The sequence below is a fragment of the Emys orbicularis genome, chromosome 7, assembly GCF_028017835.1.
Source record: "Emys orbicularis isolate rEmyOrb1 chromosome 7, rEmyOrb1.hap1, whole genome shotgun sequence".
Classification (NCBI taxonomy): domain Eukaryota; kingdom Metazoa; phylum Chordata; order Testudines; family Emydidae; genus Emys; species Emys orbicularis.
The window spans coordinates 120,562,557-120,630,191 of record NC_088689.1 but is presented as its reverse complement, the minus strand read 5'-3'; the positions used below and the strand labels follow the sequence as shown (position 1 = coordinate 120,630,191).

At 41.1% G+C, this 67,635-nt stretch overlaps 1 protein-coding gene and 1 non-coding gene across 2 annotated transcripts; one reads left to right on the top strand and one right to left on the bottom strand.

Annotated features, from left to right (window-relative positions):
* Window positions 1–15,602: 15,602 nt before the first annotated feature.
* Window positions 15,603–56,319, top strand: PPP4R2 (protein phosphatase 4 regulatory subunit 2). Its single transcript, XM_065407684.1, has 9 exons — window positions 15,603–15,665; window positions 16,367–16,448; window positions 40,620–40,790; window positions 47,574–47,667; window positions 49,644–49,681; window positions 51,477–51,551; window positions 51,887–52,030; window positions 52,782–53,050; window positions 53,928–56,319. The coding sequence occupies exons 1-9, from the start codon at window positions 15,632–15,634 to the stop codon at window positions 54,239–54,241; spliced, it is 1,221 nt and encodes a 406-aa protein (XP_065263756.1). The 5' UTR covers window positions 15,603–15,631; the 3' UTR covers window positions 54,242–56,319.
* On the bottom strand, window positions 50,807–50,900 carry LOC135882023 (small nucleolar RNA U13). Its single transcript, XR_010561581.1, has one exon. It is a non-coding gene; the product is annotated as a small nucleolar RNA U13 (small nucleolar RNA).
* Window positions 56,320–67,635: the final 11,316 nt, after the last annotated feature.

Genomic DNA, 67,635 nt, shown 5'->3' with positions numbered 1-67,635 from the left:
GCCAATTATGTAATAAAGTGATTCTCTGTCTGTTGATTGCTAAGGGTCCTGGAGTGCTTTCCAGCTGTCCACAGGTATAAACCAAGCCATAGGGAATGGAGGTATTGGGAGAGAGGATGGGTCCATTAGAAGATTGTGAAGGAACAATGTGTTCCACAGAATGGAAAGACTGGAGAAAGGCTAGTGTGAGTTTGATTAGCAATCTCCAGCACTTTGCTTTGTCGTGGGAAGAGCTAGTCAGAACAAAACATTTTTTCACTGAAGTATGCGGTCTTATCAAAGCTGAAAGTTTTGCAGAGACCAGTGGTTCTCAAACTACGAGTCAGGACTCCAAAGTGGGTCACAATCCCATTTTAATGGGATTACCAGGGCTGGTGTTAGACTTGCTGGGGCCCAGAGTCAAAGCCTGAGCCCAAGGATGACGGGGCTCAGGTTACAGACTCCCCTCACCTGGGGCTGAAGGCTTTGGCTTTGCCACTCCCCCCTGGGGTGGTGTGACTTTGCCCCCTCCCCCTGAGGCATCGGGGCTGGCGTGGGCTCAGGCTTCGGTCCCTCCTCCTGGGGTCATGTAGTAATTTTTGTTGTCAGAAGGGGGTGGCGGTGCACTGAAGTTTGAGAACTGCTGGCAGAGATGCATCAGTTTTGATTACATTTTGAAGGGGAAGGTTTCGGAGGTCCAGGGTGGGCTCTCCAGAAAGAGTAAGACTAAATGAGAACCTGACCTGTCCGTTCCAAAAACAGATCCATTTTGATGCAATTCTGTTTCACGAAAACACTTAAGGTTTGTTTTCATTCCAGTATGGAACAAAACCAAACCTTGAAAATGCCGCAAAATGGAATTGTCGTTCTCCAGCCAGCTCTAGTCTTGGGCACTTGAACCAACAAAGCCAGATCTGTAGCATTATAAAAGAATGCTGTCTTTCATAATGCAGTTGGAACAGTTGATGCTGGGGTATCACTTGCCAAACAACTTTTTTCTTAATGGGATGCTTGAATTTTTTAGTAATTCTCCATGTTCTCCTTATTGTTGATGCTCAGACCTACTCCTTGGGTCAATGCACACCGGCGGTCTTCTCTCTCACTCCAGGACTCCCACCCCAACTAATTAGCATTTCCACATGCCAGCTTGCTTGGTTCCATTTCCAAAATAGCAACTTAATTCCATCTGAGCAATATCTAGCTGTGTGGCTCACCCTTGGAGCGTGCCTCTTGCTGGCTGTCTGCCTCTGACTCCAGATCTTCTGGGGCTCTGTCCTCTGGCCAAGTCACAAAGTTCAGACCCCTTCCAGAGTATCCTGGATGAGTCTAAATGTATCTGGATAATTCTTTTGTCCCCTTGGGCTACTGAAGTGGTCTCCTCCTTGTCCTTGTAAAAACCCATTTCGGAGCTTCCCTGGCAGGAGCCTGCACTGCCCTCATGATCGTTGTCTGTTACCCTGCCCTGGGCCAGAGAGACTAGTTTCTCCTCAACTGAGCTCCTTCAGTCGGCTTAGTTCTGCCCCCTCTGTCTGGGAGCCAATTAGCTACTCACCTCCACAAAGCATGCCTAATTGGGTGTATTTGCTAGCTGTGCAAGTAATGGGGGTTAAGGCCCATCTCAGTTCAATTGCACACAGGAGTACACTTACCAAAATGTGATTTAGGACTTTGCTAAATGCTATGGGAGATGATAAACTCTTCCTCCTCCGCACTTGAAACAATTTGCTAGATTTTTTTCCATTCATTTCTTCTGAGTATTTGGATAGTTATCAGTTGTCAAGATCAATTTTGTTTTTAAAATGTCTTCTTCGTAGGTACTAACAAATTTTAAAGGGCAGGGGATATAACAACATGGCACTTTCAGCCCAGCTTTGGATCCTAACTAAATACCTGTTCTAATCACCATTTAAATGTTTTACAAATGATGCTGCTAGGCCAGAGAAACCAACGTGATCCCGAACATGCAACTACAAACTCAGCCCTAAACTGTATTTCATTTACTAACACACTATTATTATTATTATTATTATCATCAGCTGTTATTTGCAGTCTGGAAAGCAGTTGTTCCTCGGATTGTGAGATATATGCAAATCCATACTGTACTATAAAGCGATTCAAGAATTTCAGAGATAGTCATGTTAGTCATTTAATGCAATGATAAATTGGCATTGAATGAGCAGAAAGGTTTTTTTCTGTAAACCTGAAGAACTTATGAAAAAATGCCTTGTGTTGCACAATAATAATTCATAATGTCTTTCAGCAGAGGATCTAGTGGGTACCAGAGGTGGTAGTATCCTAATTTTACACATTTAATGTTAAGTGACTTACCCAAGGTCATACTGAATTACACAGATGGGCTTGTTTACACACACAAATTATTATTATATGGAGCTATACCTATCTCATAGAGCTGGAAGGGACCTTGAAAGGTCATTGAGTCCAGTCCCCTGCCTTCACAGCAGGACCAAGTACTGTCCCTGACAGATTTTTGCCCCAGATCCCTAAATGGCCCTCTCAAGGATTGAACACACAACCCTGGGTTTAGGAGGCTAATGTTTAAACCACTGAGCTATCCCTCACCCCACTTTACCACTTTAACTATACCAGCACAGTTAAAGTGGTATGAGCCCCTTAGTGTAGACATAGCTGTAGAGGTAGAAATGGGCTTATTCCCATAAGAGAGAGGGGATAAGCTATCTGGTTTAAGCACCCTTGTACTAGTATACTTGCATCTACACTTGAGGTTGTACCAGTAACTATATAAGTAAAAAAATCATTACATCCCTAACTGAAATTGTTACACTGGTACAAAATGTGTGTGTAGATCAGGCCTTCGTGACAGAACTGACAACAGACTCAATGTCTCCTAGTCCACTGCTCTAAGCACTAGATGTGCTGCCTCTGTCTGTCCCACAGTGTGGTGACAGGGAACCAGACAACTCTCATGAATGTTAAGGTATGCCTTCTATATTTCATGGAATGAATGTCACAGTATCCTAAGCAAGGTCCCTTTTACTATGGATCATGCCGCCAGGCAAATGACTGCATCATTTTGCTTTTGTAAAGTTGTTCATAAATCCTCCTTTGTGCCATGCAAATGGCCAGCTGAAGGCTATGGAACATGACTTCCAAATGTAGGGGGGGGGGGGGGGCAGGGAAAGCAGGTAGCAACACAAAGTAGACTGACTGATCCCCTGCTAGAGTGGATCTTAGGATCTGTTGCAAAACAGGTGCCTTCTCCAGCTACCCATCTCCAAGCATACGGCTCATTTTTGTGCAACTTAATAAATCCTCTGAGTGGACCTGGGGCAGGCTAACCTGGACCCCTACTTCTACACACATTAAAGTCTTCAAGTGGGAATGATACAAGTCTAGATTTTCACTTGAATGGCGGCCTGGTTCATGATAGCTCCTTATAGGAGGTTTTCCATTTCCTAGGCTTGGGCGTAGAGAGGTGGAAGGCTTGTGGCAGCTGGCTGAGTGGAGAGAGACCGTTCCTCTGGCATGTGCTTTGCTATTGACTGCTAGTATAATGTGCATTAGAGAATGTGGAACCTCAATTCTAATGATGGGCTAATGTAAAAATGTCTCTGTATGGATGACCACCAGCAGCCTCAGCAGGTCTAGTAGTCTCTCTCTTCAGCTGAGAATGGCTATTGTCTTAAAACCTAATAGTCTTCAAGTCTTCTCCAGGTGAACGGCACCCCACAATGCATTGGGCCACTCTGACCTTATGAACCCAAGATGAGACTGTAGCAGATTTTATGGATTTTGAACCAGTCCTTCAAAGGTGGGGGCCAAAACTTATCTTGGAGTAGGTAGGAAGTGTTTACCCATAATTTCTGCCACTGACTTCTGCGTGTCCTTGGGCAAATTACTTGATTTCTTGGTGCTTCAGTTTCCTCATCTGTGAAATGGGAATTATACTTATCTTACAGGAATGTTATGAAGATTAATGTACACAAAGTGCTCTGAGATCCTCAGATAAAAAACTCTACATAGAGTGAAGTATAATTATTTCTCAAACGTCACTGAAAGATTTGGGTGGTATTTGAAGTTGGGATAGTGGTATGTAACCTATCATTTAATTCCATTTCTATACCAGATGACTGGAGGATAGCTAATGTGACACCAATTTTTAAAAAAGGCTCCAGAGGCGATCGTGGAAATTACAGGCCAGTAAGCCTAACTTCAGTACTGGGCAAATTGGTTGAAACTATAGTAAAGAACAGAATATCAGACACATAGATGAACACAATTTGTTGGGGAAGAGTCAACATGGTTTTTGTAATGGGAAATCATGCCTCATCAATCTACTAGAATTCTTTGAGGGGGTCAACAAGCATGTGGACAAGAGTGAGCCAGTGAATATAGTGTACTTAGATTTTCAGAAGCCTTTGACAAGGTTCCCCCCCCTCAAAGGTTCTTAAGCAAAGTAAGCTGTCATGGGATAAGAGGAAAGGTCCTCACATCTTGAATACTGAGTGCAGATCTGGTCACCGCATCTCAAAAAAGGTATATTGGAATTGGAAAAGATACAGAAAAGGGCAACAAAAATGATTAGGGGTATGGAATGGCTTCCATATGAGGAGAGATTAATAAGACTGGGACTTTTCAGCTTGGAAAAAAGACAACTAAGGGGGGAATATGATAAAGGTCTATAAAATCATGACTGGTGTGGAGAAAGTAAATAAGTGTTGTTTATTCCTCATAACACAAGGGGTCACCAAATGAAATTAATAGGCAGCAGGTTTAAAACACAAAAGGAAGGATTTATTCTTAGAATGCACAGTCAATATGTGGAACTCTTTGCCAGAGGATGTTGTGAAGGCCAAGACTATAACAGGATTAGAAAAAGAACTAGATAAGTTCATGGAGGATAGGTCCGTCAATGGCTATTAGCCAGGATGGCAGGGATGGAAAACCTTGCTCTGAAGTGTCCCTAACCTCTGTTTGCCAGAAGCAGGGAATGGATCACTTGATGATTACCTGTTCTGTTCACTCCCTCTGAAGCACCTGGCATTTGGCCACTTTTGGAAGACAGGTTACTGGGCTAGATGGACCATTGGTCTGACCCAGTATGGCCGTTCTTATTTTGCTATGAACTCGTTTGCCTATCCCTGTGCTATATACTTCTGGCTTAATTGATATTACATCAGATTCTTTCAGTGTACTAATCAATTTTAGTTCAGACTGAATTGAAGTGCCACACACAGTGCTGTCACACTCTAATGAATTAAATTATTCTAGGTCAGGTCAGGTCAAAGATCACTAGATACCTAATCTGAGCTTGATTACTAAAAGCAAAGGTAACTGCTGGGCACATGCCTTACATCATTTTAATCAGTTAGGCCTATTGATGATCAAGCTGTGCCTTGGGAGTTCTCCAGTGTATAATTCCTTAGAACCTTTAAAAAGTCTTTCACTGCTAGGACTCAAGAAGCAGACTTTCTACTGCTGCTGGGGGAGAACTACACACCTTCCACCCCAGGCAGGACAAACCTTAGTCCCTGACAGGATGATTTCAGAGAAGCTCATTGCACTGACTTTCTGTCTTTTTCCCTCCCATGTAGAGCATGATCTGGCCATAATGCTGTCACTCTTCTGTTAGCTCACTCTAAAGTGCCTTAGTATTAATGGGCACGTGCCATCTGGGAGTGCGTGAGCTTGTACAAATAAAAAAACTGCAATATCTCAGCAAAATAAGGCTCAACTATGTGGTCTTAATTGTGCATTGCCTCACTCGAGGAAGTTAGAGCCCAATTCTGCCCTCTGGCATATGGACATAATGAATTCCTATCAGGCCAAAGTCTGCTCTTGAGTTACAAAAGTGTAATCCCACTCCTTGTGTGCAGAGATGGATTAATATTATCACATATGGGTCCTGATCCTTCATTCGCTAGGCACTCAAAATTCTCACACGAGTGGGAGTTTTGGGTTTCCAAGGAAAGTAAAATCAGCTCCAGTCTTGGTTTTCCTTTTGGTATTAAAATTCTAATATTAAAAAAAATCACAAAAACAAAGTTACATTTAATGAGTAAGTGAAAACGAAATGGTTTTGTCAGGTTTTTTGATTTTCTTTATTTTAAAATGTATTGAATCAGCTTTACGCCTAAACTAGGATGACCAAACAGCAAATGTGAAAAATCGGGATGGGGGTGGGGGGGTAATAGGAGCCTATATAAGAAAAAGACCCCAAAATTGGGACTGTCCCTATAAAATCGGGACATCTGGTCACCCTAGCCTAAACTTAAGGGGTCCATAAACAACCATTAGAATCCTTGACCTTACACCCAGGTTCATGTATGTTGAAGAAATCAGCAACATGTGCCATATGAAAATAGAAGGGTAAGAATTCTTAATCATGTGGTAATTACCGTTGGACTAAGTTGCTTTGCTGAAAAAACAAAACCTGGGTTAGAAAACAATTTGACACGAAAGAAAGTCTCATCACTGTAATATTGTGTGACTAAAAAAAAATACCTGCCAAAATAGAAAAGAAGGTGCAGTGTGCTTACCACACAGTAAATACTCAAAAAGCAACACAAGAGGAGCTCACACAATGCATAGCCACATATGACATCTCTACTCCAAGGATCTAAAAGCACTTCACAAAGAAGGGGAAATATCATACCCATTTTACAGATAAGGAAGCTGATGTCCAAATGGGCTAACTCATTTGTCCAAGGTCACACAACAAATCAGTGGCAGGGCCTGTTATGTGCTTTATATATTCCAGTTGGGATTTTATTTAAATATGTCTCCATTTAATTTTTTTTTTTAATATCCCACTTTCTCACTTTTTTTTTTAGTTGTACTCCCTCTTCTCCCCCCACCTCCCATTTTTTTCTATTGGAAAAAAGGGACATAATTGGAAAAGGAAAAGAGAGTGGGGGGGGGGGAGGGGAAGCATTCTCTTTCAATTTTTATTTTCGCACTTTAATAAAGTCCAAGTGTGACTTTGTGTTACTTTCTCTTAGTTAAAGAAAAAGTAAAGACGTGTTATTTTTAAAAGTGAAAATGTTATTGTAGCTCTGAAAGTAACATTTTCAACATTACACATTTTCAGCAATAAGGGAAAGTTCTACCAGCTACACATGTATAGTTATACTAGTATAACCTGTCATGTGCACACTCTTATTCTGCTATAAAAGTGGCTTATTTTGCTTCCCAAGCTAAATCACAAAGAGTCACTTTTATACTGGAATAAGAATGTCCATTTGGGAGGGTTATAACTATATCTATTTAAATTCACACCTGAGGTTATATTGAAAAATCTTTCCCCTATAGATGAGGCCTTAGACCCTGATCTTGCAAACTCTTATGCACTGTACTGAACTTTATTACATGAACAGTCCCAGCATTGGGGCTTTAGGCCATGTCTAGACTAGTATTTAAAAGTGTGATGTTAGATCACGTTATCCAGCTTGATCTAACACCTTCAAACCTCGAGCCAAGACAAAGCAATTGTTCTCTAGCATGTGCTTAACTGGTTAAGGTCAAACTTAGGCTTTAACCTTTTTCATGATAAATTTCATTTTTGACTATCTGGCATTTTTCAACAAAAAGACATTGCACTGAATGCTGCTGCTTACAAAGAGGATGTTAACTTGACCATTTTGGTTGGGTAGAGTTTTACACTCACTTTGCCCAGGGTAAAGCATTGCACAAGGGGGAAAGCAGTAGAGAACTAGGCCCTGAATATTAGGTTCTTTATTAACCAATGTAAATTGGTCAGACTTAATGCCTCCATTAAGTTAATTAATTAGGGCTCAGTGCTTAATTAGATTCTGGGGATCACACACAGGACATAAAGATTTCTTTCCCCCAACCATGATTTATGAACATATTAAAGTGAAAATATACAGAAAGGGAAGGGTTAATCATTGATTCCTTTCCGCTCCTCTGTGTAGTCATCAGATATACAAACAGAATCATTCACTGTTTTCTTCAAACAGCAATATGGAGACTGGGGCAAACCTCTTCTGTACACAAATGCTATTAAGTTTCACAGCAGCTCATACAATGTTGTTCCACACTAATTTTACAATATGTGAAATCCAAACTGATAGTACAGCACGTCCATGAGGAAAATGACAAAATGAAAGAAAACATATCCTAAAAGAGGAAAACATCACCAGAATGCTGAGCTGCAGACACACTGTGGTGCGACATAAGTGTGCAAGGATATGGGGGCAGATTAAGCTGTACAAGACCAAAACCATGTAAGCTCCAGTAGGGAGCTATGTGAGCTCCAACAGATTTTCCACCACGTAATAAACGTGTTAGCCTACGATAATGTAACATCTTCAGGGCATAGGTTCCATTATCTTTCTTACAGCTCTGAAAGAAACAGTCCAAATCTAGTAATATTCCTCTTTTCAACTGTCAGTATGATTAATGCTTTCTTCTACTGATGCCAAGTCTCAGATACCAGTGTTTGTAATCAACATTTGGAGATTTGCCTGATTTCCAGAACTTTGGTTTCCACTGACCGTGTGGGTGACAATAAAGTTATGGGCCTGTGTCCCACTGCCTGGAATGGTTCCTGACTGTAAGTGCCATCTTCAGGGCAGACTGTCAAAAAGCAGGGCAGAGACCCCAACCTGGTTGTATGTTCTATAATCGGATATCACTAACCCAGTAACAAATGTGAACTCCTGAAGCACTATAACAGTCTTACCAAGCCTTACCTCACAGACAGTCCCCTTGGGCATTCCAGTTTACCTTGCCACCTAGGCAAGCTTGACTTAGTGATAGTTGGTTGCTAGACACCGAAGATCACAAAAGATACAGATTGCTTCCAGTCCCGAGAGACCAGTCACTTACCCCAGATCAATTTGTACCCCAGATTTCACACTTAAAGAGAACACTTATGGCCAATCCTATAGTATGCTAACTAATGATTTATTAACTATGAAAAAGAAATGATAGTTATTTACAGGTTAAAGCAGGCAACATATATACACAAATGAGTGTGTAATTTTAAAAGGTGACAGACTTGTAGAATCTGTCAGCACTGACATAGGCGGTGAGTTATATGGGCTCATGGTGCCCATGCTCCACCAATATTCAGGCTCCACCCATCTTTGGGCTTATATTTTCAGAGCCGTCCCGTCCATAGGACAGACCAGGGCAACCACCCCGAGCCCTGTGCTTTGGGGGGCCCGGCACTTCAGGGGGATGCAGGATCCAGGGCGGCCTGGGGAGTTAGCGGAGGGCCTGGCGCCGGCAGCAGCGAGCGATCCGGCCCCAGCCTACCCCGCCCCGCCTTTGCTCTGTCCCCACCCCACCCCCACTTCACCCCTTTCCCTAAGCCCCTGCCCCGCCTATTCCCGCCCCTGCTCTGCCCCGCCCCACCTCTTCCTGCCCCTGCTCCGCCCCCTCCACATCCCCATTCCATCCCTTCCCTCAAGCCCCCGTCCCCACCCCGCCTCTTTCCGGCTCCCTCCCCCGAGCGATGCCAGGAGCCGGTGGGGCAGAGCGGAGCGGGGAGGTCTGGGGCCGGGTTGTTGGCTGCTGCCGGCGCCAGGGCCCCCACTAACCCCCAGGCTGCCCTGGACCCCATATCTCCCTGAAGCGTGGGGCCCCCCAAAGCGAGGGGCCTGGGGCAGTTGCCCCGGTCTGTCCTATGGATGGGACGGCTCTCCTTGGACCCGTTCTGGGCACCACCAAAAATTATACAAACCTGGCGCCCATGAGCACTGAATGTCTTTTAGGGCTAACCCAGGTTGACTCTGGGGATCTCTGCTTCTGTTTCCAAGCTCTAGCCCTGTGAGAGTCCAAACAGCAAAAAGAGATTAAAAATTTTCATGTCAGCTATCTTTATTTCCTTCTTCCAGAATTCAAGCTGATGGGATGAGCTTTTTTTACACGAAGCACTTTCATGGGTGTGAGAGGACCATTAACCAAGTCTTTGTATCATGATATTCCACAATGGCCCATTTACTTTTGGTAGTCCTTCTTGATGAGCCGTGGACCATTCTTATTGGTTCACAGGTTCAGAGCAAGCATTTTTACAGTTATAAAGCAAAACTTACATATCACCTTATAGCATGGGATAGAGACATAACAAGTAAAATTAACGCATACAGCAATTTACAAGCATTCCATAGAGTCTAAACACATTCTTATAAGTCTAGTACCTATCTTGAATACTAACATATAGGTTTCAGAGTAGCAGCCGTGTTAGTCTGTATCTGCAAAAATAACAGGAGTACTTGTGGCATCTTAGAGACTAACAAATTTATTAGAGCATAAGCTTTCGTGGGTTACAACCCACTTCTTCGGATGCATGTATGGAGTGGAAATCCATCAACTTCATGAAAAAACTCGTACAGATATGCATCCGAAGAAGTGGGTTGTAACCCACGAAAGCTTATGCTCTAATAAATTTGTTAGTCTCTAAGGTGCCACAAGTACTCCTCTTATTTATACTAACATATAGGTGAACTAGTTTGGTTTCCAGCTATGAATTTGTCAGTGCCTAGCTAACACCTACACCCTTGGCAAGAGCTGGCACGCGGTCTGCCAGTGTCACAGCCTGACATTGTGTCCTGCAACTGTTAACTATGTGATTAGTCTTATTACCTTGAATGGGATTAGCCACATAAGTAAGGATGACAAGATCCAATGGGCCCAATTCTCCACTGCCATGCGCCTTGCATAGTCATATATCTGTGCAAGGTGTAAAATGGTACCATTCTGATATGGTAGCAGTTTACTCCCACTCTGCACAGATGTAAAGGACTACACAAGTTGCAAGACTGTGAAGAATCAGGTTTAGTGTGCTCCCTCGTTAAAACTCTGCTGCATTGTGAAGCAACAATCTTTCTTCTGTTGTACCAAGGACACATTACAATAATGTCTTATTTAATATGCCAAGATACACATGCAAGTGGTGAGTGCTACAAACTAGAAGAGCTCATTGAGGAACTGGTGCTGATGAGTTGTTTCTTTTCCCTCTGATAGATTTAGTTCAGAGGCCACTGGTTACGTCCAACTCATAAGATAGCAAGACCCATGTGTGGAGAAGCTGGAGGTAGCCTTTTTCCAACAGTCAGATTCTGTAGGGAGGAGTCTGGTGACTTATATCCTCCTTCGACAGATAAACTGTGGGAATGGTGGCCACTAATGACTTTTCCTACCCCCTAAGATAGCAATATCCTTCTTACACAGCAAAGCCAATGGATTGTATAATTTGCCAGTAATGTAAAACACAAGTCCAAAAGTGACCATGCTCCAAATGCAAGTACAATAAAAAACTAGCATTTGAATCTGATCCTTAAATGAGAAGGGTCACCTGGCTCAGCCAACTAACTTTGAGACAATTCTGCATTCATCCCCAGAACTTGTTTGCTAGGTTCTAAAAGACAAATCTGCATCTTCCACAATCCCAGTTTATAGCACTGAAGTATTTCTCTGGGCTCAGAAATGAAAAATGTAATAAAAACTGTATTGGGGTGGTATAATTCTATTACAAATTAGGCTGATGAGGATTTGTATTTGATAGCAGTACAGTACTGAATGAAATATTCAGAGTTTAGAGAAAACACAGTCCTCATTGTCTGTAACATGCTTTTCAGTGAACTACATTGAGCTATTTCAACACAAGTTTCCTGGGAACTTTCTGTTTGTTTGTTTGTTTGTTTGTTTGTTTGTTTTGTTTTGATCCAGGCTGGTACATAATTTTTCAAATGGACACTTAGAATATGGGCCATATTCTTATCTTGACAACACCAGTGAATGGAAGAGTATTGCACAGGAGGGCTGATTTGGCCTACTAATGCTTTTGCAGTGAGCACGCATATATCCCAGTATGTCTGTTATGACTCATAGGCCCTTTAAAAACAAGTGTTCTGGGAAATGTAGTTCCCCCGGAGGGACTGAGTCAAGGTCATGTGACCAGAGAATCAGGTGACCATCTCTGGGAACTATGTAAGAGCTAGGAGAGCTGAAGGGAAGTTAGTCCATGGCAGGAATTGTAATGGGGCATAAGGAGATAGTCAGGAGAAGCTACTTAGTGGGAAGAATGTATCTTCCTTCCTCCCTCCCTGCTTGGTGAAAGCTGGAGATGACTTACTTGGCTGTTGCTAGCGTTTTGTGCTACTTCGTGTTTTGGCATCTCCTTTAGGTTAATAAAGCAGGGCAGGCCCTCAGGAAAGGAACTTAGGCTGAACCGTGGTTTGACCTTTATTTTCCCTTCTCCTTGCTGGTGTGTCTGCTCACAAGCCACAACACTTACAGTTTCTACTGCATATCCATTCCTTGCCTTGAAATCCTTCTCCTGCCCTCAACTTACTCGATGGGCAAAATTCTCTCCTTCCTCCACCGTGGTAGAGCTATGATGCAGATCTCCTCCCGTTATGACAGATTTTGCACTAGTTCGACATGTGGCACTCCCAGTGATATTACTGGTTGAGAATATCAATGAACTAGAGAGCAGAATATTGCCCTAGGATAAAAGCAAATAAATATAGCTTTAATTTGTAAAGCTTTTCAATGTAATGATTTCCCCATAACCATGGCAATGAGCCACTTGAACTAACTGCAGCTTGATGGACAGTTTGCTATAGCGCAGACCCCTGCTCCACCTTCATGTTCCCCCATGCACAAAACTAGTGGCAGATGGCAACAAATGCTACAAGAGAAAAACCACCAGTAATGAAAATTTTTAACAATATGGGGTGGCCAACTTAGCAGGAACAAAACCAGTAATGATTTTCCCAGTGGGAGCATTCCTTCCTCCTTTCACTGCCACTCAACTTTCCACTATAGATCTCCTGAGGGAGTAGTATGGGCATAGTACAGGACTGGGAGCCAGGAACTCCAGAATTCTAATTCCAGTTCAGACACGGATTCCCTCAATGGCTTGAGCAAATCACAGCTTCTTTTTCTCAGTTTGCTTATGTGTATAATGGAGCTAATGATACTTAAAGGATGCTAGAATTACTTGTGTGGAAAATACATTGAAAATGAAAAATGCTGCCGTATGTAAATCCTAAGTACTATTATTCTCATTAATGCTGTTTTTCTCTTGAAATTGAGTTCAGGGAGCAATGCTGTTTTTCTTTTTAAAATTGAGGATTGACTGATGGCATGAAAAATAACATTATTTTGTAAAATGTTTACAGTTCAACTACTGCCTTTGGGTTATTACCAAGTATTCAGATTCAGCCAGGGAGAACTCCAAAGTGTTAAATCTGAGATACTTCTATGGGTTTAAAAATATTTTAGAGAGTTTACAAAACATTTAGAATTCTTTTTATACAGTGTGTTTAAACTAAGCATATTTTTTACATTGCATCACAAAGTAGCTGGTTTGTACAGCATGTTGTAAATATGAAGCGCTAAGTAGCATTATTCGTACTATTAATTAGTACTCTACGGTCCAAAAGATCTACAAGGTTCTCAGTTCTAGAACCCATGAAGTTCTAAAATAAGGGTTGTGGTTCTCTGCTTTGTAGAAAAAACATGCCTGAGGACATCGTTAGATTCTAGGAACTGGATCATCCCTGCCCCATGCCAAAACTCACACAGGGGAGCTCAGGGGACAGTAGTCCCCAGCCAGAGCACCCTGTATTGTTGTCAGGATTATTGGTTTTGCCCTTATCCAGAGAAAAGACTGTACACAAACCTGCATAATCTCCTATGCCACCCCCCCAGCTTCCTTGCAATGCAGCTCTATTGGAGTTGTTCTACTAAGGACTCTGGATTGGACTATACTGAAAAGATAATACAACCTGAGGTGTATTATCTTTTCCAGGAAATCTTGCTGGGGCTGGAGCGTGGACAGTGTATGTCATCACCAGCCATGCTCTGGCCCTCCCACTCTTCCTCGTGGGCTGTCAAATCTCCATCTCATGCTATGCATACTCTGGACTTGCAGGAAAAGTTGGTGGTGGGAGGAGGAAGGATGGTGCCACAGAGGCTGCTGATTCCCCCTTGCCCCTTTTTGTATGAGAAGAGGGAAAGCTATATGCACACGTCCCTGCATATGCTGATCTGGGGTAGAGCATGGGAGATGATCCAGGTCTATTCAGGATTTTACCTAATAGTAAATTACAGCAGATGTGCCAGCTCACATGCCTAGAATGACAGTTGACTGCAATATTTGGCTACTTTATTTACAACTTCATTTTTATGGGCATTTCCATTTCTTTCTAGGAATAATCACCATGGGTGCCTCAATTCTACAGAAGTGTTCACAGTAGACAAGTTTCTGTGTGTGCAGCTGGCTGGCTGGTTAAAATCTGCAGATCTGGGGGCTCAGATTCCCATGAATCCCAGGCCTCTCTGCTTCAATTTTAGGGCTTGTTCATAGGCCAGTTTACACCCCTGCTGATTCTGGGACCCAGTCCAGGGAAGCATGGGGAAGATTGTACAGATTTTACCACCACACTTGCAGAGTTGTGGTGTTTGTCCTCTGTGGGTTTTTGTGTAGGGAAATATATGGACCATTATAAGAATACATATTGAAAAGACATTTCTAAAACTGCTTTTAGAAGTCCATCACACTTCTTCAGTATCTGTATTCAGTGCATGGGTCTGTTTTCTCCCTTAGCAGAGGCTGTCATTTCACTTAAACTTCCCAACAAAAGTCCTATTTGATGATGTTCAATCTAATGTCCTGATTTTGCAAATTACTACGTGTGCTTAATTTTAGGCATGTGAGTAGTCCCATTAACTTTAATACATTGTTGTGGGGGGGGTTGGGAGGCCCCCAGTCAGAGTGTGGAAGGTGTGTGCGTGTGTGTGTGGGGGGGAGGGGGGGGGGTTGGGAAGCCCCCCAACCTGAGTGTGGCAGGTGAGGGAGGAGGTTTGGGAAGCCCCACCATCTGAGTGTGGCAGGTGAGGGAGGTGGGTTGGGAAGCCCCCCAATCTGAGTGTGGCAGGTGAGGGAGGCGGGATGGGAAGCCCCCGAATCTGAGTGTGGCAGGTGGGGTTGGGAAACCCCCCAATCTGAGTGTGGTGGGGGGGCGGGTTGGGAAGCCCCCCAATCTGAATGTGGAGGGTGTGTGCGTGTGGGGGAGGGTTGGGAAACCCCCCAATCTGAGTGTGGCAGGTGAGGGAGGCGGGTTGGGAAGCCCCCCAGTCAGAGTGTGGAAGATGTGTGTGGGGGGGTTGGGAAGCCCCCCAATCTGAATGTGGAAGGTGTGTGTGGGTTGGGTAGCCCCCAGTCAGAGTGTGGCAGGTGGCGGGGTGGGCTGGGTTGGGAAGCCCCCCAATCTGAGTGTAGCAGGTGGGGGGGCGGGTTGGGAAGCCCCCCAGTCAGAGTGTGGAAGGTGTATGTGTGGGGGGGTTGGGAAGCCCCCCAATCTGAGTGTGGCAGGTGGGGGGGCAGGGCCCCCTATCCCAGGCCTGGCCACAGCCGCCGACCCCGCCTAGCGCAACCCCCTCGCCCCCCCACTCCCGCCAGTCTGTCTCTCAGACAGGCAGGCGGTAGCAGCCTGGGCCCCGCCCCCCCGCGCGCTCCCGCCCCCGGTGGGAGGGGGCGAGCCGTCGGGGGCGCGCACGGTGACGGCCCGGGCGCCATGTTGGAGGCTTGCTAAGCCCGCCGCGGTGTGTGTTTGTGCCGCTGCCGGTGCCTGTTTCCTGTGCGGGGCGGGGGGCAGGAGGCGGGAGCAGCGCAGAGAGGGGGCAGCGGCGGACCATGGACGTCGAGAGGCTGCAGGAGGCGCTGAAAGGTGGTGGCCGGGCTGGGGGGGGAGGGGGTCCCCACGCGGGAAGGGAGCGAGCTCTCCTCACCGGGGGCGGCAGGACCCCCTGCGGGTGGGTCCCTGCGCTGAGGGAGGCCATGGCCCCCTTGGGGCAGGCGGTGGAGAGGAAAGCCCCCTCTCTCCCCGCCCACGGGAGGCAGAGCCCTCTGGGACATGGGGGAGGGGAGATGCCCTTTCCCCCTCCCAGGAGGTGTCCTGGGCTTCAGGGGGGCTGCTGGGGGGTAGGGCCCTCCTGCTTTTCCTCCCCCTCCTCCCGCTGATTCTCCCCTTGTCCTGCCGGAGCCGAGTGCCCCCGCTCCTCCCGTGTGCCCGCCCCCCCTCTCACCCCTGCCCTTTCTCTCCCCAGCCCCGTTCGTGCTAGCCTCGTCCTGCCTCCCTGGACGCAGCCGGAGTCCATCAGCCTCTCTCTCGTGGCTGTAGCCGCTCCAGAGAAGTTGCAAATCAACTTCGAGTGACTTACTGCCATTCAGATGTAGACGGTTCCCTCCTCAGAAGCAGTAAGAGGCTCGCAGGGCCCTAAGGCTGCGGCTCGAGTGGGGTGGAAGGGGGTGGCTCTGCTTTCCAGCACACTGGGACTTGGAAAAGCTGCTTGTGGGAGCTGCATTTACAGACCAAGTCCATTAATGTTGATTGGGATTTTCTCCTCCCCCACCCCTTCTTACCTGCAGATTTTGAGAAGAGGGGGAAGAAGGAAGTGTGTCCAGTACTAGATCAGTTTCTTTGTCATGTTGCCAAGACTGGAGAGACAATGTAAGTCTGATCCCTTCCCCACTCCCCCCTCCTCTTCCCCAGTTGAGGTTTTATACGAACTCTCTCAATTTTGGGCCCAGAGATAGATTGAATAATGCCCAAGGTTTGTTTGCATATAGGTTGATTTGGTGAGCTAAATATATTCTCCTTCGTTCTAGTTGCAGTTCTTGATGGCTGAAGACCTCTTGAGTTCAGTTTATTTCCTTTCACACTTAGAGTTGGTACACATTAGTCTGATGTTGATTGAGAAGTTTCTCCTTATGTTCAGGGTCAGCTGTCAGGTTTCATTGATCCTATTAAATACAATGAGCCTGTTGCTTTTTCTGCATTTTATATAATACTCATATCAGTTTTCATAGCCTGAAAGAGGAAAAGTTTAATGTGTATTGTGATCTCTCTTTTGAATGTGATATCTGATAGCATGGTTCACAGAAGTGAATGACATAATTTAGATTAATTTTTGCAGGCTGTGTGTAGCATACTCACAGGCTCTCTTACATTCAGTTGCTGCTTTTTATGTGGATGGGGGAAATAATTTAGGTGCTCTTTGCACAAGAGGCATATGGGAGCTAACTTGTTACTCTGCATTTCATTAGGTTCTCATTTCCCAGTCTGCACACAACTACTCCCATTTCACTTTCCCCAGACTTTCTTTCATAGATCATCATTAACTGGGGTGGGGGCCATTTGGATTTTTCTTGGAAGGGGTATTGTAGTTATAAAGGAGCTGGAATATCTCTCTCCTTGTCAGGGATAATCTCTGGTGCTGCAGTGGGTGACTTCCTTGTTGTCTCACTATTTGGCAGGAAGGAGAAAGGCTTCCCTGGGTGCATTGCTGGTGAGTTGCTCTCTTTCTGGCTCCCAGGCTGCCTCCTTGTTTTTGAGGCCTAGTACAGCCAGAGTACAGGCTTGAGAAAGGAATATATGTCTATAACAGTGTTTTATTAGGAATCACTGATTCACAGAGTCTTTGTTCTAATTTATAATGTGTCTAAGTTGCAAGAGATCTGTTTTTAATGTAGTGTGCTATTCCTGCTTGAATTTGTGGCCTTGAAGGGAAAACTGAAGTTCTGAAATGTACTTTGCTCTTTGAATCAAAGGCTTCAGTTTAGCAGAAAAAGGCACAGCTGTAATACAGATATTTTTGCTTAATGAGTCTTTATGCTGTCTTAATTTAGGAGAAATTCTATTTTTATAAAGTGTAAAATTACTCTTTAGATATGCTAATTGCTTACATTTGTCTGAACTTTTCTTAGAGGCTTTTGTTTTCTTGTCTATCTACTTTCTGTTTTGGAAACTATAAAATATTTTTAAAATTGATTGCAGGGGAAATATTTAAGAAATCACTGGTGATAGAGCCAGGTGATACAATGTAATTGTTTCTGTACTGTTAACTTTTGCTTGCTTTTTGTTTGGGAAATATGTGGATTAACTTTGTACTCAGTTACACAAACAAAGGCCTTGATCCTGCAATGGGCTCTATGTTGTTTTGAGATACAAATATTTTTCACACTTTATACAAATGATGGCCCGGTACATTCTCAGTAGTTTCTTTCTCTTTTGTTATCCCTCTGTATTTTTCTAAATACTCAGATATTCCAGTTGCTCTAGGCTGTTTGTTAATAGTTTCACATTTGTTAGTAACAGTTCAACAAGTCTCCAATGTTCTCCTTTGTACACAAACAAGGCAATATATGGAACTACATGTACGCAGGCTTCACCGTACATTTAATTCTGCTCCCATTAGACCTCAAGATCTGCATTATTTCTTTGTCTAATATTTTGCAAAATTTATTTACCCATTGCATATTGAAATATTCAGAGGCAATGTTTGTCAAAATGAAACTAGTTCTAAGGATTGCTAAACCTCAGTATCAGGAACACAATTATTTAAATAATTAGGGCCCTCTTTTTAGGGTGGGTCCTCTGTTGGAGATTCTGCATATTGGCAAAATTTCTTTTACCAGTGCTATGTGGAGTTGTGCATATTCCTGATGACACATAAGCTAGTGAACAAAAAGGATTTGTGTTAGTGGGGAAGGAGGTAAATGAGATAATATAACATGAGGCTATTTTGCTTTCTGTCTTGTCTCAGTTTATTGTTATGCCTCTGGTTTTCAGGTAGAAGCGTTGGGGCTTTCATAAGGTTTCTTTCCAAACTTTATATATAAACTTTATAAAATAAGGTTTAAAGAATAGGGTTTTTCCTTCTGTGGCAACTGTACTTTCTGGTAGGTAAACAGTTATTAAATTTAATTAGTATGGCTTTGAAAATTAAAATGAAATATGTCAAGAAAAAATGGTCTTGAGGTTCTCATAGGAGCATGGATGTGCTATAGATTGCACATTTAATAGCCTATGTCTTAATCCTGCAAACACTAACTTATATGAATTGTTCCATCTGACTCAGTGGGACTTATTCACCTGAGTAAAATTACTTGGTGTGTGTAGGATTGGGCTAGTATATAAAAATCTTATAGGTACATTGTGAAGCCTGGGTATAAATGTGCAAATGCTAAACTTGGTTTGCAGCATCTTGTAGTAAAAGCCTGATCCTGCACCAGCTCAAGCATGTGCATAACTTTACTTATTGGAGTCTATGAGGCTATTACTGTGAGCAAAGTTAAGTATATACTTAAGTGTTTGAAAGATTGTGGCCTGAATTTTTAACCAAGCATTATTGAGCTATACAAAATAATGTTGGTGTCTTATAATTTGAGATGTATACTGAACAAGAATTATGCCCAACCCCCACTGTCTGAGAACTGGTGGTTGCAAGTTGTTTCTTAGTACCATCTTATTTGTAATGTGCATGTGAAGCATCTTTCAGCTAACAGTTTTCAGCAGAAAGCAACTCTGCTGCCTAAAAACCCTACCTGGAGATCTGTGAAGTTGCACAATTATTTTCTGCCACTCTGTAGGCCTTAAACTACATCACTCAGTAGTTATAAAGAAAAACAATCCAGTTGTATCACTTGTGGAGCTGCACAAACCCTAATGTAATGTAGAAAAACACTATTTTTCAGGAAGTCTCTCTAGGTGACTGGAGAACTAGTATTTATGACATTTCCAATATCGCGGAAGTAAAATCTGATAAATTGAGCAATTTTTGTTGACAACTACTTAAAACTAGGTGTGTGTGGGGAGGGGGTTGTTTAGTATTGCCACTTAATTCAAATGCCTAACAGTTGAAAGAAAGAGTCTCTGAATTAAGGATTAAATTATCTGCCCCTTCAATTAATGGCAGAAGAGCTTCAAATCCATTTATTTGGGTCCTTTGAGGAAATGTGAAAACAGGGAAAGAAGATTGGACATTCCTGGTAATTCTAAGGTAGAAAAAACAAGGAGAGTTTTAAAAAAGTTTCGGGATGTCTTCATACACCCCAAAAAGCATAGATTATCTTTTCCCTCCCTTCTGTCTTAGGCCTCTCCTCTCCGCTCCCAATTCAGGTAACCTTTAATTTTGCAGTCTTAACTATAGCTTTTCCTATTATAAAAGATATAATGCAGATGTTTTATTAGTTACCTATTTGTTTCTAGCATCCTTAAGATCCTACCAAAACCTGGAGAAATCTGGGCTCAGGGCAGGAGTGATTAATTGTAAAATAGGTTTAGGCCTTTTCTCTGCTTGGGAACAGCTATGATTCATGACCTGTGACCAGGAATTGGTGGGGTTGCACTAGTGCTTACTGTAAGTGCCTCGGAGTACATTACTCTGTGTTTATCTAGTTTTGGTTTTTAACTTTTTTACTTTAGGCTGTGGACTGCATAGTTGGTTCTTTTCTGTAGTCAGGTTTTCCCTCCTAGATGTTCTTGTCTTCTAAGTTTTCCCAACTTCTATCTAACTGAATACATAGGAAGCTACCAAAAGTCAACCTTTCAGTTTCTCAGGTCGGCCTGCATTTGAAAAATACCTTGGAGTGAGTTTAGCATGTAGTGGTCTCTAAATGTCCAGCATATGTTCTGTGCATCTGTATTCTCCCTAAGGCAATACAGAAAGGGGCACATTTTTAACCTCATTAGTATTTTGGTCCATTTTAATATCTTTTTTTACTCTTGCTGGTGGAAAGTGTTTAGTTTTTAATTGAACTCTTTTAAAACTTCCTTTGTGAACTCTGATCAGTTCTGTGTGTGTTTTTTTTTTTTTTTTTTTTTTTTAGTTGAACCAGAGCTTAAAAAGGGGTTGCCAGTTAACTATGGACAGAAGTTCCTCTAATTTTCATTCTGGCATTTCAGCTATATATTTTGGCATTTTGTATGCTAAATTCCTTTCTTGTGTTTCAGTGTATGTAAATTTTTGTAGCAACATATACTCTAACTTCAAAGGTTCCCCCGCTATAATTTAAACCTTATTTTTATGAACAATGTTCTTGTTTTTATTTTACTTTAAATTTGCTTTGCTTTATACATGGGTACGCTAGTGTAGAGCTTTCAGTAGTAAGTATAGATAAGATCACATTTATCATCTGACTTTCACTTGTAACTTTTTGAAAAGCTCCAGGGGGGGAGGGATAGCTCAGTGGTTTGAGCATTGGCCCATTAAACCCAGGGTTGTGAGTTCAATCCTTGAGGGTGCCACTTAGGGATCTGGGGCAAAATCAGTACTTGGTCCTGCTAGTGAAGGCAGGGGGCTGGACTCGATGACCTTTCGGGGTCCCTTTCAGTTCTATGAGATAGGTATATCTCCATATTTTATACTAAAAGTTAGAAGTTTGGTCTCAGAATAAAGTTGGATTTCTTTTGGTAGAAAAAATAAGAGGCAAATTCATTCAACTGTTTGAGTTACCGGAGAGAGATTATTTTTTCTATTATCTTGATTTTTTTACTTCAGCTGACTAAAAAGGCAAACTTTTAAACTTCAGCCAGAGGACATTGGTAGTTCTCAGTGAAGAGTGCATGTTTTTGCCTAGTCAAGTTTCTAATTAACTACCACTTAAAAATTCTGTGCCAAGTGCAATATAACACTTTCAAATAAATACGGTGCATGTGACTGTTAATGTGCACACTCTAAAAATGAAGTTAAAGTGGTCAGTCTTTCTTGATTTTCTTCGGGGATCATCCATCCTTGATCCCATACCAAAATGGGCTTATTTCTGAATGTTTGACCATCCAATAAGAACATAAGAATGGTCCTACTGGGTGAGACCAAAGGTCCATCAAGCCCAGTATCCTGTCTTCCAACAGTGGCCAGTGCCTAGTGCCCTATAGGGAATGAACAGAACAGGTAATCATCAAGTGATCTATCCCCTGTCGCTCATTCCCAGCTTCTGGCAAACAGAGGCTAGGGACACTATTCCTGCCCATCCTGGCTAATAGGCACTGATGGACCTATCCTCCTAGACTTTATCTAGTTCTTCTTTGAACCCTGTTATGGTCTTGGCCTTCACAACATCCTCTGGCAAGGAGTTACACAGGTTGACTGCATTGTGTGAAGAAATACTTCCTTTTATTTGTTTTAAACCTGTTGCCTATTAATTTCATTTGGTGACCCCTAGTTCTTCTACTATGAGAAGTAGTAAACAATACTTCCTTATCTACTTTTTTTACACCAGTCATGATTTTATAGACCTCAATCATATCTCCCCTTAGCTGTCTCTTTTCCAAGCTGAAAAGTCCCAGTTTTATCAATCTCTCCTCATACGGAAGCCAAGCCGATCCATACCCCTAATAATTTTTGTTGCCCTTTTCTGAACCTTTTCTAATTCCAATATATATATTTTGAAATGGGGCGACCACATCTGCACACAGTATTCAAGATGTGGGCGTATCATGGATTTATATAGAGGCAACATGATATTTTCTGTCCTATTATCTATCCCTTTCTTAATTATTCCCAGCATTCTGTTCGCTTTTTTGACTGCTGCTGCACATTGAATGGATGTTTTCAGAGAACTATCTACAATGACCCCAAGATCTTTCTTGAGTGGTGTCAAGGCTGCTTCCCCACTTTGAACTTTAGGGTACAAATGTGGGGGCCTGCATGAAAACTTCTAAGCTTAGCTACCAGCTTAGATCTGGTCCGCTGCCACCACTCCCAAAGCTAATTCCCTTCCCTGGGTAGCCTTGAGAGACTCTTCACCAATTCCCTGGTGAATACAGATCCAAACGCCTTGGATCTTAAAACAAGGAGAAATTAACCATCCCCCCTCCTTCCTCCCACCAACTCCTGGTGGATCAAGATCCAACCCCCTTGGATCTAAAAACAAGGAAAATCAATCAGGTTCTTAAAAAGAAGGCTTTTAATTAAAGAAAAAGGTAAAAATCATCTCTGTAAAATCAGGATGGAAAATAACTTTACAGGGTAATCAAACTTAAAGAGCTCAGAGGACCCCCCTCTAGCCTTAGGTTCAAAGTTACAGCAAACAGAGATAAACACTCTAGCAAAAGGTACATTTACAAGTTGAGAAAACAAAGGTAAACTAACACGCCTTGCCTGGCTGTTTACTTACAAGTTTGAAATATGAGAGACTTGTTCAGAAAGATGTGGAGAGCCTGGATTGATGTCTGGTCCCTCTTAGTCCCAAGAGCGAACAACCCCCCAAAACAAAGAGCACAAACAAAAGCCTCCCCCTCCCCCCCAAGATTTGAAAGTATCTTGTCCCCTTATTGGTCCTTTGGGTCAGGTGTCAGCCAGGTTACCTGAGCTTCTGAACCCTTTACAGGTAAAAGGATTTTGGAGTCTCTGGCCAGGAGGGATTTTATAGTACTGTACACAGGAGAGCTGTTACCCTTCCCTTTATAGTTATGACAAGTGGTAACAGCTAATGTAGACCCCATCATTTGATATGTATAGTTGGGATTATGTTTTCCAATGTGCATTACTTTGCATTTATCAACATGAAATTTCATCTGCCATTTTGTTGCCCTGTCACCCAGTTTTGAGAGATCCTTCTGTAGCTCTTCGCAGTCTGTCTGGGTCTTAACTATCTTGAATAGTTTTGTATCATCTGCAAATTTTGCCACCTCGCTGTTTACCCCTTTTTCCCGGTCATTTATGAATATGTTGAATAGGACCGGTCCCAGAACAGACCCCTGGGGAACACCACTAGTTACCTCTCTCTATTCTGAAAACTGACCATTTATACCTACCCTTTGTTTCCTATCTTTTAACCAGCTACCAATCCATGAGAGCACCTTCCCTCTTATCCCGTGGCATCTTACTTTGTGTAAGAGCTTTTGGTGAGGGACCTTGTCAAAGACTATCTGAAAATCTAAGTACACACTATCCACTGGATCCCCTTGGTCCACATGCTTGTTGACCCCCTCAAAGAATTCTAGTAGATTGGTGAGGCATGATTTCCCTTTACTAAAACCATGTTGACGCTTCCTCAACAAATTATGTTCATCTATATGTCTGACAATATTGTTCTTTATTATAGTTTCAACCAGTTTTCCCGGTACTGAAGTCAGGCTTAAACGCCTGTAATTGCCGGGGTCACCTCTGGAGCCCTTTTTAAAAATTGGCGTTGTTAGTCATCCTCCACTCAATTCAGTTTGTGAAGTTCTGGGATTAGTACCCCAAAGTAGGCTCCGGCCTACAGAGCACAGGAGGGTTGACTGAAGGAACTCTCCCATTCGTCTCTTCCCAGCTGGTAAATTGGCTCCCTGGCTGCTATGGAGTTATTGATGCAATGCTTATGCTTCAAGGATTATCTGTGTAGTAATAGTGCAATTTCAGTGCTGTACCCTTTGGAGGCATCATTACGGTGTATACAAACTACTGGTGTCTCCCAGAAATGTGAACTAGTGTGGGTCTTTTTTGTTTTGTGATTTTTGGGAGTGAAGGGAAAGAGACATCCGGTAGCTCACATTGTGGAATTTGGGTGTTAAGCACTTCTGAATCTGTCCCACAGAAATTAAATGTCAAAGATACATTAATGCAGAATTAACATTTTGAGAAAAGAAATGGAGACTCCAAGTTCCTCATAATAATGCTAACATGCCACATTGAATGTATTGTGTATCAGCCTTGCTAAAGTGTCAAGAAAATTTTCCAGCCTAGGCAATAATGTACACAATAACAGTAACATCAATATGTGTGCAAGCATATGCTGTCACATACAACTCTCTCCAATGCCACTGTATGTACTTTCTGTTATGTGAATACCAGGTCTTATAAGCTCACTTCACACCATTGCTGTTCTTCTTACAAACATAAAGCTGTTCCTCTCTCAGGCTTTGTCTACACTAGCACTTTCGTTGGTAAAATGTTTGTCAATCAGGTGTGAAAAAAACAACCCCTTGACCAACGTAAGTTTCACCGACAAAAGTGCCAATGTGGACAGCGCTATGTCAACAGGAGATGCTGTCCCACCGACATAGTTACCATCGTTTGGGGATAGTTTGCTGGCATAGAGCAACTACGCGGGAGACCTTACACCTTCCTACAAGACCTATCGAGAGAGCTGCACTGTGGGATACCTGCCCTACAGCGCTGCTCTCATCTACGATGGAAGTGCTGCTAGTGTAAACACACTCTGACACCTTAGGCATTAAGTGAGTACACAAACCAGCGCTTTTCTTTCACTGGTTCCCTATCACCGGTGAAACTTACAGCGCCAAACCTCTGCAAGTGTAGACATACCCATAGCCTCACACAGACAACCCCCCCACCTTACCTTTGATTCACTCTATACACCAGCTAATTTAATCACACCCTGACCCAGGCCTATTCAGTTTCCCCTTCTATTCATTCATTAACCTTGCTTCATTAGTTCTGTTCCCTCTCTCCACTAATTCGGTTTCTTTTTCCCCTCAGTATCTTCATTGGTTCTTTTCTTATACTCTGGACTTATCTACACTTGAAATGTTACAGGGGCACAGCTGCTGTAAGCACTTCAGTGTAGACACTACCTATGCTGATGGGAGGGGTTCTGCCATTGGCATAGGTAGTCCACCTCCCTGAGAGGCAGTAGCTAAGTGGACAGTGCTAGGATGACAGAAGAACTATCTATACTAGGTGTTAGGTTAGCTTAACTAGGTTGCTCAAGGCTGTGGATTTTTCGTACTCCTGAGGCCTTGGCTACACTGGTGCTGTACAGCGCTGCAACTTGCTGCGCTCAGGGGTGTGAAAACGCCCTCCCCCTCCCCCCCGAGCGCAGCAAGTACAGCACTGTAAAGCGCCAGTGTAATCAGAGCCTGCAGTACTGCAAGCTATTCCCAGCGCTGCTGCGTATGTACTCCACCTCTCCGAGGGGAAGTCCCGAGTGTAGCCAAGGCCTGAGTGACGTAGCTGGGTTGACCTAACATTTTAGTATGGACCTGGCCTCTGTCTCTCAATATTGGCTCTTCAAAGATGCAGCAGCTGCTTTAGTACCTCCTTTGTCCTCCCCAGTTGGGACTTAAATTTAACTTCCCATAGGGGCTTCGCTTCTGGCTACTTCTCTTGGAGTGCTACTCTCCCAGATCCTTTGTTCAGGCTGGGAGTTCTGTCCCATCCTAAATCATGCTTACAGAGAGCACAACTGTTGTTTATCTTGCTCCTAGTTAAAGAGGGATAAGCCAGCTCTCTTCTCTCTTCCCCTCTGTAGACCTTGGGAAGGGATTGCTGAACAAGGCAAGCCTCGAGAGAAGACTGCAGGGTGGTAGTGCAGGACTGTTCTGGTCTAGACCTCAGATAGTAGATGTTAGGGAAGGGAACAGACCTTGCCCAGGTAATTGAGTCTCGAACAAAGAGGATTCAGCAGAGGGTATTGCAGCATCTCCTCAACTTGGTCTTATGCTCCCTCAGTTCAGCAGGAGTGGCATTCCCACCACAGACCTGCCATTGTAACAACAGCACTGGAAAAGTGATTAAAACAAAAAAGTATCTTACAGTCTGCATAAGTTGATTGGTGATGCTTGCTTGGAACAACTTACTGTTTGCATTTCGTGAACAGGTAAATGGGATTTTGCAAAGCCATTGTGTGTACATATCAGTGTATTCAATTTAGCAATTAATAACCAAAAATGTTAAATTTCTGTAATCAGTCAGCCTTCATTAGCATTTTAAAGGGAGAAGAATAAAGGATAGCTGAAGTAATGCATCCTACTTAGTAAAATTACCTAAAGATATACTCTTGTTTGAAAATGTCTGAACCCTAATTCAGATCTTGTTTACCTCCAGTGTGCACTACTGTTCTTCACTGAAGTAAGTGGAATTACACCAGTATAAACCTTGTGAGAGATCAGAATTTGGCTTTTGATATTCAAAGGCATTTTCTTAATACCATTATAAGTTGTCAGCTTCCTTAACACCTAGGCCTTGCCTTTCCTGGCAAATATGGAACCTGCAATTCACGACCAGTGGAGCAGCACTGATGATCACCAATTTTGCCAGTGTAGATGCAGCCAGAGTGTATTCCTAATTCCTTAGGCCTGGATCTAACGTGTCATACGCCCAAAAAGAAAGCAAGGACTTTATTTACACAAATAGTCAACAAACCAAAAGAAGGTCTTCTGAATTGTTGAGAAATTCCATGTTTTTCCCCTTTAGACTTTGTCTTCACTAGAGGGAAAAAAAGTGTTAATTTATTCGTTAACGTGAGGTAAAATCATAGTGCAGACTCAACTTGTGTTAATACTACACACCGCTAGCAGGTCCAGGTAAACCCTAGACAGCCCATAGTCCACATATTTCGTCCTTCTAAGTTGTGTTAAAACTACAAACTGCCTTGTCTTCACTAAGATTTTTACCTTGTGTGTGTCAGCTCGTGTTAGCTAACATAGTAAGAAATACTTTTTTATGACTCAAGTAGAACACCCCAATAAATACATAATCACGAGTGTTACATTCAGTGCTATAGATTTCTTTATGCTCCTACAGCTATCATTAGCTCACAACTTTTATTGTTAAGCCTGTAGAATTTAAGGGTTTGTTTGCATGCTGAAAACATTTAAGAATGTAATTTTCATTGATGCACAGGGGATCTTCATACATAAATCCTATTATCATTGTTGGGAATTTCCCATGTTAATCCTCAGTACATTGATGTTGCTATTTTCACTGTCTCCAAACCAGAAGCATTGAAATGCTTTGGTATATCAAAATAGCAAGTGTGCAGGAGAAATCCAGGGAGACTAAATAATTCTTAAAGTTGAGAAATTTCAAATATTTGAATCTAGGTTTAAAAACAATATAAGATCTATTATAGACTGATAGTGACACTCTCTTCTCACCCTAAATTGCTAACTAGTTATCTCTACCTAGTACAGCAATACACTAGCTTTCAGATAGTAATTTTCTCTCCTGGTTCCTTAGCTCATTCACTAGCTTTGATGCAGCATAGGGATGACATATAAGTATCAGGAGTGAAATTCTGGCTCCACTGAAATAATGGGAGTTTTGCCATTGCCTATAATGGCAACAGGATTTCATCCTAGATATTCAGAGGCGATCGGAAAAATGTCTTCCATTTCCGCCCCATCACCAAACACTTCTGATTGTGTGCACAGTGATCCTTATCTTTTACCCAAAAAAATAAATAAATAAATAAAATAAGAAAAACGTGGGTGTTAAGGCATTTCCAAAAATAGTAAATGGTAATTATCTGTTTGGATACTGTTTGCATCAAGGCCAGGGAAGAATACTGCAAAATATGGCTCCTAAAGCCGGTGTTTAAATTGGATGCAAGTTTGCAAGAGTGTCTTATTTCTTTGCTTGATCCTGAATTTTTAGATAATCCTAGTGATAAATCTATTTCAGCTGTGCTTTCCCAACATTTGCTAACACTAGGAGAGTGGAATTGATCATTTCATGCTGCTACTGCCAGTACCTCTGGGGAAGTACTGTGTTCAGAAGCATATCTTTCTCCACTATGGGTGCTATACAAAGGGGTAGGAGGATGACAAACAGTGAAAGGAAGAGCTAAAAACTTTACTAGATTATTTTGCTTTGTTATTGTATTTAAAGGCCATAGTGTGTACTGAGCAAACCCACACACAGAAATAAAAGAAAATGGAAGATAAAATGCTCAGCATTCAGTTTGCTTCAAAGTCAGCAATAATAGTAACTTTGGGGAAAGCTATTAACGTAATGAACGCGCGCTCTCCTCCCCGCACCCCCCCCCCCCCCCATCAAAAAGTATACTGAATGAAGCCTTCACCTCTCTGACTTAGTTTTCAGCTTGTCCTCTGGTTTTGAATTTTCATTTTTTATGAACCTCTCAGACAATACAGCTTCTTTTTCTTTAGGTTAGCTGGAAATGGAATGCTTGATTGTACTTTCTTAGTAAAGCTGTGTTTCAAATTTTAGTTTTTTTACTCTTCACTGGGCTAGTGTTGGGGGGGGGGGGGGGAATAAAAATCCTCCTTTCCTATATCTGAAACAAAATTTTGTTTTGTTCTATGGTCTCAAGTTCACAAAATACAGTAGTAGGTGTCCATTGTTTCCCTTTTCGTTTTGCTTTTTCTGGTATTATGACTTTTTTTCAGAAGAGATGGAGTCCTCTTAACATTTAAAGTAACTTGGTAATGAACTCCTTAAATTCAGCAAAATCTAAAGATTGCCATCCACCAGGACTCCCCAGACTCTAATGCTACAAGAGCATGGCTAGTTCTCCAGAAGTTCAGCATCTCCCCAGGATAATGTGATTTTTTTTTTTTTTAAATTAGACCTTTAATCTGTGACACAATTCCAGAAAGACTGAGATAATTGCAGTACCTTCACTTCAGATTATTTGCTCTGATCTAAATCTTAATTCCCCCCCCCCCATTCAGATTCCTTTAGACATCATTCTGACTTTCCATTCCACATATATTACTGAAGTTTACAGTTTTATTCTACATTAAATGTCCCATCTACTGTGTGAAAACTGTGTTGATCTGTTTATTATACAGTAGTCTCTTACATGGTTAAAACAAGGTGTTAATCTTATAGTGTGGACAGATCTGAAATCTGCTTTAACAGAACTGCAGCAAAGAATACAGTTAAGACAAGTGCTGTAACACAGTTAAAACATGCTGCTGCACCTCAAGACCAAACCTTATAGTAGTGTCAGATACTACAGTGTTGTTACCATGTTTTCCAGTGTGCTGCCCCCCCCCCTTTTTTTTTTTAAGAGTACATAGGACTGGAGGGTGTTCAAATATGTCTTGGATAGTTATCTTCAGGAACACGCCAACGGGCAGATGTGTTTTTTGTTGAGGACAGCTGCAGTTAGTGTACACTATTTTATTTATGTATGTATGTATGTATGTATGTGTATATTTTGGCACAACTATCTCTGGTCTGCTGTCTGCCAGAGATCCCAGCATTAGGGTACCCTTCTGAAATCCTTTGGATTCTAGGATTTTCTGCCTTTCTAGTTTTTATGCTGCCTTTTCATGCTTCATTTTGTGCCAAGTTCTTTGTTTAAATACAGTGTAGGAGGTTTTTTGACATTTTTTGTTTTTTATTAAATAGTTTTTTGTTTTTCCTGGTCAAAAATGTGAAGTCTGATCGTTCCAGGAAGGATAATCCAAAAGCTAGTGAGATAATTGTAAAACTTACCTGGTGCCTGCAAAATGCATTCACTGGTAGGAAATGTAGGAAATGGCCTGATACTGAATGAGAACAGATGAAAGAAGCTTCCCCCTTTCCCAGTAGTCAGGGAGCTGGGGGAAGGGAGAAGGGCTCCCATGACAGATAGGGGAGAAGGCTAGGAAGAGGGGGAGAGATGCTTTTCCCACTTCCACAAGTGTAAGGCCTCCAAGTACGTGGGTGGTGGAGCAAAAAGGGGAGTCTTCCACTTCATTGTTCCTCCTACCTCTTTGGGAGTTTGGAAGGGAGAACAGTATGATTGGGCTCTTCTGTATACAGTGAAACTTTGGATTTTCTGTTTAATTGGCTAGGATAAGCTTTTGTATCAGTATGATCTTGCACAACTTGGTAATGTACTAAAAAGTGAGTGTATTTCATAAAGAACTTAATGTGCTTATAGTCCTTGCATTAAATCAAAACATAGCACCAGATTGCTGAATGAACTACTGTTTTCTTTACGTTCTTTGAAAGGCTTGTTAATAATGCATTGCTGTAATGAAGCCATGGTAACAAGAGGAATGAAAACTTTAGCAGACAATGTCAAGCTATGGGGGAAGGCAAGCAGTGTTCCTTAGGTTGGGAAAGTATTCCTCAAATAGAACTGGTATAACTTAAAGGAACTTTGACAAGGAAACTGTTGGCTAATTTGTGCAACTTCAAAGAAGCACTTCACCTTAACCCAACTCATCTTCATGCAGTGTAATGGCAACTTAGCTACCTTTGACTTCTCCCTTTCTTTCTTTCCTTTTTTATCCAGGTTCTCAGCAAATCTTGGTGCTTTTATATCATTTCTAAAATTCACTGTTTCCTCTCTATTTCCAGTTCCATGCTATCGTGGTCTTTCCTATGAAGTATTATAATCTCTTCCTCTGTCCTCGCTAACTTTCTTCTCTCTCTCAAATACATTCAACTTTCAGCAATTAAAACACATCTTCCTGTTCTGCTTTGACCATGTTATTGTTCCCAGCTCCTTATGTCTTTCCCCATAAGGGTCAAACTCCTTGCCTTCGTTGTACACAGTTCTGCCCTCATCTCATCCTTTTGTTTCCCATCTCACGTCTTTATCTCTGTCCACTCTTCTTCTTGCTCCTTATTCCTCACCCTCCGTCCTTTGTCCCTTTTTATTCTGTTCCTGCTTATAATGAATTTCCTGTCTCTGTGTGCAAGCCACCTCCTCTCCTTCTCAAATCCCACCTTTTACTTTGATTCACATTAGTGACTTTCCACTCTAGTGCTGCCCACTTCCGTATTTATTTACTTCAGTCTCTAGTTAAAAATTTCAACCTATGATCTACACTGGGGTGGGCAAAGTTTTTGGCCTGAGGGCCGCCTCTGGTTTCAGAAATTGTATGGAGGGCCGGTTAGGGGAGGCTGTGCCTCCCCAAATAGCCAGGCGTGGCCCAGCCCCCCCCCCCTCCCGGGGGACTCCTGCCCCATCCCCCCCACTCCCTGTCCCCTGACCACCACCCCATCCAACCCCTCCTCTCATTCCTGACTGGTCCCCCCCGGACCCCTGCCCCCATTCAACCCCCCGGTTCCCTGCCCTCTGACCGCCCCGACCCCTATCCACACCCCCGACCCCTGACCACCATCCTGAACTCCCCTGCCCTCTATCCAACCCCCCCGTCCCCTTAACGCACTGCCTGTAGCACCAGTGGCTGGTGGCGCTACAGCCGCCCCGCCTGGCCGGAGCCAGCCACACCACCACGCAGCTCAGAGCACTGGGTCAGGCCGGGCTCTGCAGCTGTGCTGCCCCAGGATCTTGCCACCCAGAGCATTGCGCTGGCGGCGGGGCAAGCTGAGGCTGTGGGGGAGGGGGCTAGCCTCCTGGGCCAAGCGCTCAGGGGCCGGGAAGGAGGGTCCTGCGGGCCGGATGTGGCCCGTGGGCTGTAGTTTGCCCACCTCTGATCTACACTCTATCCACTATAACTTTTTGTTTGTTTGTTTTAAATGTTTTTCCTTCCCCTTCATGTCTGTTTTCTTTGTGATCTGTGTCTGGTTGTTAGAGTGTAAGGTCAGAGACTGTGGTTTTTTTTTTTTTTTTATTTATTACTGCATGACACTTCCCAGAATCATAGTGCAATATACGTTTGGTTACTGTTGCTATGTAGCAGTAGTGATTAACAGTTGTTAAAACTAGAACATTGTGTCTTGTTTGATTTGCTGAGTGCAACATGAAATGGAAAGTCTTGGTTTAAGAAACCAAAGTGCACTATAACATTAAAGCAGTGGTTCTCAAACTTTAACAACCTGTGAACCCCTTTCACTAAAATGTCAAGTCTCATGAACCCCCTCCTAAAACTGAATATTTCCAGGGATTTTCTCCTCTACCTGCACATAAATTATAAAAGCAGTGATCTTGGAAATATAAAATTTGTTTTTATGACATGCTTATTACGCACTATTTATTATTCATTATTATTTATAATTACAGTATTTTATTACATTATGAAAATGGCAACACTCTTCCAAGATCTCACTTTCGTAGCTTGTATCACTTTGAATAAGCCTGTTATAAGACAAGTCTCCTATGTTTCATCAAGGAGTATCAGATGTGAAACAGCATGAAGGTATTTAAGAAGCCAACTCAGAGTTCCTCCTACACAAACATTCAGGTCTTGAGCAGTTCAGGCAAACAACACATGTTACAACAAAGCTTAAACTTGTTCTTCATAATAATTTTAAAAATACTAGCTGCCTATTTAATTTTAAAAACAGCAAAAAAAATCCACCTCCCTTTCCATTTCTTATAAGGAGTCTTGAAGTTTAAATCTCCTCAGTGTGATAGATAGGCTTGCTTTGCTCTGCTTAGCTCTTGGAATTCCAGGGGCTCCTGGCTGCTGGCCCCATGCTGCCCCGGGGTTCCTAGGGACAGCTCTGTCCGCCATTAGGGAATTTTTTCCCAAGAACCCCCTGTAACATTTCACTGCATTAAAGAATAGTTGTTTCCATGTTTGTTTATATTGCTGTACCATTTTAATACTTTAGTGTTTCAATCCTTGGGTTGCATTAGCCATTATTATTGACAGAAATGCTGCTTGTTACATACTTGCATCATATCTGGGGATTAACTTTTGTTCTTGCTATGCTGTCATTGGCATTAGATATATTGATAGAGGATGACCAAGCTATTCGAGCATTTTAGAAATGCGTAGAATTTGGGTATTTTTTTAAAAGTAATAATTCAGCCTATCAAAACTAGAACACTCTGGACAGCAACAAATATTTAAGGCCAGTTGATTTATTTTTTTTCACCCCGAGTATTGATTCTGAAAGTATTTGTACAGTATTTGTGGAATACTCATAGGAATGTGATTTAAAACATTCTATAGTTACACATGTAAATAAACTGCCATCCAGGGTTCTTGATAAGTTGCTAGTATAAATTCTCAAAAAGAACAAGGAGTACTTGTGGCACCTTAGAGACTAACAAATTTATTTGGGCATAAGCTTTCGTGGGTTAAAACCCACTTCATCGGATGCATGCAGTGAAAAATACAGGAAGATTATCTCTCTCTCTCTCACACACTCACACACACAACATGAAAAAATGGGTGTTGCCTTACCACATCACGCAATCCATTGTCTACAGCCAAGCTCTAAGATACAACCGCATTTGCTGCAATCCCTCAGACAGAGACAAACACCTACAGGATCTCTATCAAGCATTCTTAAAACTACAATACCCACCTGCTGAAGTGAAGAAACAGATTGACAGAGCCAGAAGAATACCCAGGAGTCACCTACTCCAGGACAGGCCCAACAAAGAAAGTAACAGAACGCCACTAGCCATCACTTTCAGCCCCCAACTACAACCTCTCCAGTGCATCATCAAGGATCTACAACCTATCTTGAAGGACGATCCCTCGCTCTCACAGATTTTGGGAGGCAGGCCAGTCCTCGCTTACAGACAGCCCCCCAACCTGAAGCAAATACTCACCAGCAACCACACAACAAAAACACTAACCCAGGAACCTATCCTTGCAACAAAGCCCATTGCCAACTCTGTCCACATATCTATTCAAGGGACACCATCATAGGACCTAATCACATCAGTCACACCATCAGAGGCTCGTTCACCTGCACATCTACCAATGTGATATATGCCATCATGTGCCAGCAATGCCCCTCTGCCATGTACATTGGCCAAACCGGACAGTCTCTATGCAAATGTAAAAATGGACACAAATCAGATGTCAAGAATTATGACATTCAAAAACCTGTCGGAGAACACTTCAACCTCCCTGGTCACTCAATTACAGACCTAAAAGTCGCAATTCTCCAACAAAAAAAACTTTGAAACCAGACTTCAACGAGAAACTGCAGTATTGGAATTAATTTGCAAACTGGACACCATTAAATTAGGCTTGAATAAAGACTGGGAGCGGATGGGTCATTACACAAAGTAAAAACTATTTTCCCCATGCTAATTTTTCCCCTACTGTTACTCACACCTTCTTGTCAACTGTTTTGAAATGAGTCTGATTATCACTACAAAAGTTTTTTTTTCTCCTGCTGATAATATCCCACCTTAATTGATTAGTCTTGTTATAGTTGGTATGGCAACACCCATTTTTTCATGTTCTCTGTGTATATATATCTTCCTACTGTATTTTCCTACTGTATTTTCCACTGCATGCATCCTATGAAGTGGATTTTAGCCCAAAAAAGCTTATGCCCAAATAAATGTGTTAGTCTCTAAGGTGCCACAAGTACTCCTGTTCTTTTTGCGGATACAGACTAACACGGTTACCACTCCGAAACCTATAAATTCTCAGTGTCAGGAAAAAACTTGTGGTACCTTATTTACCTGAACTTGCATTTGGGGAGAACTACTTCCTTACAGTGTGTAGATCCTGATCATATGTCAGTGGCAAGTTCTTGTAAGCAAATTCAGTGGGTGCATTGTCCTGAGAGTACTGTCCTCTCCATGCAGATTCCTCAGTTGTGTTTATTCACAGAACTCGATGTGCAGGGTTTCTTTCTAAATTATTCTTTATGTAAGAACTTCATACATAAAAGCATTTTCTGTTTTTATTTCCATTCAGCTGCTGGTTGGTGGAAGCTTTCTGTTCAAACTCTGCTGTTCCTCAAGGAGAAAAATTCTGTTGGTTCACAAACTCTTCCCCCCTCCTCCCCATATTGTAGCAAATAGTTATATTTAGAGGTCTTGTATTTTAGTTTGAAGAGGGTATTCTCAAGGTATTTTTGACACACTACAATGTTGCTTTACTACTTGAAACTGAAATCAGCTCATCCCCATTTTTTTCCCTTTGATTACTTTGCTGACTTCTTACAGGAATGCTTCAGGTGCTGAACTATTGGCATGCATTGATCTTTTCTAAACATGACAAATGAATGTTTGAGCTCTTGAAAAGTAATAAACTTCACAGACATATCAAACAGCCTGCCTTCTTTGATAGTCTCTTGTAAATAGATGGATTTTAAGGGTCTAACTTTCAAACTTTAGGTATGCAAATTGTATGTCTAACTTGTGCATGTAAATTCCACAGTTGAATTAATTTGATCTACAAATCAAGTGTATGTATGCAATTGACTCAGCTGGTTGATTGCATGTGAAAATTCTTCTATATTCAGTGTTGGTATCTAAGAAAACCAAATTCACACCCTCAAACTTGTAAGTTAGACCATGAAAGTGAAGTTTGTGCTTTAGCTGCACCTGCTGGTAAAGCTATTAAACAAGTTAGGCTTGAGTGAGGTGATAAAATGTTTTTAAAAAAGATTCAGCGAAGTTGTGTGTTCAGCAGTTCTTCTAAACAAGGAACTTATTTTGTTTGTAGCATTGCTATCTAGATAAATGGCTTCTCTTTCAATGCCCACATGAGAAACCACTGTTCCCAACAGTCTGGGAATGACAGGCTTTCTGCCTCTAATCCTATCTGTTGGTGACTTCTCTTGTCTTTTTTGTTACAGCTAGTTGCTATCCCCCTCTGCTGTCAAGAATGGGTTACTGCATTCATCAACAGCCCTACTCTGCCTCTGTGCCAGAATTTTTGGTTGCTTTTCCTCCTTCTCCCTTCAGCCTAACAGTTTTGGTAGTGAGATACTCCTAGGAAGATTTGAGGGAATCTGGGGATGTCTTGTCTATGGCTTTTATAGCGATTGATCTTTCTTTACACAGGGCTCCACTTCAAAGGGGCTTTCAGTTCTGTAAGCCTGCAGCAGCTCAGTGGAAAAGAATTTGTAGCTGCTGGAGGCTGTTTTTCCTGGGCCAAGACTTGGCATTTCTTGGTACATAAAATCATCTTTCTTCTGCAGCTTAATCTGAATATGGCACCTATGGAGAAAGAGTAGTGAACAGGTTAATCAGAGGGGAAATCTCTGGAAAAGAATAGACTCTGAATGGTGCAATTTGGAAGGGAAGAAGTCCAGTTAAATCTGGAGAAGATAAAGTTCGCTTTGATCCAAAAGATCAACTTCTCTCTCCATCTCAGCCAAGATTGCTAAACAGAAAAATCTTGATCCCGGTAAATGAAGTGAGAATTCTTGATGATTTTATGGACATGAAAATTAGTAGTATCATAAAAGACTGAATTTTCCTCCATTACCAAGCAGCTGTGAGCTGTATAATTTCATATTGAACATGCTTTCCACTATCTGCTCCTGTTTCATCGAAAATTCTGCAAGATCCTATAGACATTTAAAATGAGAACAGGGATTCTAAGAGCATAGCGTGTGATGTTATCATGTGTCTCGTCTGCTCTGTGGACTTAACAGAGTTGCTGATGGTCCTTATCAGTCTATTGCAGGAGTACTCTCCAAGGGTACCACTACCTGGAAAAATGGCTCCATAAAGTTCAAAATGGCAGCTCTTCAACAGGATTATCTAAATTCCAGCATTGTCTAGTGTTTAAATCATAGTATTAGCGATCAGGAAATTTAGGTTCTATTTCTAGTTGTACCAATGACCTGCGTGCCTCTTGGACCAATTACTTAGCTTTGCTTGTTCTTCAGTCTGTAAAATGGGAACACTACTTTCTGCTTGACAGGTATTTTGTCAAATGTTTTGAGATCTTGGATGGAAGATGCTGTTAAAACTGAAATCAGCATTATAGCCTGGAGCGGTGCAGTGTATTAAAGTAACTTAAAAATAAACTAAACCCAAGTAGACTTCAGATTCAACTTGTAGGGATAATTTCTGCTTTGTGCTTTGAAAATGTGATTCCCATATGCCCAGGTGGCACCAATATTTTCTGTGGTTTCAGGCATTTTAAAATGACACAGGACACTGTTTTCAACCCTCATGGCAGTAGACTTCCACTATAAACCTTCATACTAGACAGTACATATTAGACCACATGGATCTGATATATGTCTACAAATAATTGAGAACCAATGATATTGTGTGAAAGGATAAGTAGTAGTATTTAGGAAGAAATAATAAATTGAATGAAAATAATAAATTGAATGAAAATGAGTAAGAGGAAACTAACCTAGGTTGGAAGTAAGGGGAAAAATCTTAATGTATCTGTGAAATCTTTAGTGCAATATTGGAATCTACTTTCATGGGCTAATGTTGTATAAAGTGTAATCCAGCACTGGCATGGAAGTGATTTAGTGGGTCTCTTCTGACTGAGTTCTGAGACTTGCTCACTTATTATAAACATTTACTATTTATTCTGAAATCTTCTGTCTCCTTGAGTCTGTCATGGTTACAGTTTTTTGCAGAATCTGATGATGCTAGCATTGAGGGTTAAACTTTATTTTAAAAAAAAAAAAAAAGCTAAAAATATAATACATTTGCTTTAGTATTATGTAGCTAATTAGAGTGGTAAACACAATTATTCTGTTCAGTTTATCTATGCCTTGTCATTTTGGGATGTTCTGTTTTTCCCTTATTTCTGCCCTCATGTTTTTGGTATGGGTCTTTCTCAATCCCACCTTTTTTCTTGTCTAGTTAAGTTTCCATCCTCCCTTTTTTTGGGGGGGGGTGTGTGAGGGAGTGAGGGGTAAAGTGTCTTTTCAAGGTATGTCATTCACTTTTAAACCCAGTTTAGCCCCCCTGTTATATTTTAAATAAAAGAACCACACATTATTTCAAACTTTGAATGTTATTGCACCTCCATTTTTTGCCCCTAAGCATATATTTTAAAAAGACCAATGCCTCATATCTGAATCTCTTTGGGAGGGGAGCTTGAATTATATTCTCCCTTCTTCAAGCCCCCGCCCTCTTTAGTACTATATTTACTTTGTCTTAATTTCCCTTTTGTCCTTGAAGATTATGTGGAATCCTTTTTCCAGCTGAAGAAGGCTAAATATGGCTTCATCAACTATCCAGAATCCTATAAACCACACCAGTAGGAGTAGATTGAAGTGTATTAAGATAACATTATATTAATCAGTTTCACAATTCTACCTGCACTGCTGAGGGTGTGCTGTGTTGTGAAAAGGCCCCAAACTTTTATTTGCAGTGCAGGTTCTATGTAGTGATCAATGTAGAGAAGCTTATTCAGAACCTGCCCATGATATCTGTAGTAATTTTCTGACCCATCCTTTTCTAGTTTTTTGGCAAGCTCCAATACATGGAAATTATTCTCATTGGCATCAAATTTAGATTGAAGTTGTATGGTAAATTGCACTTCAAAAGATTCTCTATAAAAGTTGTTTAAAAGAATCGTGTAAGTTTGAAAACGACTTTCATAAACATGTTTTACATCTGAATCTTTAAGCACCGACAACTGTGGGAGACAGATGAGTTAAGGCACCAAAAAAGTGTCTGATTTGTTGTAAAGTTCTCCTTTCACAAATTAATATGGAAGCATGTAACTTAAGCCTATTCTAAAGAGACACTTAAGACCAGTAACTATATAAGAGAATAGTTATAGTATGCACATCTTCTAGGTTAGCACAATTCTAGTCTTTTAGCCATAGTCCTATCTTACCGTCAATACCTTGTCAGATTTTGTAGACTGGAGGAGGGCTGAATAGTTAGTATCTTGTGTTAGGCAAAAAGGTGAAGGCAAAAATACTGTTCACACCAAGGTGGCCATTTGGAAGTAAAAGATTAATATATCCCAGCTCAACACAAATAGAAAAACATTTACTCCCTTATTATATAGGGCCTTGCTCCATTTTAAATTGAAGTCTATAAGACTCATATAAATTCTTAATTTGAATAAAGGAAATTGTGTGCCGTTTCTAGAAGCTAGGTTGTCTAGGTTGGTTTGAATGTATATTAATTCTTTAAACTCTAAATATTCCTCAGAAGTGGTTTCTTACACAGGTGCTAGAATGATTCTTCTGTTTTAATTTTCCACATGAATTACATTATAATTATTGTAGATGGCTATATGAATTAAATATGGACAAAAATAATCAGTGTTATGTTCCATATTATTTATTAGTGGTAAGAAGCACCTGGAAGAAAACAGAGCCCTTAATCTCCCCACTCCCTGCAAACCCTCCCACCTACCTCATTTCTTGAACGCTGTGGACAACACCACCATTCTGCCTTTCACTCTCGCTCTAGGGCCTCACATCCAGGCTATATCTAATATCTTGCCAATTCTTTCTGGACCACATCTATAAGATATGGCCTTTGTTACCTACTCGCACAGCTGAAACTCTCGTCTAGGCTCTCATCTCACACCTTGATTACTGCAATATCCTTCGCTCTGACAAATGAAACATTGCCCTGCTCATATCTATTCAGAATTCTACTGCAAAGATCATTTTCCTAGTCTCTTGCTTTGATGCTGTCACCCCCCTCTTTGAATCCCTCTACTGGCTGCAATCTTATTTAACATCAAACATAAGTTGATTGTATTCATGACCCTTCACCGTGAACTCCCGCCCTATCTATCATCTCGTTCACTGTCTGGCAGTTGATGCTCACCTCTGATCGAGCCATGATGCCAGCTTCCACTGCCCACTCGTTTAAAATTTCAAACAAGCATATGCATGCTTTCTCCTATGTTACCCAACACCCATGGGAGGTGCTTCCTGTAAACATCTGCAAAGCTATCTCATTATTAAGGTTACATTTTAGTCACGGGTATTTTTAGTAAAAGTCACGGACAGGTCATGGGCAATAAACAAAAATTCACGGCCCGTGACCTATCCAGGACTTTTACTATATACCCCTGGCTAAAACATGGTGAGCTCCTTGGGACAGGAACTTTTTTTTGTGTTCTGTTTGTACTGCATCTGGCACAATGGGGTCCTGGTCCATGCATAGGGCTCCTAGGCCTACTATAATGGGAATAATAATTGGGATTGCAGACCCTAAGTGTTCTCCAAATGTAGAATAAAATTATCCATGTAATGAAGAGCTGACAATCTAACTGTCAATAACTTAGTTGCACAACTGAAGAATAAGTTTGTTCAGCTCTTCTTCAGGACTGCAAAAGAGCTTTTGTAAAATTTTATATCTAAATTTATTTACAAAAGTGGTGTTGACAGCCTTCTTGTTGAAGATAAAATGTTTAATTTTGTCCTGTCTACTATCCTTGGAATAGTCTTCTAAAATGTCTCACCGTTGGCTACAGTAAACTATTTGTTGCTTAAAAATATTAAATCTTTGAACTACCTGGTTATAAAAATTCATGCTCTTCTAAGATTTTTGCTATGCTCTAAACAATTATAATATGGTTATTTTTCATGTGTCTTAAGTCACTTGTGTTTTTTTTTTTTTTTTTCCCCCTTGAATTTAGGATTCAGTGGTCTCAGTTTAAAGGCTATTTTATTTTCAAACTGGAGAAAGTGATGGATGACTTCAGAACCTCTGCACCTGAACCAAGAGGCCCCCCTAATCCCAATGTGGAATATATTCCCTTTGAGGAGATGAAGGAACGAATTCTGAAAATCGTCACCGGATTTAATGGGTATGTAATTTTTAACCAAATCTCATTTGTTTTTGAACAATTTTTTTTCTCAAGACTAGGCAATGTATCATCCTTCATAGATGACCTCTTGAGGTCACTTCCTGTCTTACTGTGATTTACTTCCACATGTTTATTCTGCTCAACACTTGCCATAGACAACTTCAGCTACAAATAAATCGGTACCTATCAATTTAAACATATTTTATTGTGCTCTTTTAAAAACCCAAAGTCCGAAATCTGTCTTTTAATGATTACTCTAATATCTTGTGACATTTGTTAGTGTCGTCAGTTGTTTTAAAATCTGTGATTAACTTTTTCTTTAATGGACATTGTTCATATAATTCCAAAAGTATACATAAAGAGGCATGTTGATAGAAATAGGTACTAAAAGTCAGATTTATTTTAACCCATTTTTAGGTGCTTAGGTTTTTATGAACTGTAACCATTCGGTGTTTGTCCCTTAACTTGCATGTGGCAGTTTGGCAGCTCATTGAGAACAATGAATTCTGTGACAAACAGTACAACAAAGAGACAGTGTATCTACTATGACTTGTTAACAACCAGTAAACACATGGTTGTGTTTTTCACCTACAAATCTGAATCTGTAGTTTAAAGTATACTTTTAGCATTTGAAAGATTACTCGTTTTTCTCTAGACTACAAAGTGTATTCTTTCTTGCTGCTTATTGCTTTTGTAAAAGGACTTTTCTGAAGTTCACTTTTGTTTCATTTAAATAAAGCTCTTGTTTTTCATGGGCGTCTACTCTCTTATTTGCTATTTCTTTGGAATGGCTTGATAGCACTTTCTTGAGCTTAAACTCAGTCACAAATTTATTATCCAGTTAATTAGTGTTCTGTTCATTTGCACCAACCACTTATCTGATGTATTTTCAGCTTATCAGCAAATGGACATGTTGGAGCCTTCCTCCATGTTACCCCTGAGAATGCTAACTTTAAAGGACTGTGATGACGCCTCTTGAGATTCATATGCTGGACTTAGATCAATGGTTCTTATCACAGTTCCCTAAGACTGACATTATTTAAAACATAAAACATGGATTGTGCTTCAGAATTGACTCTATCGAAATAAATGTTTTTGCATGTTGAAAGTTTCAGGTACTTTCACATTCAAATATCTGACTTAAGTGTGATGCCAAGAATTTCTCCATGAAACCTACAAATGGTAACATGATTTCTTACATTCTGCTGGCTAGTATTAATGGTAGCCTATTTTAAGGAAGTAAAAACTTGTCCTAATGTCTTGGCTTTTTGTTCTATTATTTCAAAGCTGTTTTTTGCTTATGTTGCATAGCTTACCTAAACTCGTAAACCACTCAGAGGAAATGAATAGCTAGGCAACCACCACATCATATAGTTCCAAGGCACACACGACAAAACTTCTAGGTGTCTGAGCCTTTTACACTATTAAAATACTGTGACGACAAAGCAAACTTTTAAAAAGTGTTACTATAACACTAAGGAAGAACTCCAAACACTTTCCTCATGTGTTCTTTAAAAGTGGAAACCAGCTAGTGTCACCAGTTGGAAAAACCAGTGGCCGTATAATAATTGCCTTTAAACAAATGCTAAAATTCAAAACTTTTCACAACCAGGAATGAAATAATCCATGTAGCAACTCATATATAACTTTGTTATAATGAGGCTATGATTCTGAAACTTCTTAAGTAATCACAGTCCTATGATGTGTATCTAAAGCAACATATAACACAGACAGGCTGCAGTTTGTACAATCTGATACCTGATTTGCTCATCACTATCAGTTAATTAAACTGATTCAGTTTAACAAATTCAAGACCAGTTCTACACTCAGGCCTGTATTACAACAGCAATACATACAGTTCAAAGGCTTAAAAATATGGTATATGTATCCTGCTCCATAAAGCCCATGAGTCTGATAAAGCCCATGACAATGAAGACCTTAGCAATGTACTATAAGTTTCTGTTGGCAAAGTAAAAATATAACACGTAAGTTACTAGAGTTGTTGCATAAAATACATGTGAATTTTTGGTAATGTGACGTTAGACACTAGAACATAAATAAAACTCAATTCTGTGTCCTCAGGTTCATCAGTCTCTATTGTTGAGCTATCCTTTCCTGCTCCTGACAACCAGGCAGCAGCAACCAATCAGATGAAGATTTCATATCACAGCACCACTACACCACCAGTATGTTCTTGCCTCTGTCAGGCTTTCCTGCAGACACCACTTCTCTTTTAAGAGCGTAGGGTTTTTTCCTCCCTCATTGAGATAATGGAGCCTCTATTTTATCTATACCATTGCTGTCACTTAATGAACTCCTTTGAAAATCTTGACTCCAGAGAGCACCAGTTGCCCCAGAGCAGTTATTTCCAGGCCTTTTACCATTTTAGTTCATGTAGCTTCTTATTCAGATCATTGCAGGGTAGCCTAACAGAAAATGTGGATGCTTACTGTGACCCTGACCTAACAGGTTTTCCTGGCCTTGCTTCTAGGATGCATAAGATAGGAAGAAAAAGGGCACATTTAATCTTTCCTCTTCATCTGTAAAGGAAGACATCATACAAAAGCAGTTACTAAGAGATGATTGCCTTCTCTGGGTAATCAGTGACTTTGGCTGAAATGACTTTGACAGATAGAATAAGTTATGCTTTTTCTTTCAGGTGGCTGCATAGTGACATGGCAGTGCTTGTTTAAACCCAAAATATCAGTTTGTATCCATCTGACATTGTATGGGGGTAGGGCCAGATTCTCCTGCCACATTTAAGAAACTTAAGAAGTTTCCCATGTCCCTTTCCCCTTTTCTAGTAAATTGTGAATACTTCCAAAACTAACCACTGGAGGTGTATGGCTCATGGAAAATTCTTTACAACAAGAAGTAAACTCTTCAGTAGTACAAATAGGGCTAATTTTCAGTTGTATTCCTTGCACTCTTGCTAGTCTGAGTTAGTTTCTGGCTTTTCAGCACCACTTCCAAAACGCTCTGGTGGAAGTATGCTGTGTGTGTGCGGTGTGTGGTTTTTTTTTTTTTTTTTTTTTTTTTTAAACAGAGGTAAGCTTCCTTAATCTTTGATATTTTTGGATGGGTACTGGTCCTCAGTTGTGATTATTGGGTTAGGAGGACTTTTTGCTTGGGTACCTTAGAGAAATATGTTAGAATATACAAACTTTGTCTTTGCTCACCTTTAGTCATGTGACCAACTAAAGGAGTTTCTCCGCATCTTGTCTTCAGTCCTTTTTGCTTAACACACTACAATATGGCTGTCATGATCAGGCTCTCTTTACAGCACTCTGACCAATGGCACTGGGAAGTGCAGTTCTGATCATTTTCACTTGATTATGGAATTCCTAATCCCTTTGCTCACTTGAAGCAATCTTTGGCCTTATCATGCAGTTTGTGCATGGATTTAACTAAGAGTTTAGAAACCTATTTAGTACTGTAGGTGCAACTTCCTCAGTACGCTCACTCTTAAATTCATTTGAATGTCCGTGCACAAAGTTGCACGTATTTTAATTAAATTGGTTTAAAGCCACACCTTTAATTTCTATAATATGTACTTGTATATGACTTTTACGTAGTTCACTGTAGCTGAGATGTCGTTGCCTCTGGAAGTCGGCTAATTAAAAAAAGTCAACCAAAAACAGTAACTCAGTGTTAGTTTATTGTAAAGCACATGCTTGGTGCCATCTACTATGCATTAAACAAAGTTCACTATTTTATAGACGCTTTAAAGGAAACAGTGTTGCTGTTGGCCAGAACACAGATTATAGTATAGGTTAAAATAAAAAATTAGAACCTACAATTTACTTTGAAGCTGCAAATCTTACATTTTATGGGGTTTGATATCACCTAAGTAAGCTGAATCCCACTGAGTTTTATAAACTACTTCATGTATGTTAGTCTTTCAAATTGTATTCCAAACATCCAATACCTATTAAAATAAATTAACAAGATTCGACACACTTTCACTTTTTTTATATACTACTACTTAAACTATAGGTCTGTGTAAATGGATGTTTAAGCAGACAAGTAATTTAAATTTACTGTTTAAAGATCAGCTGTTACAGCCTTTGGTAGTATACTACTGTCCTGTCCCTCCCGTCAGCCCCCCAAAAGAGCCCAACAAATAAACAGCAGTTATATCTTTATGCAGCTATCCACAGATTTAGATATGCAGCACATATATGGGTGAGTTCACAAATGAATTAAATCTTCCTGAACACTTACCAAGATTGGGGGAGAGAGTGAGTGAAACTACCAACAGGGGGAGCAAATTGAAGAATCTGTGCATAGCAGAGGTTTTCTGGTTTGGCATCTCTGAGTAAAGTCATTAAACACCTTGGCCAAAACTTGATGAAACACGAGGTATAACTTAATCCATAGCAAAGATGTTCTGAGCGGTATTAACAGGAAGTGAACCCTCACAGTCTCAAGGACATTCTCATTGAGTAAATTGAACTGAAAGGAATACACGAGCTCATTTTAGTCAAACTTTGTAGGGAACCAAGTTAGAAAAAACAGTCAAAATATCATTTTGGTCAGTGGTAGGCAGATGAGGGGTCAAACACCTGGTGGAGAAGTAAAATATGCCTGCCATAACATTCACTAAATTCCTACCTTTCAACTTACTTTTTTGATACAAAAGAAATTCACAGTGAAGATCTGTTTTGGGCATATTCTTGTCCTCTTGCTTTATTGCTCCTGTCGCAAGCCTCACATGCATTTAATTCTCTGCCACTTGAAGGAGCTATGTACTGACCCACAAAGATTAGCCTGTCAGACTGACTGTCTTTTTGTTCTTCAGGAGTGAAATAAAGATGAGATTCTGTCATGGTGTATGATAAACATTTAGGTGTATGATGATAAACATTGATTAATCCACAGTACAGTTGATATGCATCATCTCTGAGGTATTTGGAGGTAGAGATGTTGACAACATGCCAAACATAAGATTTCTCCTAGATTCTGTTTACAGCATACCTCTTAGTTGTTTCAGATTATGGTTTATATACCTTCCACTGTACCATAACACATGGTAGAATCTGCAAAACACATTAAAATGGGTGATATTTAGTCTGGTACAATTTCTGTTTGTTTATAGGAAAAACATTGGCACTTAAGGGCTTTCCAATAGAATTAATGCCAGTAACCACTCACTGGTTGAAAATGGTTCCTCCTGACTAGATGGCATATTCTTGGTGAAAAATCAGATCAGTGTATGTTTGAACAAGATCCGTTTTTTATTTAATGAAGTAGGCATAAAATATGCTCTTCTAGCTTGTTGAGTGACTTACCCATTGCAAACTCGATTCGTTTATATTTTTTTATAACAATTAGTAGTCTAATTTCTGAGTAACACAGTTGTAACAGTTCTCTGTAGGGATGTAATCATGTTGCGTATAAACTGTTTTGGTGTAATTTTTAAAAATTTCCTACATATCTAATATATATGTCTTATTCTTCACATTGTACTAAGCACTTTGTGTTCCAAGTGTAATGACTTCAAGCTCAGACAAATTCAGTTAGAATGCTTAAAAAGCAGTATTGCATTCCTGTACCATAAATCACAAAGTTTTGCTAGATGCTGATTATTTTGTTACAAAATAGATTTACTGTAAATGTATATTAATAAATATTGCTACGGGAAGTGCATGTAAGATCAGCTAAACTTAAATATTTGATCATGTTATGCGTTGCTAAAATGAAAATTTTCAGTTGATCTTGCTAGTGTTTGTGTGAAACCAATTACTAAATTGCTAGACAGAGGACAGATTGTATGAACAAAATATTATATGGGTATATAGCCCTGTCCTATTTCAATGCAGCAGAAAAACTAATCATACTTGTTTTGTTTTATTTGTATATATCAGCAGAGCTGAACATGTAGATACCATATTTTTCTGAAATATTATTAACTGGCTGTACTATTTACAAAATTTAATGCATTTCCTATAAACTGTAAAATCAAAATAGGTCTTGAGAATCACTTATTTTTGCCAGGTGTAGGAGTGTGAATCTTTAATTGTGTTAAAGCATTTTTTACTGTTGCTGTTTCACATATTTTGTTACCCTCATAATTTACCCAATAAAAGTAATCTTAAACTGTGACTGATTTTGATTTCTTGAATTGAAATCTACATGTAACTTAATTATTGAATACAGTGTGCTTAGTGAATTGTGATTTTTTTTTTTTTTTTTTTTTTTGGAATGATGGCTTTTGGGTTTTAGTTAGTTTTTGGTGGAGGATGTATTGCCCAAAAGTGTGTGCTGTATTTCCTAAGTGTTTATGCAAAATGAGAAATGTAAATCAGAGATTAAAGCTATGTCTGCAGTTGGAGCTAAGAGTGTGATTCCCAGCTTGCATAGACATAATTGTACAACTGATTGAGCTACTTGCTAAAAATGGTAGTGGAGATGCAGTAGCATAGGAAGCGGCAAGCAGTGACATGGGCTACCTACCCCAAGTACGTATCCACAGCGTGTGCATACTCGGGGCAGCTACCCCATGCCGCAGCTACCCCATGCTACTATGGCTGCACTACCATTTTTAGCATGCGAGCTCAATGAGAACTAATGAGATTATGTCGACATGATCTGGGATTTATACCCCTACCTCCAAGTGCAGAGGAAACCATCTATCCATTTACTACAAGCTCTTTCAGTCAAATTCTACTTCCTCTGTTTAAACCTTTTCAGCCTGCGGGGAGAGCAATAATGCAGTTGCTTCCTAGCAGCCCTTTACCCATTAAGTACCATTTACATTGTTCTATATGTATTTCATTGCAGTATCCCCTTTACTATTCAGCGACTTTGTGAGTTGCTGACAGATCCAAGGAGGAACTATACAGGAACAGACAAGTTTCTTAGAGGAGTGGAAAAGGTATGTCTTTCTTTCAGAGGCATTGGAACTAAATTGTAACTACCCACTATATCATATTTAAATGACTCCCAACGTTTTATTGGCTTCATTATGGCTATAATAGCAACTCCAATTTGGTTATTTTTTTAAAAAGATAACTGCAAAAAGCTATTCTAAAATGTTTTTGACCCAAAAGCAAATAAATTCCAGGATTAAGGCTGTCTCTGTTAATCAGTTTGTAGTGCTCCAATATTGCAATATATAGGATTTAATATCGCTCACTGTTCTGATCCCCCACCACTAAATAACTGAGCCATATGCAATGGGTACAGCCATGTAAGTTACCAGGTCTGGGCAGTTCTTCCTTCCTCGCTTTGTGGGTTTGAACCAAACTCAAAAATCTCTCCTTTAGCTTTTGTTTTTCAGATCTCTTTAATTTTTTTAGCACATTAAAACCCTCATTAAGTGCATACAGAACTTGTTTTGTAGTATTTATATAGAGTGTTTTCCAAAAGCATGCAGTACTACTTCCAGAATTGATGTCAAATTGTTGTTCTCCTGGGAGGGCCCAGTTACGTTTAGGGCCTGTGTAAGTCATTGGTTGCAAATTAGGGCCCCATAGTGCTGCTGATCTATAGTGGATCTGCCACTGATGCTTGTGGCTGGTTTCAGGGTAGATTATAGCCCTCATCTAGTAACCAAATTTTTATCTAGTAAAGCTGATGTAGTGTTCAGCAGTGAGAGGAAAAAATATGCATTTCTTTAGTTGCACCACTCTTTCTGCCCTTTGTGCATGCAATTACCAGAATTGTGTACAATTGCAGTAATACGATATTAGAAAATGTGGCTCTTGATCACTGATATCTAAAACTAAAACCCCATTGAAATGAATAGAGCACCCTTAAGAGTTGTTTCAGGCTAAGACAGTGCTACTGTGTTCATGTTCAGAAGGTACTTGAAATTGTAAGAGTTACAGACTTAGGCACTCAAGTTTGAAAATCTTGGCCTTGATATAGATATAGATATATATATTTTTTTTAAGTGTGTATTTTACAGTCTGATTTTTATCATGGGGGATCAAGAGCAGTCTGACACATACCTTGGATCCTCTGGTAGTTTGACACCTTTGTTAGCAGAAAGCACTGATTAGTTTTCTATCTGTGTTGATGTTGTGTCAAAAAAGGTTCATGTTGTTGGACCATGTTTTGTGCTGTAATTAGTAGCAACCAACCAACACGCATACTGGAGTATATAACATTGCATGTTATCTTTAATTGCTAATTCAGAAATCCCTGTTGTATGATTCTTATAATGCACACTAAAAACTACATTGGCATAGTCATCTTGTATATGCATTAGCTATCTTTCAAACAATAATCAGCCATTTTTCTGAAATAAAATAAAAGGTCTTATACCTTTTTCACACTAACGTTTTTTCTGAAATTCTCACTGTTGCTGTAGCACTAGTGAAGCCCTGCCTGGGCTAGGACTGATGGGAGTACTAGTATAAACCAACAGCTGGTGATTACATGACATAGGGTAAAAACTATTATAGCTTTGCTACACCTACCGCTGTTGAAGAGCACTGGCAGCAGTTTGGGATTTTCACAGTTCCATGTGAAGTATCAGTTTAATGTAATCAAAACATCTTAAGTTACAAACCTCACCAAAATGTGGCTTAAATTGCTTTGACCTCTACTGTAGCATATTGGAAATTGCAGTGTGGTGGAAGTCTTGTTTGGTTTGTAGTCTTCACAGTAGCAAAGCACCTTTACCACTGAGGATTTTAGGAGATAAAAATTACTTCCAAGGTTGTATTTGACTTCAGAATAAGCTAACTTAAAGTTCTGTAGAGAATATTACTTTTATCAGCTAGAATTTTTTAAATCCAGCTGTCATGTGTTAATCTTCAAGTTTACAAGTTCTGTCAGGATCAGAAATGTTTCATTTTTCTGCTTCTAAACTCTCACTACATTTTTTTTTTTTTTGTATTACAGAATGTCATGGTTGTCAGCTGTGTATACCCATCTTCAGAGTAAGCATAAATTTACTTTCAACTACTTAAAGATTTGGGATTATATTAGGAGGGGGGTTTTTTTGTTTGTGTTCTCCTTGTTGCTGGCAATAATGGTGTATCCTCTTGCCAACAATAAGACATGCACTACAAAAATTCAACTTCCATGTCAATGGGTTAAACAAATGCCCTTCAACATCTCACAAACGTTGTGTGGCAAAAGAGGTGATGTCCTGCAGACATATACTGCTTGCTGGTCTACCTGTGTGGTAACTTTGGGATGAAAAAGAAGATTCTGAGCCAAAATTTACAGCACGGTTGATTATTAATTCAAAACCATACATGAGTGCATTAAACAATGCCTGGATTAGAAGTGCATCCGCCCCACTCTTATACTAATGTTTTGTCAGTCTTTGTAATAAACTCTTTTCCTCTTCAGAAATTAATTCCTTCTGCAAAAATACGCTCTGAACAGCAACTTGGCATACAAAGTGATGCTTAGTGGGGGCACAAAGATGGGGTTAGTTTGGGTCTTTTAAAAAACAAACATTGATGCAAAAGTGAAAGGTTCAGAGATTAGAATCTCATTGGAACTGAACCCAAGGGAATATAGATTCCTGCCTTCCACAACTCGTTTCAAGAGAGGATTCCCACATCACCCATCCCACTACTAGCAGGGTTGTCCTACAGTAGGCAGTTTAGTGCTCCTATGACATCTTGTGCTGTTCCATCTATTTAGATAAAACTAGATTAAGTGTGAGTGCCTGAAAGATTGTAAAGTACAGGATCTGGAGACAATGACGGGGCAGTGAAAGGGAGTAATTAAAAAAAACAAAACAAAATCTACAGTTGTATGAAAGAGGAAAAACAGACTTCAGAAAAGTGGCTGTAGGGCCAGTTGAGTTGTCTAGAAGAGGAAGCGCCAAATTATCTTCTACCTCAGTCTGTCTTCCTGGGCCTGCAAAAGCTACTTTCCCAACTACGAGAAGCCCCCCCGTCACCATACTAATTTGAAGAATGTAGGTAAAGCACAGAAACAAGCTCTTGCAATGCTGTTACCTTAAGATGAGGCTGTAGAATCATAGAAATGTAGAACTAGGTCATGTAGTCCAGTCCCCTGCAGTGAGGCAGGACTAAGTATAAAAATGACAGTACTGTGCCCTGTCATAACAGTTAAGGATGGCACATGTCACACAGGCATGTGAAAACCCCACTCATCACATGTCAGAACCTGAAGGATGTTGAGTGGGATCAGAGAGCGTAGGATCTGAAGGCATTCTTGCTGGATCAGAATCTATTCTGTGTGGAGAGTATTGTCCTCCAAAGGGTGTGGTGTAATGGGGAAACTGACCTTTAATGAAGGCTTAATGTGGTGGTGGTGGTGGTTTTATCCTTTGCATCTATCCCATAGTCACGCATGACATTTTACATAGCCAGTAGACACGGTTCCTGCCCGCAGAGTTTAAAATCTAAAGCCCCAATCCAGCAAACACTTATGCATGCGCTTCACTTTAAATATGGGTATAATCACATTGAAGATAAATTATGCCTTTTATTTTATTATTTAAAGGAAATTAGAGGATGTCAGGGAAGATATTCGGGGTATAAGGAGCAAAGGCAAATGACAGTGCACTTAATCACTTAATGGATATTGAAGTCAATTTGGTTGTAAAAATAAACCCAGTGTATAGGAATATATTATTCAAATCTAGTAATCGCTAATTACTTTTAACCAAGAAGATTTTTTTTTTTAAATCTCCTTCTGTGAACTAAGGAACCTTAAATTGCTAAGTATAATATTTTTGATTTCTCGTAGGAAAAATAATTCCAATAGTTTAAACAGGATGAATGGTGTTATGTTTCCAGGAAACTCACCAGGTTATTCAGAGAGGTAAGTTGAGCAGTTTCAAGAGGCAACATGTGCTTGGGTGGGGGTGTGATAGGATGAAGAAATCTTATGGTTTTGGAAGCACCTGGCCCAGACACCCTGCCATAGTAGTGTATTACAGAATGTCACTAATGCTTTAAAATCATTTTTAATCCAGTTCATATACAGGTGAATTTTACTGATTTTGCATGATAGTATGTATGTTGGATTTTGGGCTAAATAACTCAGCTTTGAAAATTAAAATATTCTAGCATGTTCCTTTTCCAGGATTTCTGAATCTAGAGTATATTTTAATTGTTTAATCAAAAAGGATTAAAAAATGAATTGTATTTTTTTAGAGCTAATATAAATGGTCCTGGAACTCCCAGACCAGTAAATCGACCGAAGGTTTCCTTGTCAACTCCTATGACAACAAACGGTTTGCCTGACAGCGCGGACAATAAAGAATCAAACTTGCAGCAAAAGGAAGAAAAAAACCACAGGTTTGGGCGGAGTAATACATATTGAATATTTCATTATTCTCATGCTTCACATTTACAATATTGTAAATACTTTTAAAGTAAAATGTCCCTTTTGGTAAGGATTAGTTATTCAGTAAGACATTTCAAAAGTATTGTGGTAAATACTCAGCTGTATTAGATATGTACTTGCTACTTTTTATTTATTGACCTGATATATGCAAAGTGAAGATTTGTATTGGACTGTGACTCTCTTCAATAGAATTGTCTAGTTGAAGAAGTTCCTCAGCTTTATCTGCTGAGGTTTTTATACATTTATAGTAGTCCAGCTCTTTTCTGATTGTGTGGATATCTAGTAAAAAAGTGTGACTGAAAAATGAGTAATGTTGAGTTAAGAGGGGATCCCTAAGTTTCCACGTTTAACTACTGCCAGGATGGTACGCTAAAACCAGTACATTTAAAATCATAAATGCTTGTTACTTATAGATCTGCCTTTCCTCAAATTATAATAAACCATAATCCAGACCCACCATATATCAGCCCAATTATGCAGCTCCTTCCCAAATGCTGGAAAAAAGAGTGGTCTTTACCTCATGCCTGAAAATTTAATAAATCTGGGCATTAGCCAATAATGAGCAGATTGAGTTCTACAGTGTAGGATCTCTCCTGGAGAATACCTTGCAAATAATGTTGGTCTCAGATAAGCGGTATAAGAAATGAGGGAAGATGTGGAATGTTTTTTGGTACTCACACATGGTTTCTTTGGGTCTTACAGTGAATCACCAGCATCTGAATCAGAAGGTACTCAAGGCAGCCCTGTAAAAAATAAGCACCCTGAAGATGACCCTGTGGAAGCAGAGGGACATGAGGTAAAAAGACTTAAATTTGACAAAGAAGCGGAAGCAAGAGAGACATCTAACCAAACTGCCTCCAGTGAAGTCTCTTCAGTCATGGCAGAAGAGACTGAAACACCTTCTACACCTCAGGATAAAGAAAAAGATACTAGCTGTACCAGACAGCATTGTACAGAGGAAGAGGAAGAAGGTATTTCAGATTTATCGATATATGTGTAATGTTTTTCTAGGGACAGGGAATCCTCTAGGTTGTATCTAGATCTACTTTGGGACCTTCCTTCTCTTGAGGACGCCTGATTGGGGTGGGGACTACACTTGACAGTCAGTGTTATTCCTAAATTACAGCAAAGTGAACATAAGGTGATGCTTGTCCTTGAAGCTGAGCATCGCACAGCAATTTGTAACTCTCTCAAACAGTGCCAGGGTAGCAAGTCAAAAACCTAACAGCCTTGTGAGTTGTAATGCTGAGTACTATCCAGAGGGCCCTGAAGCTGGCACTAGTGCAGAGTAAACAAATACATATTATATCTAGAAGAGGCTGGCATGAATTTGTATCTGCAGATTCTTCCTCTCTTCCGTTCTGATTCCCTACATTCAAGGTTCACAATGTAGTTTGTAAAATATCCTGCTGGGTGGAATTTTGATGTCCACATTGTGTTCAAAACAATTTTGTTCTCGCAACTCATATCAAGAAGACTGGCTACTCTTGGGAAAAGATATGGGAATGTGGGGAAGTAAGAAAAGCCCAATCATCGCTTAAAAGCTTCTCTGTATAAAGTCACAAGGTTTAATGGTGTCAGACTACATTCATGTTTATATGGTAAATACTGTAGATAATATGGTGTTGTGGAAGTTAGTAACTTAAGTATTTTTAAGGTGGTTCAGAGTTTAAAATGTACATCAACTCACTTTTCTATAGAGGAAAAATAGATGAATGCATTTTTATATTCTAAATAAATCAGTTTCCTAGTGTAAATGTTTGGGTATTCAAACTAACTTAATACTATTGTTGACTTGTTTAAAAAGAATGTACTGTTAATACTAAGTCATGAATTAAATGCTTTCAGAGTCCTTCATGTCCCCAAGAGATGTTTCTCCAGAAAGAAAAGATCAAGAAAAAGACACTGAATCCTTAACTGTGAATGAAGAGATCTCTGAGGAGAATAATCAAATGGAGGAATCTGACCAGTCTCAAGCAGAGAAGGTTTTATGTTCTGAAGACAGTGAAAATAGTGGATCTGTCATTAGGGGAGCTGACTGCAGTGAAACTGAAGAATTAGGATCATATGCCAGTGAAACTCCTGAAACTTCATCAGAGACCCCTATGGAAAACAGTGATGAAGCCACAGAAGCTGCAGAAGAACCTATGGAGCAAGACTAATAATTTAAATACACTTAGATGCAGTATTTTCCATAAGGCTCTGGTTTTACACTGTATAAATAATTTTATGTAATAAAGTGGACCTTTAGTTTTACAAGAGAAGCAGGTTGTAAAATAAACTTCTCCATGGATCGAACCCTGAAAGAGTCGTACATGTTAAGAACTGTGAATACCAGCTCCTTCAGGTCCTGCTTACCGCTGACTTTTTGGTTTGGTCAAATCAGTGGTTTGTGTATAGTTTTTTTTATTTAGAATAAAAGTTTTTAAACTGGAAGGTAATAATTATAATTTTGACAACCTTTTTGGAGATTACCACATTTAGTTATATGTACGCAAGAAAGCTTTTTGTCTTGTCTTTCTCTGACAGCTATAGCAGTTATTACATATTTTGGTTACAGTTTCAACATTAACATGTGAATTATAGGGTTTCATGCTGGTTTCCAGACTTTTATTTGACTACATACTATGGAACCTTAAATTGTGTGTTTAAAATGTTACTTTACACACACACAAATATATACACACACACACACACTATTCTAAGGGGGGAAATGTTATATTTTTCTGTTTCTACAAAAGATGAATACAATGTACACTTTTTCTATTGGAAAAGACTGAGTTCACCTCTCAAGGCAGTTTTTTGCCTCTGAATAAACCAAATAAAATCTGGCCCATATGGAACACTGGAAATCTTAGCATTGTTGGAAACACCAGGTGAAACACATTCCAAGAAAACTGTTCAGACTACAACACTTTTATATACTTCTGAGGTGCCTGAGTGAAAGGATTTCATTTATTTATGAGAAAATGTGCTTTATGTGGAGGACGGAGTAATCAAAACTTGATCTTAAACTTTTGTAGGTGGAATGTTTGCAAATCTAATAATATCTCAGAAAAATTGGACAGCTACTTGCCTTTTGAATGCTTCTCAGAGCATTGTGAATATTACAGAGGAGTTTTTCAAAATTCTAATGTAGGCAAATGTTATTGGTATGATACACCACTGTATTGGAAGAATTAATATATTACCTTAGTTATGTACCTGAGCTAAATGACTAAACGTTTTAGGGGTGCATAGAAATCACCATAATTTGTATAACATTTTGGAAGTGAACTAAATATTTTTGAACATGCTACTTTGACAGCCAGTGTTACATTTTTTTTTTTTCAAGCCAGCTCAAAGCACAACTACTGCTTTAAACTCGCAATGTTTTCAAAATCCCATATTTAAAGACATGCAAACTGCAACCTCCCAATCACAATTACTGGCTGCCAAATTTATACCTGTTTCTTCAACTGTATCTTTTTGATATTTAGAGTTTTTAAATTTCTGTAAAGTAGATTTTTGTAGATTGTAATGAGTGCTCACTGCCATTGTGAAACGGTATATAATTGTATAATTTCTGTGTGTAAACTGAATGCTTGGGCTTTCAATACAGTATTCATATAAAGCAATAAATATTAATATTATAAAACATTCGAGTACATTTTTATCACAGTATAAAAGGATCCCATTTTTTAGTTGAAGTTCAGATTCCTGAAGTACAAAAATGACCTCCAAAAACGCATGCTAACAGTTTCTTGTTCTATGTGGTATGCTTTATATATACGTTTGGGGAAATACAGATTTTGAATAATACCAGAATAATTTGGCTCAGTTTGTATATTTGTAAGGTAATGTACTACTTACTGACTTTGCTTGCCCATCAAGTTTAAAGCAGACAGGATGTATTCAGGTGAGAGGCTTGTTTAAAAAAAAATAAAATAAAAAAAAATCCTTTTGATTAGTGTTCCCTAGACAGAACGGAAATCAAACATGAACAGCTTGTTTTCTTTCATTGTGCTGAAGGGTTGGATATGTATCATAAAAATAAAAGGACTGAACCAAAATGTTGGAATTAGGAAAGTTTTTCAAAAATGACGTAACATAGTGACATCTTACCTTTTTTGGGTTTTTTTGGAATTTTTTTTGGAAATATTTTACAATGAGAACAAAATTTTAAAATTAAGTTGAGAGATTTCTGAAATTTTCTTTAGAATGTTTATTTGTGAAAATGTCAATAAACCTATTCTTTAAGCACTTATGACCTTTTGATATGTTTATTTTAGCAAATGTTTAGTGTTGCAGAACTGTTAAAAACTTGCTTGAATAACTTTGAGATATGTATCCCCTTGTAAATCGGCAAATGTTGCTCTTTTGCAATGAGAATGATTACTAAAGTAAACTCATGTTTGAATATACATCATACATTAAGTGTTGATTGCTTTTAAATTTATCTGCATTTAAACACTAGTTAATTACAAAATAGCACAGGTAAGTGCACACCTTGCTAACATTCTGTACATGCTAGTAATTGGTATTCAGTGGTTCCAAAGCAGAAGCATAGGCAGATCTCTAATGTGTATGACTGCATAGACAACTGTTTCCTACCATTATAAATGCATGTAATTACATGTACTCATATCTCCACACTTACGGCTTGATTTAAAAAAAAAAAAAAAATGAATATCTACAAATACCACAACTGCATACATCATGTACAAGCTATTTTAGTATTTACATACATGAATTAAGCATGTAGCTTATGTGCCATCTCTTTTTAAAAAAATCAGAATCTTATTTATTGGCCACCCTCACTTATAAGGAGTAGCCAGTTAAAGAGTAGTCCTACTCTAGTTTTGAGTTAGCATTAGTCTTTCATACTTAAGGCCACAAACACTGAGTCAACGTTCAGAATATAAGGTGTGTAAGATGACACACTAACTATAATTGCTACATTGCTAATTAAATATTTTTTTTAATTAAAATGTCTGGATACTATGTAACACTATTAAAGCTTAGACCTGGCTGCTGCGACACTTATGCTATTGTTAGTTTTATGTTATAGCATATGTTCATGCTTCAAATATTGATACTATATTAGGGTAAAGCTTAAGATGGAATAAGGCCCTTTAGTTTCTCTGCACTGGAATTAGAATTTGGAGTGTAGGTCAGGTTCTTGGACAGAAGTCTAAATGAGTGATGGCTCTGATGGGAGTGCTTTGGCATGCTCACACCTTCAGTATTGTCCATTTATGATTCCAGAACCAGTGGGCCTACACGAATGAGTTCAGCTTTACAGAACGAAAAGGGATATATAGCTCCTTATTTCACAAATTGAATTCGTGGTAAGACCCAAACCCTTCAGTTATGCCCTTCTTTGGATTATCCAGTGTAAAAATTTTTTCTATTTTAGATTGTAAAATCTTCAGGGGGAGGGTCTGTCTTTTGCATATCATACAGAGCCAAGCACAGGTTGGATTTAAATAATCCCTTTGGATCTGCTGCTCGTCTAGATGGGCAAGGTAAAAATTGATATCCAAAATTTTTATATCAAATCTATGCCTAAGGTTCCTCAATACACAGCACAAACGCCATCTGGCTATTTAAACTTTCAGCAGGGAGTACTTAGTAATTTGGAAACGGACTTAGAACTGCATTCAGCTCTCACCTGGTGTAGATGATACATGAAACTAGCTGAAAAGTGTATTTCTTTGTCTTAATCACTGGGCACTTTTTGTTGTATGTAAACTTTCAAAGTTCAGGAAGTGCACTGGCTGCAGGGATCCAAGCAAGTGCAGCACTGTGACTCCAGTTATAGAAAGGCACAAAATATTGTACTTGCCTTTCATGGGTCCAGTACAAAAGAATGAGATGGCATCTCTGAAAGAAACTAAAAACAAGAACTTTCTCACTCGTGGAAGAACTTGTCCAGATCTGGAGCTTGGTCATATCCTTATTTCTAGGAGTCAGGCAACTTCAGCTTTATTCACTGAAAATGACTGGCCCATTATCATTATTAGCTGTCAATGGGAATCTATTTAATTCTTTAGACACAATGGATGCATCTCCTGTCTACAATTGAGATATATGATACAAACATTCCTTTTACAAGTCTGGCAGTTTCCTTGCATGTATTATTCTGTGGCCAAACTTAGAAACACTGGGCCACCTCAGTGCAGGTAAAGGAAATGAGATTTTCAGGACCATTGAACACTTGAGTTGAACAGCAGTTCAGCCTAATGTTGTTTGGTATATGAGTCTTCTGTAATTGATACATTAGGAAATTCAGAGTTTAATGGGCCTTAAGCTCTTACTGTCACCTGTGTGCTGTCTTGGTTTATTGTTAGTAGGTGGAGTTTAATATAAAATAAGCATAAATACTGACTGGTTTCAGACCTGTTAAAATGATTCCCCCCCCAAGCCTTTTTTAATAAGCTCTGCATAGAGGAAAAAGCTATTGTTACACTCATGCAGTTGTTTATTTGTATGCTGTAATACTGAGCATGCCTTTCATACTTGATCTTCCATCTTTTCAAGAAAAGTATTCCAGCTTTTTAAAAAAAGCAAAACCAAACCATACCTGTTCATAGCTCCAGTATCGTAAATGAGGACAATCAATCCTGTTCTTACTCAGACCTGGTCTATTTATGTTCTCAGTTCGAAAGGAGGCACTGCAGCCTGATTTTTGGGAGTGGAGTTCAGGAGGGAGTCCACCCTACAGCAAAGGAAATCAAGGAGAGTAGTGTTGCTTTGGGAATTATCTGCTGCTAGCGCATATTTACCATGGGTGTTGCTATACTTGTGACTACAGGGAGTGCAATCCTTGCTGGTCAAGAACTGTAATAAAGAAGTTGTTAGCTGTAAGGTGCAACACCCTCTCCAAATTGCTGTATGTCACCCTTCTTCACTGAATGTGCTTTGTTGGAGGTGTGTGGGTGGAATGACTGTGTTCGAAAGAAACCCTGGAGCTGATTTGGGGGGAGAGGAAATAGTGACACGGCTTGGTGGGTCAGATTTTGAGGAGTTACTGTTTATAGCAGGTGTGGGCAAACTTTTTGGGCCAAGGGCCACAGCTGGGTGGGGAAATTGTATGCAGGGGGTTGGGGTGTGTGTGTGTGGGGGGGTGCGTGTGTGTGGGTGCAGTGTGCAGGAAGGGGCTCAGGGCAAGGGATTGGGGCAGAGGAGGGGTGTGAGGTGATGGGGGCTCGATAGGGGGTTGGGGTGCAGGAGGGATGCGTCGGGGTTCAGGGCAGGGGGCTGGGGTGCAGGATGTATCAGGGGGCTCAGGGCAGGGGGTTGGGGTGCAGGAGGGGTGCAGGATTTATAAGGGGGCTCAGGGTAGGGGTGCAGGAGGGGTGTGGACCGCAGGGGGGGCTCAGGGCAGGGGGCTGGGGTGCAGGAGGGGTGTAGGGTGTATGAGGGGGCTCAGGTCAGGGGTGCCGGAGGGGTGCAGACTATGGGAGGGGGCTCAGGGCAGGGGGTTGGGGTGCAGGAGGGGTGCAAGGGGCAAGGAGTTGGGGGTGGGGTGCAGGAGGGGTCTGGGCTCCGGCCCGGCGCCGCTTACCTAAAGCAGTTCCGGGGTGGCAGCGGCGCGCACCGGGGCCAGGGCAGGCTGCCCTTGCTGCGCCTCCAGGTACCTCCCCAGAAGCTCCCATTGGCTGCGGTTCCTTGTTCCTGGTCAATGGGAGCTGCGGGGGGCGGTGCCTGGAGGCATGGTCAATGCATGGAGCCTCCTGCCCCGGGGCCGCAGGGAAGTGGTGCCGGCTGCTTCTGCAGAGTGGCGCAGGGCCCTCAGTGCCTCGGGGGGCAATCCCGCTGGCTGGATCCAAAGCCCTGAAGGGCCGGATCCGGCCCACGTGCCATAGTTTGCCCACCCCTGGTTTATAGGGATGGGAGTGCACCTCTGGTGGCCTCTGTTTTCCCCTCTGTTCCACCAGCTACCAGTCTCTGGGTCAGATGGTGGAGTCAGCCACCACTGACCCCATGTGCATTGTGCTAAGGCAGAGCCTGCTGGCTCCTATGTGTCTCCTTTATCTGGATGTTCTGATTGATGGTTTTAGAAAGAAAGGGATGAAATCAGTGGCAGATACAAAACTACACCGAGGGTGGCAGGAAACTTCCAGGTTATGTAAGGAAACCTTAGAACCAGGGCATTTCAGCCTAGAGCTTTCCCTCTAGAACTAACTGGTTTAATAAAAAGTGCAATTGAGAAGCAGCTGAGGACAGTTCTTGGTTTATAAATGTGTATGTCCTGGGGGAATTTTAGGTATTTGTGCCCTGATTCTTTTAGTGCTTGTCTACATGGTGAATGGAATCAAAATAACTATTAGTTGTATTCCCCACTCTTATCTATTTTGGTGTTGTTCTGTGTGTGAACAGTCTTATTGTGGTCCAAGCACTTATGTCAATTTAATGAAGCTGGCAAGGAATCGACTTAAGTTCTGTCAAAGTAGGGCACTGCCACAGGCAGACTGATCCTTTAAGGGGAGTTGGGCTCAGCCTTGCCCTGTGATGTAGCAGTTAACCTCTGGCTGATCCTGATCTGGTGCCTCAATTAAAATTAGCCATCTCAGCTGTGAAAGGGTCAGGGAGGCTACAGAGACAGGGGAGTTTGCAGTGGGAGGAGCAAGGGGAATTCCCTCTCTCTGGGACGGGCCTGGTGAAGGCAGGCTGGAGAGGACTACAGGGAGCAGGTTAGGCCTGGAGAGAAACCTGTGAGAAGCTGCCAGAGTCCCTAAGGAGGGGAGGCAGTGGGGAAACCTGCTAGGAAGAAGGGCCTCCAGGGAAAAAGCCCGGGGAGGCAGTGCTCAGTCAAAGGATAAAAGAAGGAAATCTGTAGTCCCCAGGAGAAGGGGTGAAGAGCAGGGAACTTTAGCATAGCCTGAGAGGGGCAAAGGATCTTCTGTTTGGAAGGGGACTGTCTTGAAAGGTGACCCAGCTGGAGGGTCAGAGACAGGCCATCTCTAGACCAAAGAAGTGGTCGGCAGGAGTGCTCGAGGTGAAGATCTCTGCAGTGTCATGCTGTGAAGATGGGATGCTACAGCAGAGAGTGGAACCACTTACGAGCACTCCTACTGAAATGCCCACACATAGACTGGCATTGAAATAGCCAAAGGTATGAATAGTAATTAATGGAGATATCCCATCTCCTAGAACTGGAAGGGACCCCGAAAGGTCATCGAGTCAGCCCCCTGCCTTCACTAGCAGGACCAAGTACTGATTTTGCCCCAGATCCCCAAGTGGCCCTCTCAAGGACTGAACTCACAACCCTGGATTTAGCAGGCCAATGCTCAAACCACTGAGCTATCCCTCCCCCTCATCAAATCATATATGTATAAATTCCTCCTCACTTAAAGTTGTCCCAGTTAATGTTGTTTCGTTGTTACATTGCTGCTCAATTAGAGAGCAGGCTTGTTTAAAGTTGTGCAATGCTCCCTTATAACGTCGTTTGGCAGCTGCCTGCTTTGTCCACTGCTTGCAGGAAGAGCAGCCCGGTGGAGCAAGCTGATGGGGGGGGGGCTCGGAACCAGGGTGGGCCAGCTCCCTCCCATCAGCTCCCCTAAGTTCCCTGTGCAGCAGCCGCCCAGCAGGCTATCAATTGCCGGCAGTTCAGCTGTCCCTCCCCCCACTGCTGTGTGCTGCTCCTGCCCCTGCCCTCTGCCTTGGAGCTGCTCCCGAGGCCTCCTGCATGCTGTGCCGGGGGTGGTGGAGAAGAGGGGTGTTGATGTCCGGGTGTCCACCTTCTCCTGCACCCTATCTCCACAGAGCAGTGGGGGACAAACATGACAGGGCTCAGGATGGAGGGAGTTTGCTGGCAGCAGCTGCTGTCTCAACTTGCTGATCTACTTAAAAAGGCAGTGTACTTAGTGGGGTCAGTGTACTTAAAGGGGCAATGTGTGTGTGTGAGAGAGTGTATCTCTGTCTCTCTCTCACACATGCACCCCCCGGCACTTTGGAAAGTGGAGGGAGTGGTGCGCTCCAGTGGGATAGTGTGGGCTCATCATCATGTTCAGTTTCCACAGGGAATGTTTGCAGCCCGTGCCATGCATCTATTGTGTCTCCTCCCTCCATTCGTGTTGCCTTGTAGATTGTGAGGCTACAATAACAACGTGTTAACCCTTGAGGGCTCAGCCGAGTGCTAATTCATCAGTTAGCAGCAAGGCATTCCCTGGGAAATATCCCACCCTCTGACTCCTCCACCTCAACCAAGCTTCACAATCATCATTGCTGTGTACAGTATTAAATGGTTTGTTTAAAACTTATACTCTCTTTGTGTTTGTATATGTGTGTATGTCTTTTGTCTGGTGAAAAAAATTTCCCTGGAACCTACCTCCCCCTATTTACATTAATTCTTATGGGGAAATTGGATTTGCTTAATATCATTTTGCTTAAAGTAGCATTTTTAAGGAACATAACTACAACGTTAAGCGAGGAGTTACTGTCTAGACAAGTCTGTAAAGTATCACAGAGTGTACTGTCCCTTAACTTGCTGCTCGAAGTTCTGGCCCTTTAAAGGTCAGCATTCTGGGAATTGTAGTCCCTAGAGGAATCACATGACTGTAGGCCAGGAGAAAGTCTTGCTGGGGAGAGGGAAGCAGGATAAAAGGCCAAAAGTCAGGGAAGAAGGCACCCATGAATATCAACTTGCAGATGGGGCTCTCCAGTGACTGGGGTTTGTGGAAGGACCAGCAACGGCTCCCTGCAGAGAGGGAGCCAGAAAGAGAGTTTGCCAGGAATTCAACCTGAAGTAGCCCTCTGAGGAGAGGTAGGAGGAGGCCCTAAGTCATTAAAAATTAATGTTCTTCTGACTTAATTTTCCCATTGTTGTGGGATATGGCACATGAGAACACTTCAAACTTGGGTTCCTGGAAGCTGTACGCTGTCACAGTGCTAGAAGATTGGGCCAAGACTTTCACATATAGGAGCCAAACTTTTAGGCAACCAAATTCATTTGTATGCACTGAACTGGGGGGTCTGATTTGCAATGGTGCTGTACACCACTGAATTCCCATTGGTTTTAGTGAGAGCTGCTAGATGCACTTGTGAAAATCCGGCTACTTGGGTTTCTAAACAGGAGCCAAGCCAGCTGTTCTGAACACCTTGACTTCTATACCAGATCTATTATAGAAATTAGGGATGATAAACACACTTTGCTCAGCTGCTCCTGCCTCTGTCACAAGCAAAGGGGTTTATCTTAGAAGACGGCTGCATCACTTGTTCCCTCTTATACAGCCCTAAACAAATAGCTCTCGTCTTTCTTTGGCGTTCACATCCATTCATGTGTCTTAGTCATGGCTTAGCCAAACTGCACATGTTTGGCTCGAACACTTCCTCCTAACTGTGTTGATCTTTGCTGAACTCACTTCTTTATGTCAATAGCTCTCTGGTAATGAGGTCCCCAGACTAAATGCGGTGATCCAGATGCAGTCTTAGTGGTCCCCCAGAGAGAGCCATGCCCTATCCTCTCCGTATTCTGAGACACCTGCTCCCTAGGTAACCTCCAGTGTACTCTCTGCTTGTGACTTTTTTATTATATTGTGACTTGAGCTTCTTGTCGTTTAGGGTTAGAAATTCTTCTGAAACAATGGTGACCGAGGAAACAAAGTTCAAAACAAAACACCCCTTCCCTCAAATTGTTACATTAAATACTAGAGATTAAGTAACTAACAACATTCCTGTGTTTCACTTGTAACATGCTACCTTGAACTCTATGTAATAGCCTAAGGAACTGATTCACCACAATGTAGTTGTGTTAAACTGCAGAAGTAAACCCTTGTTAATAGGAGGAAGCTGCTGCAGAAGACTCTTTCATTCTCTCTCCTCTCCCACTAGCCAAAGTCCCTGGGCAGATTCAGTTCTGTTAAAGCCAGGTTTGCCAGTTAGAGTACAAATGGTGTTTCATAGACAACCCAAAATTAGTGATGGGGGCCCAAACCAAATCCTCTCTGAAAGGTTGTAGATCAAGTCTGAATTTTGCAGATTGCAGGACAGCGCTGCATGGGTCTGCATATGTTTAAATTACTGTGCACCTAACATGCATTGCAGAGTATTGACCCCAAAAGGAGTGACCTATAAAAGTATAGAAATTGGCAACTTGGGCAAAAGTCTAGGATCTAAAACTTCTTGTAAAACAACAATAATAATAAAAAAGACTAGATTACAATCTGATGGTGTCTCCTTAAACAATGCAGCTTGCAGTTGCATGCTTTATGAAAATGATTGCCTTTAGTGATCAAATATAAGCCAGCAAGTTAAGCGGGGTTCATGGACCAGTCTTATTGCATGGGGAGTCTATACCTTTTTATGACCAAAAATTGTTCCTCAGCAAGCAATTTGCTAAAGCATCACATCAGACAAGCAATTTGCTCGTCTTAGTCCATTGATACAAAAGGTTCAGTAACGAGGTACAAGAATAACTGGAGGTCTGCAAAACCTGCCTTACAATGAGAGATTTGAGAAGCTCAATCCATTTAGTTTACCAAAGGAAAGGTCCGAGGTTACTGGATCAGCTAAACGTGCCTTCTGGAGAGAAGACTTCTGTGAGTGGAGGGCTCCTTTATTCTAGCAGACAAAAGCATAAGGAGATCAATGGCTTGAAAATGAAGCTAGATCAATTCAGAGTGAAAATAAAGTGCACTTTTTTGTGCTGAGGGTGACTAACAATTGGAACAACGAACTGAGGGATATGATGGATTCTCTGTCACTTGGGATGTCTTTCTAAAAGATGTTTTCACTCTAGTCTTAAAAAAATCTCTGAATCTGAACCATGAAGCAGGGCAGTTTGGAGTGCGAGGCAGACAGCTGCTTTGTGGTGTTGGGTCCTGGGGTGGAGCCTGGAGGAAAGGGAGTGCCTGATAGTCTCTACAGCACCACCTGGAGGCGCTACTGAGAACCCATGTGGTAAAGGGGAAGGACCTGAATCGGGAGGACTGAAGGACCTTGTTCTGTTGTTAGGACTTTTGCTTTCATTGGAGGACCAGTGCCAGGGCCGGCTTTAGCAAGTGCGTGGCCCGATTCGTACTCACCCGGCGGCACTCTGGGTCTTCAGCCGCACTTCGGCAGTGGGTCCTTCACTCGCTCTGGGTCTTCGGCGGCACTCAAGGACCTACCGCCGAAGACCCCTGGAGCACCGCCGGGTGAGTAAAAATTAAAAAGGCACCGGCATGGGGCCCTCTTAGGTGTGGGGCCCGATTCAGGGGAATCAGGCGAATCGGCCTAAAGCCAGCCCTGACCAGTGCCTTAAATCATCCTGCCAACCCTACCAGGGAATCCCTTGTGAGGAAACTGAGACAGCCCAGGCACATCCCCTTGCCAGACCTGGTAAGGCACTATCAGCATCTGCACGGAAAGGACTGTACTGTGCTTACAAGAAGCCTAAAAGGTTTTAGACTCAGAAACAAGATGTTTGTACTTAGGACAAAATGGTTAGTGGGCAGTTAGTGTAGTGATTTGGGCTGATAAGTGACCAGCTGGTTGGTAGTTAGGTTCTCAGTTTGTTTTGGAGGTGCCGTATCTTTCTGACATCTCTATTATTTAAACATCAATTGTAGATCAAATATAGTAGTTTGACAGAATGTTGAAAACTGGCTTAATCTCTGCTTCTTTCTTTATACTTCTCTTCAGGGAAGGAACTGTGAGTATATCTACGCTTCAGCACTGCAGCTGTAGCACCATAGTATAGATCAGGGGTCGGCAACCTTTCAGAAGTGGTGTGCCGAGTCTTCATTTATTCACTCTAATTTAAGGTTTCGCGTGCCAGTAATACATTTTAACATTTATAGAAGGTCTCTTTCTATAATATATAACTAAACTATTGTTGTATGTAAAGTAAATAAGGTTATTAAAATGTTTAAGAAGCTTCATTTAAAATTAAATTAAAATGCAGAGCCCCCCGGACCGGTGGCCAGGACCCGGGCAGTGAGAGTGCCACTGAAAATCAGCTCACGTGCCGCCTTCAGCACGCGTGCCATAGGTTGCCTACCCCTGGTATAGATGCTTCCTATATTGACAGAAGGAGTTTTCCCATCCATGTAGTTAATCCACCTCTCCCAGAGGTGGCAGCTAGGTCGATGGAAGAATTCGATGGAATATTCATACATACAATATGATGGGGGCTAATTAAGCTACAACAAGTCAGGAAAAAGATCTTGGAGTCATCGTGGATAGTTCTCTGAAGCTGTCCACGCAGTGTGCAGAGGCGGTCAAAAAAGCAAACAGGATGTTAGGAATCATTAAAAAGGGGATAGAGAATAAGACAGAGAATATATTATTGCCCTTATATAAATCGATGGTATGCCCACATCTCAAATACTGCATACAGATGTGGTATCCTCATCTCAAAAAAGATATACTGGCATTAGAAAAGGTTCAGAAAAGGGCAACTAAAATGATTAGGGGTTTGGAACGGGTCCCATATGAGGAGAGATTAAAGAGGCTAGGACTCTTCAGCTTGGAAAAGAGGAGACTAAGGGGGGATATGATAGAGGTATATAAAATCATGAGTGATGTGGAGAAAGTGGATAAGGAAAAGTTATTTACTTATTCCCATAATACAAGAACTAGGGGTCACCAAATGAAATTAATAGGCAGCAGGTTTAAAACAAATACAAGGAAGTTCTTCTTCACGCAGCGCACAGTCAACTTGTGGAACTCCTTACCTGAGGAGGTTGTGAAGGCTAGGACTATAACAGCGTTTAAAACAGAACTGGATAAATTCATGGTGGTTAAGTCCATTAATGGCTATTAGCCAGGATGGGTAAGGAATGGTGACCCTAGCCTCTGTTTGTCAGAGGATGGAGATGGATGGCAGGAGAGAGATCACTTGCTCATTGCCTGTTAGGTCCACTCCCTCTGGGGCACCTGGCATTGGCCACTGTTGGTAGACAGGATACTGGGCTAGATGGACCTTTGGTCTGACCCGGTACGGCCGTTCTTATGTTCCGTCAACCCTGCTGCATCTCCAGTGGGGGTTAGATCGACCTAAATGTGTCTCACAGGGCACATCATTTTTCACAGCCCTGAGCGATGCAACTAGGTTAATCTAATTGTTAGGTGTAGACCAGGCCTGTGTCTTTGTTCTGTATCTGTAAAGCACATAGCACAATGGGGCTCTGGTCCGTGAGTGGGACTCTTAGGTTCTATCACAATACAAAGAACCCTCCCTATGCTGTGGTTTATTGCACTTTCATTTGTCTGTCTCTATTCACTTATTTTAGCCATTATTTAGTTGGTTTCTCGAACTTGTGCCTGTCTGCTTTGTGTCAGGATTCCCTAAAGGTCCCAATCTTCTGGTTCCTCCCCCCGGCAAGTGCAGGTCTGCACAACTGTGTTTTCTCATGTCATGGCAACAAAAGCACCTGCCCCTTTACCTTTTTGCAAAGAGGAGAACCAGAATCTGCCTTTCCCTGCAATCTCTACCTAGGAGGCAGGGATTGGAAAAAGTCCTTGTTGGTACTGTGCTCTGTTGAAATGGGCTTCTGATAGGTTTTCCTTCCTAAAGAGGCAGGGTTTACCCCTGGTGGTTAGTGCAGAGGGGCTGAATTCCTGGATTCTACCTCTGACTGCCACAGAT

What these genes read in the sequence shown, in the direction of transcription:
- PPP4R2 (XM_065407684.1), top strand. Translation starts at nt 15,632, where the DNA reads ATGGACGTCGAGAGGCTGCAGGAGGCGCTGAAAG. An exon ending in ATCGTCACCGGATTTAATGG is followed by an intron (nt 40,791 to 47,573) that starts GTATGTAATTTT and finishes ATTTCATTGCAG; the next exon opens with TATCCCCTTTACTATTCAGC. An exon ending in TTCTTAGAGGAGTGGAAAAG is followed by an intron (nt 47,668 to 49,643) that starts GTATGTCTTTCT and finishes TTTGTATTACAG; the next exon opens with AATGTCATGGTTGTCAGCTG.